Source organism: Nansenia antarctica (genome assembly GCF_963989245.1).
Source record: "Nansenia antarctica genome assembly, chromosome: 5".
NCBI lineage: Eukaryota > Metazoa > Chordata > Actinopteri > Argentiniformes > Microstomatidae > Nansenia > Nansenia antarctica.
Genome location: NC_137690.1, coordinates 32,309,495 through 32,381,583, shown reverse-complemented (window position 1 = coordinate 32,381,583; position 72,089 = coordinate 32,309,495). Strand labels below are relative to the sequence as shown.

The 72,089-nt window shown below is 48.9% G+C and overlaps 1 protein-coding gene across 1 annotated transcript; it reads right to left on the bottom strand.

Moving 5' to 3' along the window:
- Positions 1 to 18,234: 18,234 nt before the first annotated feature.
- tet3 (tet methylcytosine dioxygenase 3) lies at positions 18,235 to 70,092 on the bottom strand (the record flags this gene model as incomplete). The annotated part of the gene is made up of 13 exons (XM_080531559.1): positions 70,075 to 70,092; positions 61,413 to 61,472; positions 41,487 to 44,030; positions 41,132 to 41,387; positions 40,712 to 41,011; positions 29,233 to 29,323; positions 23,882 to 23,975; positions 22,863 to 23,071; positions 22,244 to 22,394; positions 21,728 to 21,817; positions 20,943 to 21,080; positions 20,156 to 20,528; positions 18,235 to 19,919 (listed from the first exon to the last, which is right to left on the bottom strand). The coding sequence occupies exons 3-13, from the start codon at positions 43,980 to 43,982 to the stop codon at positions 18,235 to 18,237; spliced, it is 5,883 nt and encodes a 1,960-aa protein (XP_080387685.1). The 5' UTR covers positions 43,983 to 44,030; positions 61,413 to 61,472; positions 70,075 to 70,092.
- Between the last annotated feature and the right edge of the window lie 1,997 nt (positions 70,093 to 72,089).

The following is a 72,089-nucleotide window of genomic DNA, read 5'->3' as shown; positions in this document are numbered from 1 at the left end:
ATGCTTCTGAGTGAACATTGTTGCCAGTGTGTGGTTGAACGAGCTTCTTTTGAGACATGAATGAAGTCATTGGCCAACATGAGTGTTACTAATGCAGACTGTATGAAGAGTTGTGAAACTGTGGCTTCAGTATTGAACACTGTGACTTAGCGACTGTAAAACACTGTAATCATTGTATCACCATTAAAGTAGGGCTGCTACGATTCGTCGAGTCGACTTGCGTAATGTGCGTCGGTGCGTCGTATTTATTTATTATTATTATTTAAAAAAAAAAAAAAAGCAAAAATGAAATGGCCTATCACAGCAGTACGTCTGCAATGAACGAGCACCTCAAGCGAAAGCATCCTGGAGCTCTTTGTGAAGACAGCCACAAGATAGCACCACCGTAAGTCACCATTGTATTTCTGTTCACTTTTCCGGCCGTGTATGAGTGAAAAATGGATAGCTACTAGCTAATGTTACACAAGCAATGTAGCTCACCACAGTTTGTATGTCTTGTCTTCTGGTGTTAGTAACGTTAGCTATGTAGCTGGCTAGCTACGGTAGCCTATTGTCATTGTGGTGCTCGCACCTACTGTATGTTATCTAGCTCGTAGCTCGCATGCTACGTTAGCATCAATTTAGCTAATCATAACATAGCAGCGAGAGTAACGTTAGCTAGCTATGTAGCTACTAGCTAGCTATGTGTTGTGGTGATGGACATACTTCTAAATGGCCATGTTAGCATTCAAGTTGGCTAAACATAGCAGTGAGGTGGAAATTAAGGGGCCTACACATGTTTTTCTTTTATTTATTTTTGTCTTTTTGCGAACACAAAAAAAATATATCGTTAAATTAGTCGTTAGACTAATCGAAAAAATAATCGCTAGATTAATCGTTAGAAAAATAGTCGTTTGGGACAGCCCTACATTAAAGTATAAAACGTATAGGAATCATTTATTATAATAAACTGGAAAGTAAACAAATAGGTTTAGCAGAAATAAATGGTTTAAAGAAATGTAATAATAAGCATCACAAAATAACTTGTATATAATTAAACATGAAGTGTTTTAATACAGTTGGTGTGGCAGGCAGAGGTGTGGCAGGCAGGCGGTGGTCGGCCTGGGTAGGACTGGTGGAGCATAGTGGGAAGACAAAGTTAAGGGTTGAAGAGGAGGAAGATGAAGTCAATGAATTTGGACTAGGCCTAAATGAAGACGCTGCCGTCCCAGCCACCCCTGCGTGAGCCCGCACAGCAACCCCTCTGAGTGGCTGGGGCAAGAAAAAAAAACACGAAACAGGACATTGATGAAGCTCTCGTGGAGTTCATCACTGCTCCGCCGAAGCCTGCAGCCCCCACTGTTAAGACTGCAGCTGAACTTTTCCTACTTAGTCAAGTGCCTGTGATGGAGGGTCTGTGATGGAGGGTCTCAACCCTCGGTTACAGGCACGGGCCCAAATAGGAATAATAAAGCTCCTGGATGAGCTGCACATTCTCCAGGAGCAGCAGCACATCAGCTACAACACTGCTGCCAGGCCAGCACACAAGGAGCAGCTGGCGTACCAACCCATGCCTTCCTGGGAGAACTACCACCAGCAATACAATCCCCACAATCAGGGTCCTCCCCCTCCCCCTAGTGGATGGGACAGGTAGGGCAGGCAGGCTAGCAGGGTAGACACGACTGGTAGGCAGGTGGGCAAATAAAAAGGCAGGCGGATGGTGAACCGGGTCATAGTCCTGAAGCAAAGAGAGACAGCGTTGAGACAATGTATTAGATACAGACTCAACAACAAGTGGCAGAGAGTGCCAGTAACTTGTAGTAACAAACAACGATCTGGTTGAACCTTCTTCTTACTGCTGTTGGTGGATTCTAAAATGTACCTGCCACTTATTTTTAAATTAGATTTTTTACAATACAAAAGAACTGTCAAACTATGGTTGGTTACCTGACATGGGGTTGGTATGAAAATTATGACAACGCTAGCTAGCTAATATTAATGAAGTGTTGTGTATAAGCACAAATAAAACGTTAGCAAAAATAAATAAAAATACTATTAACTAGCTAGCAAAAAAGCTAGCTATCATTACATAAAAGCATATCAACGTTAACGTTGCTACTCACCCATTTTCGTTGTTGATCGACTGTCTCCTTTCGTTGCTGATCGACTGTCTCCTTTTTTGAAGAGAAGTTAAGTGACCGTTTTTAACGGTCTGTGTTTTTAAAAAAAATAATCGAGGTACTATTAACTCATTGACTGCCAAAGACGCCAAAACACGTCTTATAAATTAGTAACGTTGACTGCCAGTGCCCGCTAAGTTTTTTTTCCGGGGATGGCCATATTGAAGTCTTATACACCTGGTGTGTGAATTTCAGACTTGGGTGTAATGTATTTCTGCCCCAGATGGGGGCAGCAGTTCGATTTACCTCTGATATACCAGATGAAGAAGAAGGCGTGTTGTGGGTTGTATGTGGAAAATGGCGAAACGGTTAGCGAAAACGAGCGGAGACAAACATAAGCAGTTGACACTGGCACAGAGCTTGTCTGGCAGTGGATCTGCAAGGAGTGTGGTGCCGATCAGGTCAACTGCAAGCAGATCTGGTGCAGGAGATGCGCCAAATGTTGCAGATGGTGAGAACCGGAGCAACGAGCAATGCTACACTCGTGGTAGCATTGCTGGACCATCGGAGCCACGTCGCTCCGACTCTTTAAACAGTTCAGAGTCGGAGGACGTAGAACCCGACCCCGACTCGTCGGACGAGTGGTTGCCATCCGGATCCGCTAGCAGCAGGGAATCCTCTCCAGATCAGCGGGGATCCACGATCCAAGACAAAAATGCGAGTGTGAAAAGCAAAGGTAAACATATATAAATATATTTTTATATATAGAAATATTTCTCTACATCATTACAAAGCAATAAAACATGCCTTTTGTATATATATTTTGTATAAAATTGTATATATTTCAATATTTTACAGTCCCTGAATCGAGCAGAGGACGTGCCTCAACCAGAGGGTGTGCTGCAAGGAGACGGCTGTCTTCAGAGAAAGATGCTGGTTGGGGTCAGGGTGAGTGGCAACCCACAAAGGTTCCATTCACGGCAACCCCTGGACCCCAGAATGCTGCTGCAGAGCTGGAATCTGACCTGCCGGTTGATTTCCTGGAGCTGCTTATTACTGATGAGCTGCTGCAGCACATTGCAGATCAAACCAACCTTTATGCCCAGCAATTTTTACAGGCACATCCCGACACTCTGCCACACTCCAGAGGGAGGTTATGGAAACCGGTGACAGTCCCAGAACTGAAACAATTCTTTGGACTCACTTTCATCACCGGTTACATAAAAAAGCCAAATCTAAAAATGTATTGGAGTGTGGATCAACAGGACGCCACTCCATACTTAAATAAAACCATGCCGAGGAACAGGTTCCAGCTTATCTGGAAGTTCCTCCACTACAACAATAATGCATCACAGGACGCCACAGATAAAATGTATAAAGTGCGTCCTGTTTTAGATCATGTTGTAGCCTTCTTCTTCTTCTTTCGTGTAACGTCAGAGGTCCAACTCGGTGTCGCGTAGCCATGCCCGCATCTCTGGTTCTAGGTCGAAGAGGCTGGCTTCTGAGGGTGGTCTATATAAGGGGCAGATGGTGATTATGTGGTCGGCGGTCTGCTCTGGGTCACCGCACTCGCATGCCGCACTGTCCGCCAGGCCCCACGCCTTCATTGATGTTTTAAAGCGACCGACACCAGTTCGTAGACGGTTCAGTGTGGTCCATTGCCGGCGTGGTAGGTCGTCTCCTCCAATGGCGCCATCTCCTGGGTCCCAGATGTAGCGGTGGATTCGGGAGGGCCCGGCTGACTCCCACTCCTGCTTCCAAGCTGCTGCCAACCATGCATCTCTGGAGATGTCCTCAGAGGTGGAGTTGAGCATGGCTTGTGCTGCCTTGTTGTAAGGGTGGCGGGTCTTGAGTCGGCTTGGAGGTGCTGGTGTTATGGTGGTGTTGTGCAGGATGTGCCAGTCATGCTTTTGTGCCTTCCTGGCCAGGGCGAGGGTGGCAGCCTCCCGTCGGAGGCCGGCCGGTGCTATTCCCGCGAGGACTGGCAAGAGGGACACAGGGGTAGGCTTCAAGCGTCCAGTTATTATTCTGAGGGAGGTATTGATAGCCACGTCGACCTTTCTCGCATGAGGGCTTCTGCTCCAGACTGGGGCGCAGTATTCCGCTGCAGAGAAGACCAGGGCTTGGGTGGATATTCTTAGCGTCTTAGCGGAGGCTCCCCAGGTTGTACCAGCAAGGCGGCGGATCAGCGCGGCCCTGGATGTCACTTTGGCCTTGACTTCTTCCAGGTGTTGCTTGAAGGATAATGTTGTAGCCAAATTCAAAGAGCTGTATCAGCCCTTTGAAAATATATGCATTGATGAAGGAATGATGCAGTGGCGTGGCCGCCTATCATTCAAAGTGTATAACCCTCAGAAGCCGGTGAAGTATGGAATCAAATCCTACATACTGTGTGACTCTAATACTGGGTATTGTTTTAACATGAAGCCTTATGTTGGCCAGCATAACACACTCCCAGACACAGTGTTCTCCCTCCTTGACCGTCTCACAGGACACGGATACACACTGTACATGGACAACTTCTACAACTCTGTTCAACTGTGTGAGCAGTTGATCAAAGCCAACACCAACGTCTGCGGAACACTGCGAAAAAACAGGGGGGAACCGCAGATCATAAGGGAGCCGACAAAGACCGACTTGGGTGTGGAGGGGAGGCTGGTGCGGCACAATGGCAGGGTGCTGGTTATGGCATGGCAGGACAAGCGTCTGGTGAGGATGGTGACAACCTGCCACCATGACAGCATGCAGAGGGTGGAGGTGTGGCAGAAGGGGCAGAAGGAGAAGGTGGGTCAGCTCAAACCGGAGTGTGTTGTGGCATACAATGCCTGCATGAATGGGGTGGACAAACTTGACCAGAACATTGCATACTACCCATTCATTAGGAAAACACTCAACTGGTCAAAAAAGTTTGTGGCGTACTTGTTTCAGCTTTGTGTGTTCAATGCCTATGTGCTGTACAAGGCCAGGAACCCGGGGAAGTGCAAAACACACTTGGAGTTCATGAGGAGGGTGGCGAGGTCGTGGACTGAAAAAACCTATGTAGCAGAGGAGGAGGGGGAGGAGGGGGAGAGTGGAGGAGGGGGGGGGAGGAGGAGGAGGAGGAGGAGGAGGAGGTCCGACAAACAAGGGCAGCAAGACAGAGACCCAGACAGCAGGCTGGATGGCCGGATGGCCAGGCATGAGTTGGAACGCTTAAGGCCCACCAGCAATAACACACAGCCAGCAAGAAAATGTAGGGTCTGCATTCGAAGGGGTAAAAGGAGCGAGACCAGAATGTGGTGCAGGTCCTGCCATGTACCCCTGCACTCAGGAGAGTGCTTCACAGCCTACCACACAGAAAAAAAATATGATTGAGTGCATAGAGACACACACACACACACACACACACACATATCTGTAAATAAGTTTACACACACACACACACACACACACACACACACACACACACACATCTGTAAATACGTTTACACACAAACACACACATCTGTAAATAAGTTTACACACACACACTAGATAAATAGATTATTTTGTTATGTTTTGTATTATGTTCTAAATGTTCTAAATCTGTGAATAAATGTAGTTATTTTGTCATCAAAAGCCTTTTTTCCTGTGTTGTTTTTATTGTTTCATAGAAGTAAACAACTTTTCAGATGTTTGAGGTGTCACTAAAACTAAAATATGTGGACGTCAGTCACCGTTTTGCTTGAATTTGCTTCTCTGCAGAAAAAGCTTGTTTTCTCTGTGTATTGGTCAAAATCAGGTGTTTTTGCTGAAACCACCCTACAGCAGGCCTATTCAATTAGCGGCCCGGGGGCCGCATGCGGCCCAGACGCGACCCCCGATTGGCCCAGCCATAAAAGCAGAGAAAAACGTATTTCGCGAGTGTTCAGAAATTCATGCAGAAATGTCTACAATAGTAGCCTACAGAACGTGAATAACACTCTAAACAAACTAAGCGGGGAGCTTAAAACAACAATGGATAATGGCTACAATTAATTTTATTCGATCCACTTCGAGCCTCCAACATCGCTTATTCCGCAAGTTGCTGTCAGAAATGTCTGCTGAGCACCACGAGCTGCTTTTGCATAACGACGTCAGGTGGCTGTCCAAAGGCAAGGCACTGGAGCGTTTCTGTGATTTCAGAGAGGAGATTACAACTTTCCTCCGCAGCAGCAGCAGCAAGCAAACGAAGGCAGAATGGCTGATGTCTGCTTTCTGAGCGACATATTCAAACCTGAATGACCTAAATGTGGGGCTACAAGGCAGAGACAAAACTGTGATTGATCTTGTGGAACAGACGCGCGTTCCAAGTCAAACTGGACCTTTTCGCGGCCGACTTCTGCACCGGCAGAATGCTGCATTTTCCGACGCTCCGCAAATGCGTCTCATCCCCGGCACAAATCACAGATGTGATGACTGTTTTCATTGCGAGGTTGAAAGAGAACTTTGCTGGTCGACTGGATGGACTTGCTCTGCCCGCAGAGGTGATGGGCTTTGCCAGAGACCCGTTCACTGCTGCAATAGAAGGGGACTTATCGACGAGGGGAAATTCATACTCGAACTTGTTGACATGCAGTCATCCGTAACCATGGCACAGGAGCTTCGCACTAATGGACCTGCGAAGTTTTGGAGTGATGTCAACGTGCACCAGTTCCCTAACGTTAAGAAAGTAGCAATCCATGTGCTCAGTATGTTTGGATCAACATACACCTGTGAATCAAGCTTTTCACACATGAACACAATAAAAAGCAGCTCTCGTTGTTCCCTGACTGACAGTACTCTTCACCAATGCCTTCGGATTGCATTGACATCTTATGAGCCAAATGTCACTGCTCTTGTTCAGAATAAAACATGTCACTTCTCACACTAAGAAAGTCAGCAGGGTAAGATTAGATTAGATTAGATTCAATTTTATTGTTTAACTGTAACTGTAACTTGTTTAATTGTGCACTCAAGGTGTATTTTCATTCAGTTAAAAGCACTTTGTGCCTGGGTCAGCTATGACCAACATTTTTATTTTACAAAAGGACATTTTTTTATTGGTATACTACTGTACACTTTTTTATGCACTTTAAGATGTGCATGAGTCAGTTGAGACCAACATGTTGTTGTTTTACCTAAAAAGTGAAAAAGGTATTGCTATTAGGTTCTGTTCAATTACAGCTCTTTTATTGTGTTCAGTCAAGTGTTTTTGACGTGCCTGTGTCAGATGTTACCTAATTTAAAAGGAAAACTATAAATAAACTGCTTGTATTTCATTAGGCCTACATTCATTTGTGTTGGTTTGAAATGTGTCATTACCTGGTGCCTAGGCTACTGGCCGCTGAAAATGTCTGGCCCAGCTAAATTTCTTGGTTTTCAAATCTGGCCCAACTGAATTTGTAATTGAATACCCCTGCCCTACAGTATATCTCAAAAGTGAGTACACCCTTTAGATTTTTGCAAATATTCTGTCATATCCTTTCAGGGGACAACACTATCTTAATGAAACTTTGATATAACTTAAAGTAGTCAGTGTGCTGCTTGAATAACAGTATAGATTTATTGTCCATTGAAAATTACTCAGTACACAACTGTTAATGTCTAAACAGCTGGCAACAAATGTGAGTACACCCCATAGTGAACATGTCTAAATTGTGCCCAAAGTGTCAATATTTTGTGTGACCACCATTGTTATCTAGCACTGCTTTAACCCTCCTGGGCATGGAATTCACCAGAGCTGCACAGGTTGCTTCTGGAATCTTCTTCCACTCCTCCATGACGACATCACGGAGCCCACGGATGTTGGACAACTTGCACTCCTCCACCTTCCTCTTGAGGATGCCCCACATGTGCTCAATTGGGTTTAGGTCTGGAGACATACTTGGCCAGTCCATCACCTTAACCTTCAGCTTCTTCAGCAAGGCCGTTGTCATCTTGGAGGTGTGTTTAGGGTCATTATCATGTTGGAAAACTGCCCTATGGCCCAGTTTCCGAAGAGAGGGGATCATGCTCTGCTGCAGGATGTCACAGTATATATTGGAATTTATGTGTCCCTCAATGAAATGCAGCTCCCCAGTGCCGGCAGCACTCATGCAGCCCCAGACCATGATGCTGCCACCACCATGCTTGACTGTAGGAAAAACACATTTGTCTTGGTACTCCTCACCAGGGTGCCGCCACACACGCTGGACACCATCTGACCCAAACAGGTTTATTTTGGTCTCATCAGACCACAGGACATGGTTCCAGTAACTCATGTTCTTGGATTCATTGTCTTCAGCAAACTATTTGCGGGCTTTCTTATGCATCGGTTTCAGAAGAGGTTTCTGTCTGGGGCGACGGCCATACAAACCGATTTGATGCAGTGTGCGGCGTATGGTCTGGGCACTGACAGGCTGACATCCCACTTCTGCAACCTCTGCAGCAATGCTGGAAGCACTCGCACGTCTATTTTTGGAAACCAACCTCTGGATATGACGCTGAGCACGTGGACTCAACTTCTTTGGTCGACCCTGGCGAGGCCTGTTCCGAGTGGAACCTGTCCTGGAAAACCGCTGTATGATCTTAGCCACTGTGCTGCAACTCATTTTCAGGATGTTGGCAATCTTCTTATAGCCAAGGCCATCTTTGTGAAGCGCAATAATCCTTTTTTTCAGCCGCTCAGAGAGTTCCTTGCCATGAGGTGCCATGTTGTCCAGCATTCAGAGAGAATTGTGCCCAAAACACCAAATTTAACAGCCCTGCTTATCATTTACACCTGAATCCTTGTAACACTAACAAGTCACATGACACCAGGGCGGGAAAACAACATTATTGGGCACAATTAGGACATGTTCACTATGGGGTGTACTCACTTTTGTTGCCAGCTGTTTAGACATTAACAGCTGTGTACTGAGTAATTTTCAAAGGACAATAAATCTATACTGTTATTCAAGCAGCACACTGACTACTTTAAGCTATATCCAAGTTTCAGTAGGATAATGTTATCCCCATAACAGATAAAGGATATAACAGAATATTTGCAAAAATCTAAAGGGTGTACTCACTTTTGAGATATACTGTATGTTCTACGGCCGATTTCTAAACATTTAAAGAGGCTAGAAACAAACTTTATTTTTTCTGATGAAAGAAGAGAGTCTAACGTTTTGGTAGATATGTTCAATGTTTATGTAGTCCGAAAAGTCAATATTTGGTGGGTCTTCAAAGTTCAGCGAAAATGCCCCAAAAGTCTGGCAGTATGGAGCTCTCCGCTCTGAACATGGCTGGCAGTCAAAGAGTTAATTCATCTACCCACACCAAGTAGCTTCACAGCATACCTATACAGTACACATTACCTGACCGCATAATATAAGTTTACATAGCTATCTGAAACAGGAATTCCATGGTCTAGACTAGTAGCCTACTGTAGATGTCAACCAGTCAACCTGACATCTTCAATTGTGGATGGAGCAATCATCTATTTTAACGGTTTGACAGTCAAGGGCAAGATATGAACATCACCATCAGCCAGCCACTACACCTATATAGCCCACAGCTGCCACTATACACATTATTAGCTCTACGAATTACTGCATGCATGATTTATTTCCGTGTCATGCCACATAGATACACGGCCCATCTCACATACAAGACGCCTATACATAATAATAACAATCGAGCATGTAGGCACAATATGTCCAGTTGTATCTTGTAGAAATTGTGGAACTAAGGCAAGCAATATTGGTAGAGTCTATTGTAATCAGCCTGCCTGGTCCGACTACGTAACAATTGAGAATGGAATGTTGTGGTGCGACAAAATCGCATCGCACGCCGTGTGCATTGGGATGAGATTTTATCATAGACTTCAATGGTGTGAGTTGAAAATCGAATTTTGTGGTGCGACAAAATCGCATTGCACGCCGTGTGCATTGCAATCGAATGTTGTCCTGCGACAAAATCGCACGCCGTGTGCATTGGCCTTTACACATACGTGACGGATAACAGGACAAAAAACATGTAAACACTGCATTATCGGGAGAGAGAGTAGCCGCTGTGTCTGCATGCGCCGCCATCTCATCTCTGTTACAATTAGAATAGATTTCCTTTTCAAGTCCCTTATGGGATGAGGATAAATAAAGAATAACTGCCAAAAGCTGTGGAACACTCAAGTCAATGGCATTGAAGAAAGGGCAACACTTAAGTCTCAGTGGGTTTTTGATACAAAATGCTTCTTGGGGACAAGGGAGGTGGGGATGACAGGGCAGTGGACAGGTGGCCTGGGGACCACGTGGCCACCACTGGACTATCCATCAATGCGTCTGACACTGACCTAAGGTCGAATGGGGATTCAACTATTACTTGGAAGTGGTGATGAAGTGGTGACTGAGACACACACACACACACACACACACATTTGTGACGATCCACACTTGGTCCAATAGTGGGCGCTATTACACCTGTTGTCCTGTCGACCTTCCAGATGGGCTCAGGTGTGGTTGATCATGCTAATTATCCCAGGAACCTTAGAGTGGGTTTAGATTCATGCTCTCTCTCTTCCTTGTCGACCAGCAGCCGTTTTTGGTTGTTACTATTTTCGTTATCATTATTTCAATTCTACATTATTTACGTTAATAAATCTCCTATTATTGTTATCCATGTGTAACCATAGAACAAGCTGTGTCTGCAGGCTGGAGAGTGTGGAGCGGCAGGGGGATGTAGCTGTGCTGCCACCATGTGGACGTCATGTGTACAGACATTCAAATTGTTCTGGAAGTAGTGTCACTATGTAGCCGCTAGGGATGCTCCGATTTATCGGCCACCGATTTAAATCGGCCGATTTCACTCCAAATGACTCGATCGGTGATCGGCAAAAATGGCCGATCGCAAAAACCGATCTTTATACACTCTCTCACACACACGCCCACACCTACACCCACACCCACACACCCACCCACGCCCACACCTACACCTACACACACACACAATGTAACCCTCAATACTGATCTTTATTGATCACCTAATTTGTCCTCTCTCCAAAGTTGGGATAGCTTAAACGCTGCCCCATATGAAAAGAAAACAAACAAAAAAACCTGAAACCGATTTTTTTTTTTTTTTCCTGGGGAAGACAGAATTGAACCGAAAACATAGGAGGACGTAACAGTATGTAAACCATGAAGGCCACGTTTATGATGTATTTTATACAGCCATATCGACTGACTTGGGCTTCAGGCCCTAACTGGGTGATAGGCCAGACCTTTACTATGCCATAAAAATGGGTCTGCGTTTGCTTGGTGCCTAATGGATCAAAACTTTTGTCTAAAAAGCAAAAAATATTTAGGCTATCCAGTCAGTTATGTATTTAAAAAAAAATCGGTATCGGTTGATCTTGAGGAAACAAATCGGTGATCGGTATCGGCCCCAAAAATCCAGATCGGAGCATCCCTAGGAGCCGCCTCCCTATGGAAAGCTGTTTGAACATACATTTAAATATATAATATATATATATATATATATATATATATAATTGTTTTTAGCAATATTTCATTTACAATATTTAAATATATATGATCTATATACACTACCGTTCAAAAGTTTGGGGTCACCCAGACAATTTCGTGTTTTCCATGAAAACTCACACTTTTATTTATCAAATGAGTTGCAAAATGAATAGAGAATATAGTCTAGACATTGACATAGATAGAAATAATGATTTTTATTTGAAATAATAATTTTGTCCTTCAAACTTTGCTTTCGTCAAAGAATGCTCCCTTTGCAACAATTACAGCATTGCAGACCTTTGACATTCTAGCGGTTAATTTGTTGAGGTAATCTGAAGAAATTTCACCCCACGCTTCCTGAAGCACCTCCCACAAGTTGGATTGGCTTGATGGGCACTTCTTGCGTACCATACGGTCAAGCTGCTCCCACAACAGCTCAATGGGGTTGAGATCTGGTGACTCCGCTGGCCACTCCATTACAGACAGAATACTAGCTGTCTGCTTCTTCCCTAAATAGTTCTTGCATAATTTGGAGGTGTGCTTTGGGTCATTGTCCTGTTGTAGGAGAAAATTGGCTCCAATCAAGCGCTGTCCACAGGGTATGGCATGGCGTTGCACAATTTAGTGATAGCCTTCCTTATTCAAAATCCCTTTTACCATGTACAAATCTCCCACATTACCAGCACCAAAGCAGCCCCAGACCATCACATTACCTCCACCATGCTTGACAGATGGCGTCAGGTTCTGCGTCTCACAAATGTTCTTCTGTGTGATCAAAACACCTCAAACTTCGATTTGTCTGTCCATAACACTTTTTTCCAATCTTCCTCTGTCCAATGTCTGTGTTCTTTTGCCCATATACATTTGTCCTTTTATTGGCCAGTCTCAGATATGGGTTTTTCTTTGCCACTCTGCCTAGAAGGCCATCATCCCGGAGTCGCCTCTTCACTGTAGACGTTGACACTGGCGTTTTGCGGGTACCATTTAATGAAGCTGCCAGTTCAGGACCTGTGAGGCGTCTATTTCTCTAGGAGACTCTAAACTAGAGACTCTAATGTACTTGTTTTCTTGCTCAGTTGTGCACCGGGGCCTCCCACTTCTCTTTCTACTCTGGTTAGAGCCTGTTTGTGCTGTTCTCTGAAGGGACTAGTACACACCATTGTAGGAAATGTTCAGCAATTTCTCACATGGAATAGCCTTCATTTCTAAGAACAAGAATAGACTGTCGAGTTTCATATGAAAGTTCTCTTTTTCTGGCCATTTTGAGAGTATAATCGAACCCACAAATGTGATGCTCCAGAATCCAGATACTCAACTAGCTCAAAGGAAGGCCATTTGTATAGCTTCTCTAACCAGCAAAACTGTTTTCAGCTGTGCTAACGTAATTGCACAAGGGTTTTCAAGGTTTTTCTAATCATCCATTAGCTTTTTTACGCGATTAGCAAACACAATGTACCATTAGAACACTGGAGTGACGGTTGCTGGAAATGGGCCTCTACACACCTATGTAGATATTCCATTAAAAACCAGATGTTTGCAGCTAGAATAGTCATTTTCCACATTAACAATGTATAGAGTGTATTTCTGATTAATTTAATGTTATCTTCATTGAAAGAAACTGTGCTTTTCTTTCAAAAAATAAGGACATTTCTAAGTGACCCCAAACTTTTGAACGGTAGTGTATATTATAGATAATTTAATGATGGATATCAAAAAATAAAATTCTTGATGCGCTAAATTTGTTAAAACTCTTTAAATGCATCCACGAATATCGAGGAGTTGAGGATGTGCTTCAAATGGAGGTGGGGGATTCCAAATGGAATTTATAATGCACACTGCTTTTACGTACAGAACTTTTAATTGAGTGCAAGTCAGGTTGTAAACATAGAGCAGAGAGGAATGGGGCATTGTAAACAGCTCCAGGATCTCAGGCAAAAACCTGCCTAGACACGTCCCCAGTTGACGTCCTACGCCCCATCTGGGTTCTGAGATGACTCTAAGGGACTGACATATACAACACCAGACTTAACTCACACTAGTGATGTTCATTTTCATGTTTTTATTCATTATCGCGCAACATAAAACAATATTGTGGGTTGTACCACATACACTATGTATTCACATAATACACCATACAGCTACAAAGAGAGAGACTGAACAGAAAAAAACACCTTTTTACATACTGCATACTTGACATGAAAAAAAAATAGAACCAAGAACAATTTCAAACTCAAAAAGGAATGTAGCTGCCAGTTGTGTTTTTTTGTTTGTTTTCTTTTCATATGGGGCAGCGTTTAAGCTATCCCAACTTTGGAGAGAGGACAAATTAGGTGATCAATAAAGATCAGTATTGAGGGTTACATTGTGTGTGTGTGTAGGTGTAGGTGTGGGCGTGGGTGGGTGTGTGGGTGTGGGTGTAGGTGTGGGCGTGTGTGTGAGAGAGTGTATAAAGTATGTAGGTGAGGAGTGAGAAAGTAAGTAGAGAAGTGCCTGAGGGAGAAACAGATGGAGGGAGTAAGTACACCATTGTTATGCTCTTATTGTTCCAATATCTTCACATCCCCCCTCATCATAGAAATGTACAACATACTCAAAAACAATAGCTTCTGGTGCATACACTGCAAGAATTCAATCAAGATAACAGTCTTTTCACTTCAATATAATATGATTCTTCAATCCTCATACCTGTTACAATGAGAATAGATTTCCTTTTCAAGTACCTTATGGGATGACAATAAATAAAGAATATGACTGTTTAAGAGTGTTTTTTTTTTTTTCAACAGATGTAATTCTGAGTTGACTGCCTTGCACATGACTGAGAAATTCCCATAAATTCAGCACCAGAGCAGTTTCCCATCCGTTGAAAACTGCCATATTCAAAGAATAGTTCTCTTGACATTCAAAGAGCTCAGAAAAATATTGGTATCAATATCGCTAATAATTTTTACCCACAATTCCACAGTGAACCTGGGGGGATAGCACCATAGCACCAGCCTCCCCCCAAGCGCCTTCATGGGAGAGGGCACCAACTGCCATCATTCACTTCAGACTTGTATAGAAATTTACAAAATTAAAAAATCCATATACAGTATATATCATCAGCACCCATTATTATATAGATCCTAAATATTACTGAATCAATATAACTGTGTGTGGAATGTGGCTCATGCATTGCTGTTATCGAGAGGGTCTTACAGTGAGAGTACAATTTGAACAGTATCATGAGAAGTGAGACAAAGGAGTCAGAGTCCTGTTGATCATGTCCGTGACCATCTATGACAATTAACAAAAGACAATAATTACAAACTAACTACCTGGTTATCATCTGCCGTCTTCCATAAATGCTCCGCAATGCAATTTTTTTGTTTGGTACTACTAAGTGTTAAGTTGTCATGGTTTTCACGACGGTATATCCATTTCTACTGTTATCATCACTATCATTGATAACAATCAACAAGCACATTTAAAAAAACGGGTACGAGTACAGTAGCCTCTCACCTGATAGTCTAACACAAGGGGACAGGGTGGCTGGGCTGTGTCACCTCACTCTACGTCTCACACACAAGCACTTCTGATTTGGGTTCTGCCACCGTTCATGGATTAAAAACATGTCTCAACAGTTGTCAGAGGGTTTCAGATGGGGTGGATGTCATAGTCATACTCTGGTTCTAGGTGGTCTGGTTAGGTCAATCTCTTCTCATGGAGGGGGGGCCTGGATGCTGTCAGAGGTATTGTGTAGTACAGTACTTATGAAAGCAAGACAGCAGTATTATTAATAAGTACGGTATACATTTACAGACACAACACTTTAGAATCAGTTGTGTTGTTTTCTGGTGATGAGGGCTGACAAGCTGAATGGACAAAAATCCACAGAATCATTCATGATTTAGTCATTATCCCTCACCAGTTAAATAATCTTACCTAAATATTTAAATATTTACATTTGTTATCACTCTCTCTATTCCAAAAAACAAAAACTAAGCTTCAAGTTGTCAATATTCCGTTCTTTTTTTTTCTTCTCATTAAAATCAAGATTAAAAGTGCTTTTATAAATCTTTTCTTCTGTATGTACAATTTGTATTAGCTATAGCAGAAAAAAAACAATAACATCAACAACAATCATCATCATTAGTATCATATAATAAATAAGAATAAAAAAGTGGATTCAAATTAGTTATGTAGACGGAGCGCACAGAGAGGGGACTGTGGACAAATGCATGTTGCCGTGCCCACAGTGGCCACAGCGTGTTGAAGCGTGTGGTGACTGTGACCAGTGTCTCTACAACATGAGGTACAGAGAGCTCTACAGCCCCTGAAAAGCACCAGGGTTTCTCCCAAATAAGCACCAAGCAGACCCTGGCCACGCCGCACGCCTGGTGCCGCCCTGGAGCCTACACAGCACGCGCACGCACACACACACACACACACACACACACACAGAGGCACACACACGCGCACACAAACACACACAGGGGCACACACACACGTGATGCTTGGTGGCCCTCAGCGCCCCAGGCTCCAGGGCTGGGAGTGTTGAACCCTGTGTGGTGGGGGGGGGGGGCACCTACCCCTGATTAGCACCACCCCCCCAGGGGACAACGCTCCCTTGGTTGAGACCAGGCTGACCCCCCACCCTCCACGATCGAGAAATTACTCCAGCCTCCCTCTCGACAGGACAGGCCTTGATGGATGGATGATGGTGTTGTGTTGGGAGGTCATGCTGTAGGACCGCCAGGGCCGGGCGCCTCAGTAACGGGGGGCTCCGCTGCTTCACGAGCTAACAGGCCGACCGCTCTCTGTGCAGGGGGGTAAATCTGACCCACAACCACTATGGATCTCTTTCAGCATAGCCCTGCACTGGTGCACTGTGACCGAGGTTAAAAAAGACTCCATGCTCGCTAACTGTAAAACACGACGTGAGACATCCCCTTTAAAGCCCGCTTGAGACATCCCCTTTAAAGCCCACAGACTGAGGGCACCGCAGAGGCAGCCGTGATGACTAGACCAGGTCTTACTCACAACACAGGACTGAGATTTACCACCCTACACAAAGACCCATCAGAGTCACAGCACCATATACAGTATACTGAGTCACAGCACCATATACAGTATACTGAGTCACAGCACCATATACAGTATTAGCAGGACTGAGTCACAGCACCATATACAGTATTAGCAGGATTGAGTTTCAGCACCATATACAGTATTAGCAGGACTGAGTCAAAGCATATACAGTATACTGAGTCACAGCACCATATACAGTATTAGCAGGACTGAGTCAAAGCATATACAGTATACTGAGTCACAGCACCATATACAGTATTAGCAGGACTGAGCCCTTCTCGTGCCAGTGTGTGTAGAGAAAGCACCAGTATGTATATGGGGGTGCCAGAGGCGTTGCTGTCTAGTGTCCACACACTCTTCCCATCACTGTGTCTCAGGTACCAGCGGTCGGTGCGCCGGGCGTTAGGATGACCTATGATAGCAGTAAGGCGTGGCTCTGCGCTGGGTGACAACAGCCTCAATTAGGTGTGTACTGTTAATGTATGTGTGCACCATTTTGTGGGGAAGTGCTCACCCCTCAAGGGAGGATTCTACCAAAGGAAGAGATTAGGACTTCTAGTGCCTGTTGTTCTGGTCACTCCTGGTCTGTGTTAAGAGCACCCTTATTTGGCATCAAGTGCCAGGAGGAAGAGAGGAAATGGAGAGACATCCCTGGGCAGGGAACGGAGGAGTGGAGGTGCAGCACCAGTAGTGAGGTGGATGATGAGTGGAAAATGGAGGGAAGAGGAGCCCTTCTCCTCATAGCAAGGCAAGCAGGAGGAGGTTTGTCTATTTTGTATTTAAAAGGTGGTTTGGAGACATCATGAACGATTTTTCTAGAGACGTTCTACTCGCATTGTGGATCAGAGAAGTAAGTAGCTGTTGCTGTGAACGGTTCTTTACTCTATTTTGGTCATAATGATTAGCATTCATTGCCAAGCCTATTAGGTAAAACCTCCTTTTCCCGTTTGTTTGGATTCACATGTGTGTGTCTTGCTGAGCTGAGAAAGGCCCCTCCTCCAAATACAGGTTGAAATATGACAGGCCAAAAAGAAAACCAAAAGAAAAGAAAAGAGCACATTTCCACAAACATGGAAACAACAAAGCAAGACTTGACCGAGAGGCAGACTCCTCTTGAAAAACAAACAAAAACAATCACATCATTAATAATAACAATATCAAAAAACAAAACAAATCATTGTCTTCATAATAATAATAATAATAATAACAATACCTGTAATAACAACATTGACAGTAACAATAGCAATCATAATCATATCGATAATAATAGTAATAATTAGGAATCGTTAAAATGCTATGACGAAAGGAGAAGCGATGGAGGAAGAGCACCACAGGCAGTGTGTCTGTTTGGGGGGTTGGGGAGGGGGGGGGGGTCCCCTAAACTGCTGCCTGACATGAGGTAAAAAAACAAAACAAAGAGTCACGAGGAAAAATCAGTCCTCCCTCCTTCTATTCCAGCTGACCAGAGAGAGAGAGAGAACACAGAGGATTGAGAGACACACAGGGACTGAGGGAGAGGTGAGATACCCATCCCTGCTCACCCCTCTCTCTCCACCACTCTACAGTGCCAGTCTGTGTAGGTTTCGCCCGTCCATCTGTCCGTCTGTCTGTCCTCACACAAAGTGCCTGTAGGGCCCAGTGACCTGGGTGAAGGCGTAGGGGGACACAGTGACAGTGGAGGTGGTGTGCATCGTGGGGGCGTGCCGCGTCACGGGCCCCTCTCTCTTGTCCTTGGTCTGGCCTGGTCCCGGACTAGCCCCTGCCGCCGCCCCCGCCGCCCCGTACTTGCGCTTCTTGCCGTAGGCCTTGATCTCCTCCTGGGAGAGGCCCAGTAGAGCGGCCTCCTGCTGCCTCTGCCGCGCCCGCTCCGCGTGCACCTTCATCTTGGCCTCCCACACGGCCAGGCCGTGGACGGGCTGGTTCAGGTTCTTGTGCTGGTAGAAGACCAGGGAGATGCGCGTGGGGTGGGAGCGGTCGGGCCTCTTCAGCGGCGTGGTGGCATGCAGCTCGCGCCGGGCGCACTCGATCAGGATGGAGCCATGGGCCGGGGCCACCGCCACGCCGCCGATGTTGGGGTCCAGGAAGTTGTGTTCGCTGTCCGACCAGTACTCCTCGTCGCACGGGTCCCCCCTCTGGCTCTCGGCGTCGCTCTCCGTCCGGTTGGGGTCCCAGCAGGCCTGGGGATCCGGCGGCTGCAGGGCGTCGGGGAAGAGGCGCCCCTCCGGGGCCGGGGACGGGGTTCCGGCCATGGAGCCTCCGCACGACTTCCAGGCGTTCTCCTGGAGCCCCAGCGGGGTCGAGCCTCGACTCTCTCCCGCCTTGGGCCACATCTTGTCGGGGAAGCCCCCTCCGGCTGGGTTGCCGTACCCCATGGGCCAGGCCTTGGGCTGGGGGCTGGGAGCGGGGCTGTCCCAGTGGCGGGGGGTGCCTGGGTGTGGGGAGGGAGAGGGGGAAGGGGCGACCTTCAGGGAGGGTGATGGGGAGGGGGCGGGAGAGGCCATAGGGGTGTTTGGACCGGGGTAAGTGTTCCACTGCTGCTGCTGCTGCTGCTGCTGCTGGGGGTAAGGGGAAGACTGTAGGGAACGCTGGTGGAACTGCTGCTTGTCTGGAGTGAAGGGAGAGTCTGGAGGGCCTGGTGGTTTGGGGTTACTGTCCCAGCTTTTCGGCATCATGCTGCCGTTGGGTTTGTGCCCGGGCCAGGCCTCGGGCTGCAGTGTGACGCTGCCAGTGCCCTCGTCCACGGGTACGTCCATGGGCTCCTGCTTGATGACAGGGGTGCCTCTGTGGGAGGCCAAGGAGGAGGCCGAGGGTGGCCGCGATTGGCCGAAGTCCGGAGGCTGGTGAGGGTAAGCGCTGCTGCGTTGGTTGGCCGCGTCTCCGTGCTGCTGCTCGGGGTGGCCGGGGTAGGAGTGAGCCAGTCTGGCCTGGAGACTCTGGACGTCTGGCTTCTTGTCCACGGGGGGAGGAGGAGCAGCCTTGGCTCCGGGACTGGCTTTGGGCCAGTTGGAGTCGTTCTGGCCCTCGTAGCCGAGGAGCTCTGGGGGGAAAAGTGCATTGGGAGGGTAGTTGTAGTACCCGTAGGGCAGTGCCGGAAGATTGGGGTGGTAGCCGTTGACGGGGCCGGGTGCAGGGGGCTGGCCGTTGGAAGGGAGGCCGGGACCCCTTGCATAGTAGCCAGGGTAGGAGTAGACGTTGTAGGGGTCCGCCTGGCGGTAGCTGCTCAGGGCTCCGTTGAAGGGCTGGAGGCAGTCCACAGGCTCCTTCTTTATGGTTGGCTTCACTTCCTGTTTAGGGATCGCTAAGAAGAGGACAGAGAGAGAAGAAGAGTAAGATGTGTGTCGATCACCGGTGCTTCATTCTCATCTGTCCTTGTCCTAACATTGTTCTAATCTGATGTTTTATAATGAGTGGACCACAGGAAGATTAGTGGTGACGTTGGTTGGCAGCTAATAAAGAATAAAAGCCATAGAATTGCTGAATAAATACCCTAGAAACACAGCGTGTTCACTGTAACGGTCAAAGGTCACATCTCACCTTTATTATTGCCTTGCTGGGGGTGAGGGGAGCCAGCGTGCCGGACCTCCGTTTTGACGACCGCGGTCTTCTCCGGCGTCTCTCCCGACGCGGCCGCCTTCTCCTGCTGCTTGCCTTTCTTCTTCTCCGAGGCGGCCTTCTTGGCCTCCAGGCGGCGCTGTCGGCAGGACTTGGCCGGCTCGGGGAGCTTGCGGACGGCGCGGCGGAAGTTGTCCAGCACCTGGATGGCGCCGGACTTCATCTTCTGCCGCTGGCCCTCCTCGCTGCCGTGCTCGTCGGTGAGCGAGACCTTGTAGAGGGGCAGCACATGGAGCTGCTCGTCCTCGGGGATCTCCCCCACCTTGCGGTTGTCCTCTTTCGTCAGGGTGCACACCTGGGAGAGAGGCGGTGGTGGGGGGGGGGAAGGGAAGGGGAGAGGAGAGAAGAAGAAGGGACAAGGTTTAGTGTCTGCTGAGTCATCGTGGCGGTGACCGGGCAGGGGGACGTTGTACTGCGGACACACACACAAGTCTCTCTGGCAACTACCCCCCTGAGAAACAGACGAACAACCTAAGAACAACATAGACATGCACAGATAGAGTGAGAAGGAGCGAGAGAGAAAGACAGACAGAGAGGCAGACAAACAGAGAGACAGATGGACAGAGAGAGACAGACGAACAGACGAGAGAAAGAGAGCGTGAGAGACAGAAAGAAAGAGCGCGAGAGAGCAAGAGAGAGAGACAGAAAGAAAGAGAGAGAGAGAGAGAGCAAGAGAGAGAGAGAGAGAGAGAGACAGTAGGTGTCGTACCACGGTGCAGCCGTTGTAGAGGTTGTGCTGGTCCTTGTGAGCGTGGGCACAGAAGTCCATGCAGGCGGTGACCCCAGAGAAGGGCCTGCCCTCCTTCAGCCCCAGCCTGCAGTCTGGAGCCGCCGACTCGTTCTGACACTGGACACACACACACACACACACACACACAAGGGGAACAGGACGGGTCATACCCTGTACGACAGCTAGCGAAACACCGTGCTATACGCTTAGAAGAATAAAGCTTCTAGTTAGTACCGAAAAACGTGTTGAAACCTTTCCACAGAGGGTTCTGAATGGAAGCGAGCCAAGATGTGTTTTTCAAAGGGTTCCCCTACATGGTACTAATGAAGGTCAAAACCAAGCTTGGCTGTTCTGACAGCGTTCTGAATGGAGTAGAAGTAGTACTCCACAGCAGAAACTGGACTGTGGACATTATTCACCCAGACAGACAGTGAGGGGTCCCTTCCCTGGACTGTGTACCCTACTCCCTGTAACTGGAGCTGGGGGGGAGGACAGGGTCACAGGCCTCTGCAGTGGCTGGTGAGTTACTGCTACAGCCGCTACACCAGGCTGCAGGGAGGTACTACTGCTACAGGCTACTACAGGCTGCAGGCCACACACACACACACACACACACACACACACGTAAAAATGTGTGTGTGTGTGTCTGTGTGTCTGTGTGTGTGTGTAGCCTGTAGCCTAACTACAGTAGCAGTAACTGCAGGCCTGTGTGTGTGTGCGTGCGCGTGCGTATGTGTGTGTGTGTGTGTGCATGCAGGTCTTACCTGGTTACTGTAGGCCTGTGGGGCCAGCTGTTTGTACAGGGGAGCCAGCTCTGTGGCCAGCGTCTGGAAGTTATCCCTGAGATGATCCTCCTGAGAGAAGACACAGCACGAGCACAACAGGTCAGGGCAACACAACACAGCACCACATGAAATAAAGTCTGAAAAAAACTGAGGCAAAGAACTAAGACTTTAATAGTGTTGACATGTCAGCTTTTCAACGTCTTAAAGGGACACTTTGCAACGTTGTAACCTCATCTTTGTTTTATCGTGACGTTAGAATTATAAGGTTCTATCTCCATTTTTGTAAAAAAAATAGTTTTTTACATAATCTGATCCATTAGGTGTTTATTAATGCCTGTGTGGTGTTATTTTTAAAATGCTGACATTTTTGAGTTAGTAATTCATAAAATCCAATGGTTCCATCTCACAAAACATAATGGAATGTAAAAACAACCCCAAAAAGAAAACATGGCGAGGTGTTTCCTTTAAAACGGTTGCAGACCACCACATGCTCACCTCTTCGGGGCGTTCTCCTTGCAGTCTGAACTTGCGGGGTATCTTGCTGCGTGCGTACTTGCAGCCGTTGAAGTACATGCTCCAGGAGCAGCCGAAGGAGAAGGAGGCGCCACAGCTGTCGGGGTCCTTGCCTTGGCACGCACACGTACGGCTGCAGGGGGCGCCAGAGAGCACAGTCGCAGTCAGCGCTCCATTCAAGTCCATCAGCCCCAAAACAATATAGAATCTGTCCAGGTACTGCGTAAGGCCTAAGCTCTTCACTTTATAATAACAATAATAATAATAACTTTATTTGTGTAGCGCTTTTCCTACAAACGCTGCAGCTCAAAGTGCTCCAATCATTATATAATCTTAATTATTTAAAGGCATTTAGTCATTTAAAGGCAATGATTTTAAGTTCATGCTACTGTGGCAGGTGGTATGCTACTACGGCTGCCTTGTGACACATGTGACATGGTAAGCTTACGATGTCAAAGGCCACAAGCGTGTTCTACTACGGCTGCCTTGTGACACATGTGACATGGTCAGCTTACGATGTCAAAGGCGACAAGAGTGTTCGGCGCATGGGGGGGGGGGGGGCAGCGAAGGAGGGGGGGGGGGGTACAGCCCCGTCACTCACTCGTCATTGAGGCCGCAGCGGCGGACGGTGGGGTTGCCGAACTTGGTGAGGGTGGTGGAGAGCTCGCGGTACAGCTTGTCGCCGAGCCCCTGCGGTACGCCCTCCCACGCCATGATGAGGATGATGATGTGGGCGTTGGCACAGTGGTGACCCGCCCGGTGGCGCACCAGACACATAAGCTTCTCCGTCACGCTGCCACGGCGAATCACCTGGGAGAGGAGGAGGAGGAGGAGGAGGAGGAGGGACAGGGGGAGAGAGAGAGCGGCGGGACAGGGGGGAGACAGAGACAGTAAGAGGGTGAAAGTGTTTCGAGAGAGAAAGGGAAGTAGAGAGAGAGAGAGAGAGAGAGCGAGAGGAGTTAAGAGCTAGACTTTACCCTTCTTGTCTCCACCCCCCTCCACACCCCCCCCTCACCCCCCACCTCATGTCTACCAGCCACTAATGGCCTCTAAGCATGGTGGTTGTTTCTGAATCCATAAAGCCATTAGTAGGGTGTCTGAAAGGGTGTGGGAGGGGGGGAGGGAGAGAGGAGGGGGGCAAGGCCACCAGCTGGGAGGGGGGAGGGAGGGACCCCCCCCCCCGCCCCCTGCTGTTTTACACTCTGCAAGGTGTCTCCATCTCACACCTCGTTTACTGCCTGCGCCTGTAACTCTCTCCTGATTGGCTGGCAGAGCTGTCAGCACAACGTCTCTCTCTCTCTCTCTCTCTCTCTCTCTCTCTCATTGGTTAACTCGTGTCTCTCGGGGGTGTGCAGCAGCAGCGTTCGTTTTGGTTTCAAACGTCTGAGAACATCGACAGCAGACGACGCAAATCTGACGACAGCCTGACGCTCCCAAAGGAGTGGCGGTGGCCTGTACTTGGGGTTTTGCACGTTACGTGGAAAACCTTTTTGTGTGGGATTCGTAGGGGGGGGGGGGGGGGGGGGGGGGAGAAAGTGTGTTGAGTGGGGGGTTAGGTGGAGTTGGTCGTGCCGGGGAAGGAGGAGGGGGGGGGGGATGAGGTGGTTTGCTGGTACTCACCCACTTGGCGATGGGACATCCCCGAGAGCTCTTCCCTTCCCGGCCCGTGTAGAGCACCTTCTCGATGCGTACCGCTTCCCCCTTCTCTCCATACCTGCGCACAGGAAAACAAGAGTTGGAGGTGAGCAGGTATGGCAGTATAGTATCTTCCAGAGCAAAAAGTGCCTTATCGAGTTTTCAAATGCGTTGGGATACTGTGAATATCCCCAGAATGACAATTTGGTTCGTTCTGCGCTGGACCGTGGTGTTACCATGGTGATACACGCCAACGTTTGGACCCTGTGTGAGTTGGACACGGGTCCAGAGAAACCTCATGAAGTCCGCCCACAGCCTCGCCGCCCTCCTGGCCAGCAGCCTCTCGCACGCCTCTGTTGATATTCACAGAGGCATGACACTTACAAACCACGCCCAATATAACCATCCCAAAAAACACAGTCAGCCAGTATGTGTGTGTGCGTGTTGTTACGGTCTCCTCCCTCCACTGCTGTCTTGTTCTGATTGTGTTGCAGGATGGCAGTGGGGAGAGGAGGCCTGATTGGCTGATGTAGCACACCTGTACCTATTTAGGTTGTGCATTGGGGATCAGTCCCTCTCTCTCTCTCTCTCTCCATACAGGTTATCCTTTTTTGACTCCTTTGTTAGTGGCAACGTTTTGTTCCTTTGTTTACACCTTACAACATTCCACATTACAGATCACTCACCCACACCCTACACAACTGATAGACTGACTATCACATCCCATTTCTAAATTACTTATTTTCTTTAGTTATTAATAAAATAATCATTTACCTTTACCCTCGACTTGTCTCCCTATTTTGTCACTTTCTCTGAGCCGGGTTAGTGACAAATGGGGGCTCGGCCGTCGGATTTAGTTGTTGTAGGACCTTTTGTTGTAGTTTGGTTAGCGCTCTTTTGTTTCACTGTTTGATAGTTTCAGTGATTTGGGTTGGTTGATTTTTGGTTGGTTCTTTGTTAAATTGGTTAGTTCGTTGGTTCGTTGTTCTTTGGTTGGTTCTTTGTTAAGCGCTAAAAAATTTGGGAGATAAGTTGGGTATTGTTTTGTTGATGCTGTGGCATCTTAGTTACCTTTCTGTTGTGATTTGTGCCAACAGTTATTTGTGTTTGTTTGTGTGCTGGGGGAGAGAGAGGACTACGGTTTGTCTCCAGACACTTGCCCAGGCTAGAGACGCCATTTGCTCTACTATCTGTTGGGACACCTAGGTAGGAGTGTGGTTGTTCCTTGTGCAGTGGTGAGAGATTTAGGAGCTGATGCCTTCTACCCCATGGTAGGCATAGCGGCGTATTTCCTTTGGGGAGTGCGTTGGGCTTTTGTTGTTTTTTAAAATTATTTTTGTGTGGTAACCGTGGCTAGAGCAGTGGTCTCGGAGGCATCGCCGTAGCACGGGGGAGTGCGCCAGCGTGCTGGTTACTTGTTCCGTGTTAGCGGTATTGAGTGCGTAATTACCCACCACGAAGCCACACGAAGACTACGAAGACTAGGGTTGAGCTATCTAGGATTTGGGGAAGCTCCGTTAAATATCTCCATTGCTGCGCTCGGTGCGACTGCGACTGCTACTGTTTTGTGTGCTTCAACAGGTGGGGAGGCATTTGTTGTTATAGTAGTTACGTGCACATTAATCATGGCTTCTATTGTCGAAGAGTTCATGCAGAAACCATCAGTGGAGTTGTTAGAGAGATGTGGTAAGGACCAACTTTTGAAAATCGCGGAACTCCATAAGATTGAAATAAGTAAAACTGTTAGCCGTCTCAAGGAGACTTTAAGAACGGTCGTGATGGACAATCTGATTCAAGCTGGTATCCTGTCCCAACTCCCGTGAGTAGTCATTTGACTTTTGACCAACAGAAGGAGTTGTTGTTGTTGCAGCAAGAGCATGAGAAAAGCAAGCAAGAGCATGAGAAAAGCAAACAAAATTATGATAAAACTGTTCAATTGGAGATTGAAAAATCCGTCAGGATACAGAACGTGCTAAATTAGAATTTCAATGGGAGCATCTTAAGTTAATTAAAGAGGGTAAAGATGTCGGGGTTTTTTCTCTCTATGATTCCGACCCCGCTAGGGAACGTGTGGGTCCCCATTTTGATATTGTTAATAACCTAAAACTTGTGCCTAAGTTCAATGAGCGAGACCTTGACTCGTTTTTTTTACTATTTGAGCGAGTGGCTGAGGTTAGACGTTGGTCTGATTCAGACCGCATCTTGCTCCTACAGAGCGTGATTACGGGTGGAGCCCAGGAGGCCTACTCTGCTCTAAGTAGGACTGAGGGACTATTCCTTAGTTAAAGCTGCAATTTTGCGTGCTTATCAATTGGTTCCGGAAGCGTACCGCCAACGTTTTAGAACTGCAAAGCGGCGTAACGAGCAATCTCATGTTGATTTTGTCTGTGAGTTGACGTTACAGTTTGATCGGTGGTGCTCTGCCTCATCTGTTACCAGCTATGAGGAGTTGTGTCAGTTAATTGTGTTAGAGCAGTTCAGAGATTCTGTTCCTGAGCACCTTGCTGTATATCTTGGTGAACGCGAGGTGTGTACAGCTTCTGAGGCAGCAGAGTTAGCTGATAACTTTGTTTTGACGCACAACGGCAGGTTGGGGGAGCTACGTGCTCGTGACTGGGGCCGCAGTGAGAGGCGGAGCTCATCTGGGTTTCGTCCTGTTAGTTTTGAGGCGAGGAATGAGACCCCATCCTTTAGATTTGATAGAGGCTCACAAGGAAGAGGAGCCTGTCGCTACTGCCGGGGGGGAGGTCACTGGAAGAATGAGTGTCCTGTCCTTCAGGGCAAAACCAGGTCTTTTTCTGGTCCTGAGGTAAAATCGGTTGTGCTAGCAGTTACTGAAGATGCTTGGTCTACCCCCAGTTTGTCTTGTGTGCAGCCAGATGAGAAATCTCTGGTTGTTTCAAATTATGCACCTTTCATTACGAATGGTTTTGTGTCTATCCTTGGGAGTGGGGAAAAGGTTCCAGTTAGGATATTGCGTGACACTGGTGCGTCTGAATCTTTTGTCCTGAAATCTGCCCTGCCATTTTCCCAGCTATCTGATACAGGTGACAGTGTCTTGATTAGGGGAATTGGACTTAACACTTTGTCGGTCCCATTGCATAAGATTGACCTCTTTTCAGACCTGGTACAGGGTGAAGTTGTTGTGGGGGTGTGTGCATAATTTGCGTGCATGTGCTTGTGTGTGTGTGCGTGTGTGTGTGTGTGTGCTTGTGTGTGCTTGTGTGTCTGTGCGTGTATGTGTGTGTGCCTGTGTGTGTGCTTATGTGTGTGTGAATGTGCGGGTATGTGTGTGTGCGTGTGTGTCTGTGTGTACGTGTGCTTGTGTGTGCTTGTGTATCTGTGCATGTATGTGTGTGTGCTTGTGTGTGTGTGCTTATGTGTGTGTGTGCATATGTGTGTGTGCTTGTGTGTGCCAGTGTGCGTGTGTGTGTGTGTGCTTATACGTATGTGTGCGAATGTGCGCGTATGTGTGTGCGTGCGTGTTTGTGTGTCTGTGCGTGTGTGTGTGTGTGTGTGCGCCTGTGTGCGTTTGTGTGTGTGCGTGTGCTTATGTGTGTGTGAACGTGCGCGTATGTCCCTGTGTGCGTCACATCAGATGTCCCGCTCACAGCTCAACCTTTCCCCCCGCCTGCATCATACCTGTCATTCTGATCATGCGTCCCCCTGAACGGGCCTAGCCCGGCTAACACATGTGGTTCTGGTGAATGAGAACCCATTCAGGGCCCGCGAGGCGGTGGGAGGGGAGCGGGCTCTCTCTCCACAGGGGTGGGCCGCGAGGGGGTCAGAGGTGGAGCGGGAGGTCAGCCAGGAGACTATGGAGGGCTTTAGTTCTTACGTCACCTCTCAAACAAACAAAGGGAGCCACCCCCCCTCCCCCTCCCACCCTACCCACAACACCACCCCCCACACACACTCACTCTGCCCTCTCAAGCGACTGATGAGTCACCGCTCTAAAGAAACAGAAATGCCTCTCACAATATGACCAGTCACTCCCCCTGGCTTCAGCCCGTAGCCCACCACACGTGAGGACCCGGGAGGTCGACCATGTTGAATCCGCAAAAGGCCAATGAGATACTCCTGTCTGCTCCTACAGAGCCTGACTCTTAATGGCAGTGAATTGGTAAATGACGATTGAAATGAAAAGGATTTCTGTTCCGATTTCTGGAAGCCAATCTCGTGTTTTGGAGCCTTTTGTTGTGTATGTAATATGCCCCAATCACTTCCCATTGTAGGCTCGTGCAGGGTAATCACTGGTGCCGGTAAGTTGCTCAAAACCAAGCGAATTCACCACATCAGCAGTCAGAGTCTGTACCCGTCTAATAATAATAATAATAATAATAATAATAATACATTAGACTTATATAGTGCTTTTCTAGACACTCAAAGACGCTTTCCCGTGTCTAAGGCACGCCATTGACATCCAAATTTGAGATTTTGGTTCCAAACATCTGAACGTATCTTTTAAGTGAATGTTTACTTCCCTCTCTCTCTCTCTCTCTCTCTCTCCATCGCTAAGGGATTAACACACATCTCCGCTTTCTCTCACTCATCGCCTCTCCTCTCTGGCGTCTCATTCCCATTCCCTTGTATCTCTTCTCTTCCTATCTTCCTCTTCTGATGTTCCTATCATCCATCTCTTCCTATCATCCATCTCTTCCTATCATCTCATCTGTGCCTAGCTGAACCCTTCCCGTTCTGCTGATACTGATATTTCCTGTTCCATCCTATTGGATTCTGGGTCAGGGATTCCCTGGGGACAGGATCAGAGGAGTGGGGGAGGAGGAGGGGCGGGGTGGGGGGAGAGGAAAGGAAAGGAAAGCAAAGCAAAGCAAAGCAGAGGGAGAGCTGGGAAGAGTGATGCTAGCTCACAGCTGTGAGTGGGTTTGGTGCCAGGGCTCCAGCAGCCCTACACAACCTTCTGTTCGAGAGAGAGAGAGAGAGAGAGAGAGAGAGAGAGAGAGAGAGAGAGAGAGAGAGAGAGAGAGAGAGAGAGAGAGAGAGAGAGAGAGAGAGAGAGAGAGAGAGAGAGAGAGAGAGAGAGAGAGAGAGAGAGAGAGAGAGAGAGAGAGAGAGAGAGAGAGAGAGAGAGAGAGAGAGAGAGAGAGAGAGAGAGAGAGAGAGAGAGAGAGAGAGAGAGAGAGAGAGAGAGAGAGAGAGAGAGAGAGAGAGAGAGAGAGAGCAAGGGAGGAAGGGAGTGTCAAAGAGAGTTCTGGTTTGGGAGAAATAACCAGGGGAGAGAGGCTCATCGCTTTCATATGTCTCAAACGCCTTTTTTGTTTTGGGGTCGTGAGGTTTTTCTGTCTCTTCCCTCTGGCCTAGTCCAGATGTCTCACCTGGACTCCATCAGCTCTCGTATGGAGGCCACAGTCGGCCCGGAGCCCAGGTGGTTGTAGTAGGGGCCCTCGTCTTTCTCCAGGATTTGTTCTATGAGGGAGAGAGAGAGGAGAGAGAGAGAGAAAGAGAGAGAGAAAACACAGAGGTCAGGGTTAGACATGACCTCCATACATACAGTACAGTACACTCTTTAAAAGGTGCAGCGCCATGAAGGGTTCTCCGGCTGTCCCTGTGACAGAACCCTTTGAAGAACCCCTTTTATTTTGGGTTCCTTGGAGAGAACCCTTTTCCAACAGAAGGGTTCCTCGCAGGGTTCTCCCAAAGGGACAGCCGGTAGAACCGTGTGTAAGTAACCTCAGGATGCAGGATCAGAGCTAAACAAGCTTACTGCTCACATCTAACAGGCCACAGAGGCGAAGAGGAACCGTGGCCAGATGTGACCATGTTACACACACACACACACACACACATGTCTTCTAGGCAGTGGCTGTTATCACTGGGAGCACGGCTGGTGGCACTATGCACAGAAGAAGCAGAGCTGTTTGTGAGAGTGAGTGAGTCAAGATGTGTCTGTGTGTGTAAAGGAGTGTGTGTGTGTGTGTGTTTGTGCGTGCGGTGTGTGTGTGTGTGTGTGTGTCTGGTTCTGAGGTAATCTGAGGTCACATACCACTGACAGTGGAGGGGAGGCAGCCAGGGCGTGGTCAGAGGCAGGAAGTGCTACGTAGGAGTGGCATGCATAGTTGTGTGAGGGGGAATAGTGGCTCTCTTCTTTTGAACAGCTGAGCAGAATGAAGTAGAGTAGAAAACCCTGCTTGCTTTGTGTGTGTGTGTGTGTGTGTGTGTGTGTGTGTGTGTGTGTGTGGAAGGGGAACATAGAGAGAGAAGTAGAGAGAGAGATAAAGAGAGAGTGTGTGTGTGTGTGTGTGTGTGTGTGTGTGTGTGTGTGTGTGTGTGTGTGTGGAAGGGGAACATAGAGAGAGAAGTAGAGAGAGAGATAAAGAGAGAGTGTGTGTGTGTGTGTGTCTGCGTGCGCGTGTGTGTGCCTGCGTGCGTACGTGCCTGCGAGCAAAGTATGTGTGTTTGTAAGGGAGCCGGGTTCCACAGGGAGTTTGGGTGCCGTGTTGACAGGGGAGTGTGTAACTAGGCTTCGCTATGGAGACCTGTTGTCTGGTGGCCTTCACTCTTAGTTACAGCACACAGCAAAGCAAGTGTTGTGTGCAGCTGCTCCCCCCCCCCCCCCCCGCTGAGCACACAGTCCACTGTTTAGAGACAGACAGGCTCTGTTTACCGGGACTCAACGTTTATTTATTTGTATAATAATGTGTCAGTTAACAGACACTATGAGCCATGTTAAGGAAACCTAATATATCGGCGAACAGTCTGGCTCAACACGTTTAGGTACTAGCGAACATACGGTTCATCTGCTACCACTAGTTGCCGCTAGCTAGCTATATACGGTAGCTCCTGCAGGCTCGGGCCAGGATTAGAATTCACAAACCCAGGTATGTTTTCCCTCCAAAATACCTCGGTGTACCGTAATACCTTTTTAGCAGACTTTTAACATGACTAGAAACTTGTAGCAAATTCAAGCAGTTTCTCTCTCTGGCACATCGTGACCAGCCCAAATGTCCAATTGACGACCTCCTCTCCCCCCTTGGGCACCTCAGATAAGAGTTATTGATCATGCCTTGTGACGCTTGTGTGACAGTTTAATTTGTAGGATGTTTATGAAACAAACATTGGTGGGTGTAATAATGGCAAAACACGGGTGGAGACTGTAGGGGGTGGGACTGTCAGAAATAAACCGGTATAACCTTAAATACCGTAGTCACCCGGTAATTTAAACCTGCCCAATCCTAATGGTAGCTTTTGCATACTCTACAATGCAGTGTACTGCATACATACTAGCCCTACTTCAGTAGCTATACATACTAGGGATGCACCGAACATTCGGCCACCGAATGTATTCGGCCGAATATCGCAAAATAAAGCACATTCGGTATTCGGCCGAATGTGTGAAAACACCGAATGTTTACCACCGAATAGTGGCCGTGTTTTGATGACGCAATACAATTAAATATAACTCTCAACAGGCGCGCGGCGCAAGGCGACGCGCTTTCAAAACTGGCTGCGTTCGTAAATTCACTCAGGAAGTCCGATCAGCACTCGTGGAATGCCTCTCGTCCAATCAAATGACTCGGTTTCTCTATGACGTCGGGCCCAGTGTGCGCTCCAGCGCTCTCAGAGCGACTTTAAGAACGCAACCTTACACTCATCTAGCTAGTTAGCTTAGCAGTCGTAGCGGAAGAAGCAGAGTTGTTGCCTTGTTGAAAACATATTCAGACTCCCAGCTGTTCTACACGAGTTTATGACATGCAGCTGTATCATGCGGTGGTTTCTATGCAAACCAGAGACTATAAAAACAAAAGATATTCATTCTGAAATAACATGAACTATTATCCTTACACTCAGGTGGACTCAATTCAACTTGACTTGTTGAAGACATTTAGCATTTGACCTAATTTTAAGAGTGACAAAGGGTCTGAATACTTATGTACATGAGGTATTTCTGTATTTACATTTTAATACATTTGCAAACATTAAAAAACGTTTTTACTTAGATTATAGGGTACTGTGTGTGGATTGATGGCAAATCTATTCAAAAATGTGAAAAAAGTGAAGGGGTCTAAATACTTTCTGAAGCCTATGTAGAGACAAATCATGAATATCATTAACTTGAACCCTGGAAAGCAGTAGAGATTAAATCCCACGATAATTAGTTATAATAAGTTATATATAAAAGTTCTTTTTTTTCAATCTCAATTTCTTTCTTTGAGAAGCATGAATAAAAAGCTAAATGTATTTAGTTTATGCAATGATAAAATTAAAAACTGCCGATACACATTCGGTATTCGGTATTCGGCCAAGTGTTTCCTTAAATTCGGCTTCGGCCTCGGCCAAGAATTTTCATTTCGGTGCATCCCTAATACATACTAGCCATACTTCAGTATCTAAACATACTAGTAGCCATACTTCAGTAGCTATACATACTAGGGGTGGGCATCGATGATCGATGATCGATTAATTGATCGATAAGGTCTTGGTCGATCACAAAATATTTTGCTCGATAATCTTTTTTATTTTTTTAATTAATTTTTTTATAATAATAATAATAATAATGGAAATTAGTTTGTCCACGTTATGTGTGAGAAATGAACTTTGCATTTGCCTTTGCATTGAATTTCGCAACGCAGTACGGCATGACGGAAGTTCCCGTACGTTAGTGTAACCTGACCTCCGGTCAGCGCCATGGCACAGCTCCTCGGGGAGCAATACGCAGCAGGCGCTGCTGCTGACAAGTTTGCACTTTTCTGAGGGAGCCTTCTGCGGGCCTGAACTGCGACCCAACTAGGGATGGACGGTTTTTCGGTTATACCGAAAACCGGGGTTTATAAAAATAGGGGTTTTTTATGAAAAAAAAACCTTATTGATTAATCGATAATTGATCGTTAATTCGTTACGATGATCGAACAAAAAATGTTGATCGTTTGCCCACCCCTAATACATACTAGCCCTACTTCAGTAGCTATACATACTAGCCCTACTTCAGTAGCTATACATACTAGCCATACTTCAGTATCTAAACATACTAGTAGCCATACTTCAGTAGCTATACATACTAGCCCTACTTCAGTAGCTATACATACTAGCCATACTTCAGTATCTAAACATACTAGTAGCCATACTTCAGTAGCTAAACATACTAGCCCTACTTCAGTAGCTATACATACTAGCCATACTTCAGTATCTAAACATACTAGTAGCCATACTTCAGTAGCTATACATACTAGCCCTACTTCAGTAGCTATACATACTAGCCATACTTCAGTATCTAAACATACTAGTAGCCATACTTCAGTAGCTAAACATACTAGCCCTACTTCAGTAGCTAAACATACTAGCCGTACTTCAGTAGCTATACATACTAGCCATATTTCAGTAGCTTTACATACTAGATACTTCAGTAGCTATACATACTAGCCCTACATACTAGCTTGTAGACTAGAGCTCAGAGCAGCTGAGAGGAAATGGAGAAAAACTGGCCTTTCTGATGACCTTAACCTCTATCACTCTCTCCTTGCCAACTACGCCTCCTCGGCATCAGCTGCTAAAGCATCCTACTATCATTCCAAAATACATTCTTCTGCCTCTAATCCTAGAAAACTGTTCTCCACTTTCTCTTCACTCCTTAATCCACCTCCTCCCCCTCCTCCTTCCTCCCTGTCCGCCGATGACTTTGTCACCTACTTTGAAAAAAAGGTGGACGACATCAGCAGCACCTTTTCCCCCCCACCTCTCCCTCCTCCTACTAACAATGCTAACACCCCTTCCAAACTCTCTCCTCGACACTCGGTCTCTGGATTGTCATCTTTTTCCCCCCTCTCCCCCGATGAGATTCTCACACTTCTCACATCAAAGCGGGCAACCACATGCCCTCTTGATCCCATCCCCTCCCCCCTTCTCCAATCCATTTCCGCCGATATCCTTCCTTACCTTACCACCCTAATCAACTCCTCCCTATCTCCACCCAGGATCTGTCCCAGCGGCCTTCAAAATAGCCAGAGTCAAGCCTCTCCTCAAGAAACCTACCCTTGACCCATCATCTGTCCACAATTACAGAGCTGTATCCCTTCTCTCCTTCCCTTCCAAAACCCTTGAACGCGCGGCATCTAAACAACTGACTGACTATCTCCGGAAGATGGATCACTTAGACCCCCACCAATCCGGCTTCAAGGCTGGGCATTCCACTGAGACTGCGCTCCTTGCTGTCACGGAAGCCCTCCACTCTGCCCAAGCTTCCTCCCTCTCCTCTGTTCTCATTCTCCTTGACCTGTCTGCTGCCTTCGACACAGTCAATCACCAGATCCTTCTCTCCATCCTCTCAGACCTGGGCATCTCTGGCACCGCACACTCCTGGTTTTCTTCCTACCTGGCGGGCCGCTCCTACCAGGTGACCTGGAGAGAATCGCTATCTTCTCCACGAACCCTCTCCACTGGAATACCCCAGGGTTCTGTCCTAGGGCCCCTACTTTTCTCCCTCTACACCAAGTCTCTTGGCTCGGTAATCTCTTCACATGGGCTCTCCTACCACAGCTACGCAGGCGACACTCAACTCTTCCTGTCCTTCCCCCCGTCTGATGTACACGTGGCAACCCGTATCTCAGCATGTCTCGCTGACATTTCAACTTGGATGGCTGACCACCATCTCAAGCTCAATCTTAACAAGACCGAGCTCCTCTTCATCCCCGGGAAAGCCTGCCCTCTCCAAGACTTCTCCATCACAGTGGAGAACTCTACTGTAACCCCCTCCCTGACAGCCAAGAACCTTGGAGTGATCCTGGATAACCGACTATCCTGTGCAGGGCTCTACGCTAACCTTTTTCACTAGGAGCACATGTGCTCCTAAATGAAAAATGTTAGGGGCACACAAAGAAATTTAGGAGCACAGTGAAAAATGTAATTATAACACATTTTTATTAGTGATTTTGCCATTTTTGCACCAAAATCACACATTGGCCCATGCCTACAGCCCTACTAGACGCAGAGTTGATGGCATTGTATTATGGTGACTAGCTGTGTCAAGTTCTCCTGGTTAGCAGCATGTTCATTCATTCATCCATGTCATGCCTGTCAGCTAGCAGCTAGCAGCCCAGCCAGGCTTTAGGGCTAGGTCTGTCAGCTAGCAGCCCAGCCAGGCCATGCAGAGGTCTGTCTCCATGCTGCCCACCTCCCTGCTGCTGGGTCAGGCTACATCAGTCACACACGGTGGCCAGACAACTCCACATCTAGGGGTATTAAACTACCCCACATCCAGATGACCAGTCCCCAGCCCCATGCTGCCCGGGGTGGTGACATGTGGAGGTGGCCAGCCCAGCACGGTGCCTCTGCGGCGGCTAGCTGTTAGCACACCACCATCCCCGGGGGTCCCACCTCTCTGCCACACTCAAGTACAACATGTTGCATTTTCATGCCATTAGGCAACTTGCTTCCTAGGGTTTCCTAGGATTAGAGATGCATTTGGACTTCTGGAGTACCTCCACTACTTTCAATGGGTTCTGAAGGTCTGAGAGCTTTCTACTTTCTACCCTGGGTAGTTAACCCTGGTTGTAACCTTGGGTTCAAATCTGGAGTGTGTGGGACCAAATCTGTAGATGTGGTGAGCTATTGAAGCTAATGAAGCTTGAGATGAGAAAAGGGCGCTTGTCTCTTTAAGGCCCAGGAGGAAGTTAGCGATTAGCGATGTTAGCTTAGCGCCAGTTTAACAGAAGTAACTTCACTTTTAACATGACTTCCCGTGGTCGTAGCGGGCTGGCTGACGGCTTAAAATGTGGCCACACGGTTCGCGCAGATTTATTTTTAGAATAAAAAAAAAAAAAAAAAAAAAACGGTACTCGCACGTGTGCTCGTGAATTTATTTCTCTAGTCGCACAGATGTATTTTTAGTCGCAAATGCGAGTGAAATGGTCGCACTGTAGAGCCCTGCTGTGCGGAGAACATTGCAGCAACGGCTCGCTACTGCAGATTCTTCCTCTACAACATCAGAAGGATACGACCATTCCTTACCAGAGAGGCAGCGCAACTCTTGACCCAGGCACTGGTCATCTCCCGCCTGGATTACTGCAATGTACTCCTGGCTGGGCTCCCCGCTTCAGCCATTAGACCTCTGCAGCTCATCCAGAATGCTGCTGCCCGGCTGGTATTCAACCTCCCCAAATACTCGCATGTCACCCCTCTCCTTCGCACCCTGCACTGGCTCCCGATAGCAGCTCGCATCAGATTCAAGACCCTGGTGCTTGCATACCAGGCAGCTAAAGGGACAGCCCCTGTCTACCTGAAGGAAATGGTAACCCCCCAAACCCCTGCCCGCTCACTCCGCTCCTCCACCTCGGCTGGTCGACTGGCCCCACCTCCTCTACACAGCAGTCGGGCTGCCCGATCACGTCTCTTCACAACACTGGCTCCCCGCTGGTGGAATGAGCTCCCCACGGCCGTCAGAACGGCTGAGTCACTACCCATCTTCCGTCGTAGACTGAAGACCCATCTCTTCAGGTTACATCTTAACTGCTCCTCCTGAGACATCTTCTGACCCTCACCACTACGTCTCCTAAAGACACCCGCTTTCCCCTCTACTGTGTCCCTAAGAACTTCTATTGCCCCCCTTGTACTGTTTCTCAGTTTCTCCAGAATTTAAAAAAAAAAAAATGTTTTGGTAGAAGGCGATAGGGAGAAGGTTTTTCCTTCTATCAGTGGCCCCGGGCCCGAGCTAGATTACTCTTCCTGCAACGAATGGTGGATTGCTGATTCACATGCTTAGTATTCAAATGTATTGATTGTAAGTCGCTTTGGAATAAGGCGTCTGCTAAATGCCAAAAATGTAAATGTAAAAATGTACTTCAGTAGCTAAACATACTAGCTTCATACTTCAGTAGCTTTACATACTAGCCATACTTCAGTAGCTATACAACAACACCCATGTCTCTCTTGTCTCTCTACCAGCAGACTCAGCAGTGGCCTGTTCAGGCTGTCAGACTGTGTCTACCCCTACTCTGTCAGACTGTGTCTATACCCCTACCCTGTCAGACTGTGTCTACCCCTACCCTGTCACACTGTGTCTACCCCTACCCTGTCACACTGTGTCTACCCCTACCCTGTCAGACTGTGTCTACCCCTACCCTGTCAGACTGTGTCTACCCCTACCCTGTCAGACTGTGTCTACCCCTACCCTGTCAGACTGTGTCTACCCCTACCCTGTCACACTGTGTCTACCCCTACTCTGTCACACTGTGTCTACCCCTACCCTGTCACACTGTGTCTACCCCTACTCTGTCACACTGTGTCTACCCCTACCCTGTCACACTGTGTCTACCCCTACTCTGTCACACTGTGTCTACCCCTACCCTGTCAGACTGTGTCTACCCCTACCCTGTCAGACTGTGTCTACCCCTACCCTGTCAGACTGTGTCTAGACTGTCTACCCCTACCCTGTCAGACTGTGTCTACCCCTACTCTGTCACACTGTGTCTACCCCTACCCTGTCAGACTGTGTCTACCCCTACCCTGTCAGACTGTGTCTAGACTGTCTACCCCTACCCTGTCAGACTGTGTCTACCCCTACTCTGTCACACTGTGTCTATCTACCCCTACTCTGTCACACTGTGTCTACCCCTACCCTGTCAGACTGTGTCTACCCCTACTCTGTCACACTGTGTCTACCCCTACCCTGTCAGACTGTGTCTACCCCTACCCTGTCAGACTGTGTCTAGACTGTCTACCCCTACCCTGTCAGACTGTGTCTACCCCTACTCTGTCACACTGTGTCTATCTACCCCTACTCTGTCACACTGTGTCTACCCCTACCCTGTCAGACTGTGTCTACCCCTACTCTGTCACACTGTGTCTACCCCTACCCTGTCAGACTGTGTCTACCCCTACTCTGTCACACTGTGTCTACCCCTACTCTGTCACACTGTGTCTACCCCTACCCTGTCACACTGTGTCTACCCCTACTCTGTCACACTGTGTCTACCCCTACTCTGTCACACTGTGTCTACCCCTACCCTGTCACACTGTGTCTACCCCTACTCTGTCACACTGTGTCTACCCCTACCCTGTCACACTGTGTCTATCTACCCCTACTCTGTCAGACTGTGTCTATCTACCCCTACCCTGTCAGACTTAGGGTTGGGTATCGTTTGGGTTTTAGCCGGTACCGGTACCTAACCGATACTTTAAAAACGGTACCGGTACCGAAACGGCACTTAATTCGGTACTTTTAGATTTTTTTAAATGACATATATATATATATATATATATATAATAATAACACGGTCGACAACATTAAACAGCTTTTCAAAAAAAAAAAAAAAAACGCCTCCAAAATCTTGCGCCTCCATTCCAATGAAACGAAAGTAAGCGGCGCCTCATTAACTCCACCTCTCGTGGAGATTCTCTGTGTTGAAAACAACAAGGACGTGTGCAGCAGACATGTCGAAGAAGTCATCAGGCGTGTGGTTACACTTTAAAATATGCAAAGACAACACCCAAAAAGCCGAGTGCCAGATATGCCAGAAGAAATTGGCATATCACAATTCTACAACGAGTTTGTCAAATCACCTAAAAAACGTAAGAGAAGTGGTCACTGCAAAGAGTGAACTGGATGACTTTTCAAAAGACAGAACCAAAACTGATAAAGGTGGACCGCTGGGCTGGTGGAAAATGAATGCGCACCGTTATCCTAAGTTGGCAACTGTAGCAAAGCGTTTTCTTTCCATCCCTGCCACTTCAACCCCTTCAGAGCGCATCTTTTCGAAAGCTGGATTTATTGTAAACAAATCAAGAAGTTCTCTGTTGCCAAAGAATGTGGACACATTGGTCTTTTTGGCACACAACCTAAAGCGGGTTGAGGATGACCGTGAGTAGCAGCACTATCCTTTATAGGCCAATCAAAGCTCAGGTATTGTAGCCTTGCCTAATTCATTGTTTCCTTTTATTACACCTCAAATGACGGCTTAGAATTTATTTTTGTTCAATTTAACTAAGTTGCCGTTCGTTGCCGTTTATTAAGCCTCAAATGAAGGCATAGGCCTACAATTTAATTTATTTTATTTGTTTATGTTAAGGAAAGCGAAGCAATGCCATTTGTTATTTAAGACGAGGTCGGACTCGGCCGTGTTGTAGCCTAATTGTGTGTAATAATTTTTATTAAGCCTCAAATGAAGGCATATAGGCCTACAATTTAATTTATTTTATTTGTTTATGTTAAGGAAAGCGAAGCAATGCCGTTTGTTATTTAAGATGATGTCGGACTTGTCGGAGTCGGCACTGACAGATTTGTGTTCATTGTGCTGCTTTTATAAAGTGTCCCGACCCGTATAAAATATGTCTTAATAAAACATGCTTAATTAAGTCGAATTCTGCCTTTGTCTCTATTAACTACCGGTACATATACATATTTATATAATTGTTTGCTTGATAGACGAAGGTTGCAACATAATTATGTGATGTAATGTCGTTGGCTGTGAGAGCAGCCGCCCACTGCGCCCAGGCAGCGCAGCTCCAATTAATCCAATCCACTTTATTTATAGAGCACATTTAAAAACAACAAAGTTGACCAAAGTGCTGTACAAGTCCCACAACATAAGATAAAAAAAATAAAAATATATAATAAATTATTTATTTATTTTTTGGTCGAAGCTTCGAATTAAAATCGAATCTCGGCCCCGAAGCTTCGATTATTAAAAAAAGCTTCGAAGGTCAGCCTTATACTCTGTCAGACTGTAGTCAGGCCCTACTCTGTGATGTGTGTCTTACTCTGTCAGGCTGTAGTCAGGCCCTGGTCTGTGATGTGTGTCCTACTCTGTCAGACTGTAGTCAGGCCCTGGTCTGTGATGTGTGTCCTACTCTGTCAGACTGTAGTCAGGCCCTGGTCTGTGATGTGTGTCCTACTCTGTCAGACTGTAGTCAGGCCCTGGTCTGTGATGTGTGTCCTACTCTGTCAGACTGTAGTCAGGCCCTGGTCTGTGATGTGTGTCCTACTCTGTCAGACTGTAGTCAGGCCCTGGTCTGTGATGTGTGTCCTACTCTGTCAGACTGTAGTCAGGCCCTGGTCTGTGATGTGTGTCCTACTCTGTCAGACTGTAGTCAGGCCCTGGTCTGTGATGTGTGTCAGGCTGTAGACAGGAGGACAGGAGGACAGGAGGGCCCTGCTCTGTGATGTCTGCCAGCCAGACCCACACAACACAATGGGCTCCTTCTGCCAGGCTTTTGTTCCTCCTGGCTCCCCCCAGCTCCTCAGTGCTCTCACTGCCTGCACCAGGCCAGCGCTCGCCGCGCCTCACACCCTGGTTACCCTGGCAACACACACATTCTCAGACGCACTCACCGGCTGTCCTGAGAGAGGAGCTGGAGCAGAAGTGATTGAACCACCTGATATAGAAGCTGTACACACACACACCGTTACGGCAACCCCAACTATACGACGCTGGCGCGCGTGTTTTCCCTTTCACATTGTCCTTTCTAGCGCTGATTCAGCAACTACGGTGGACGCGTAACCAGGCCGGGCCCAGTACGGCTCAGCTAGGCTCAGCTCACTTGGGCTCTAGTAGTGTGAGTCAGGGCAGAGTGTACTATAGGAGCAGGTGCTGCCGAGTGTGAAACGGTTCAAAGCGATACTGCAACATATGGTAGTGGTTTCTGATTGGGTCACCTCTGGGGGGAGAAATACTGGCTAATGTGTAATAAAAACGTAAAACCCTAAAAAGTCCTTCAAAGCTTTTTTTTTTCTCTGTGTTTCTAAATGTGTTTCTCTGTGTTTCATGTACTGCACATCACACGCTAACACGGCCCCGCTAACGTACTTAGTGTGACCTTGATGCTTGCGTGTGTAGATCTACACTAAGAGGGCCGCCGTTCACTCACCCACGCAGTCGCAGAGGGGGAACTCGGCCTGGGCGGCCTTGGCGGGGGTGTCGAGCAGACTCTTGGTCGGCGTGTCCAGGTAGCTGAAAGGGGACTCCAGGAAGCCTCGCAGGGAGGGGTCGGACGGAAAGCCGTCCTTCGTCGGGGTGTCGAACCCTCCCCCTCCGTCCGAGGAGAAGCACGCCGTGGTGGAGAGGACGGTCAACCCCCCAGAGCTCTCGATCTTCATGCGTTTGGAGAGCGGCGGAGCGACGGTGAAGGGGTCCTCCAGCATGCGGTGTTGCTGCTGCTGCTCCAGGAGGAGGGCCTCCTGGTGCAGGGAGAGAGGAGGAGGCCAGGCCGCCTCGGGCAGAAGCTCCTCCGTGGGGCTCTCGGTGGTGGTGGTGGAGGAGGAGGGCTGCTGCGCGGAGGCTGCTTCACTTGCGCTCCCTGACTCGTCGGTGCGGCCCACCTCCATGGTCTCCTCCCGGTCTGCTGGCGGAGGTAGGGCGGAGGACGGAGGAAGGGCAGAGGACGGGGCGCTGGAGGAGGAGGGCGACGCGGGCCTCGCTTGTCCTGAGTTAGCGTTGGGCTCAGACCCGCTCGCCGCCGGCTGAGCTGTCGAGGGGTCCTGCTGCTCCGGGGCCTCTGAGGACGAGGGGAACTCGGCCTCAAACTGGCACATCAGCTCCTCGAACTTGGGGTCCAGCGAGGTGAGGCCCGGTAGCAGAGAGGTGGTGGAGGGAGGAGACGAGGAGGAGGAGGAGGAGGAGGAGGTCTGAGGTGTGGCGGGGGCCGCGGTGCTGAGGGCCGGGACGCTGGGTTTCTCCATCCCGGAGGGATCTGTGGGGGGCGGAGGCTGAGGGGGGGCGGAGACGGCAGGAACAGCGGAGGAGGAGAAGGAGAAGGAGGAGGAGGAGGGTGCGATAGACGTGTTTATTAAAAGGGATTCCTGAGATTGGGCTGGGAGGAGGAGGGCAGGGAGGCTCGCTGTGGCCGCCGCCTGAGTGGAGGAGGGGGGAGCAAGGAGGGGCAGCGAGGGGAGGAGGAGAAGGGAACCTGCTGGGTGAAGTAAGCTGGGCAGGGCTGCCATAAGCGGGGCGGCCCTGTTGTCCACAGTGAGGGCCGGCGGTGGTTTCTGTGAGGAGATCTGACTGTGAGGCAGGAAGGTGGGCAGGGAGGCTTTCTGCTTGGTCTTCTTGATGACGATCTGCTTGGGCTTGGGCAGCGGGGGACCCTGGGCGAGCATCCCGCCCATCATGGGGTGGTGTTGCTGCTTGAGGAGGTGAGGCGAGGAGTTCTGGGCGCTCTTCCTCCTCTTGGGCTCCTTGGGCTCCTGCTTGATGCTCGCCGCCGGGGGGAGAAGGAGGGTCCCCTCGGGTCCCATCTGGGGCCACCACTTGCGCAGGTCCTGGCAGCCCTGCTGGGCTCTCTGGGGCGGGGGACAGGGGAGGCCGGGGATGTGGACGGGGAGGACGTTGGAGAAGAGGTTCCTCTTGTGGTGGAGGTGCTGCTGGAGCGCCGCCTGGGTGGAGTGGCGGATGGCGGCGGCGCTGTCCTCGCGGTCGCCGGGGTAACGCTGTTGTTGTGGCGGCGGCTGGCCGTTCAGGAGGCCGTAGCGGCCCGCGGAGGAGGAGGCGCAGGCCGACCCGTTGTACTCGGAGGAGTCGGAGGCCTCCTGCTTGATCCGGGGCATGGTCATCCCCCCCTTCTCGTTGTTGTGACCGTGGGGGTGGGGGGGGTGGACGGGGAGCTTGAAGGGCCCGTTGATGTACTTCCCTCTGGTGTCCCCCAGCAGCTGTTTGAGCTCTGACATGGGGTCCGAGGAGGAGGTGGTCCAGTGGTTCCTCTGGTCGCCCGGAGACTGCTGCCACTGCTGGGGGTGGGGGGGGTGGGGGCTGCCGGCTTGGGGGTGGTGGCCCTGGCCGGGGAAGGGCGAGGCGGAAGACGGTAGGGGGGAGGCATGGGGCGGCTGGCCCTGGGACTGGGGTCTGTGCTGCTCCCACAACGCCGCCTCCGCCACCCCCGGGGCCTGCTGGTTGGGGTAAAGTCCGGGAGGGACGGATTGTGACTGCGAGGAGAGCGGCGGTGGTCCGGGGGAGGAGGAGGAGGAGGAGGAGGGGACCAGGTGCGTGGCGTGCTGGGCGTGGGTGTGGGGAGGGAGGTGCTGCGGCGGGTGGGAGTGGAAGTGGGGGTGGGGTTGGTGGTGGTGGTGGTGTTGGAGGCTGGCCCCCGGGGGGACGAGTAGCCCCGTCTGGGGGACGACGGTGGCGGACAGCTGGGTGAGGGCCTCGATGGCGATGGCCGTCTGCAGGCTGACGTTCCTCTCCTTGGCGATGGACAGGACCTGGGGGGAGCAGGGGATGGGGGCCGGGGAGCAGGGGATGGGGTGTGGGCCTTGGTGTGGGCCTTGGCCAGGGCCCTGCTGATGCATGTGTGGCGGACCACCAGAGGGAGGGTTACCTCCGTTGACCTGGGGTTGGCCGTGGGGGTGTTGGATGGACAGGGGCTGTTGCTGTTGCGGATGCGGCTGATGATGACGGGGAGTGGCGTTGTCGGCGGCGGCGGCGGCCATCTTGCCACAGGGCCCCGCCTCCTGCTCCCCCCCCCCGTTCGCCCCCGCCTGTTTGATCCTCTTCTCCAGCCACTCCAGGTAGTCGGGGCAGTCGGGCCCGTCGCAGTTACAGTTGGGGGGCTTCTGGCCATGGCGGGCCTGGCTCAGGGCTGACTGCAGGGTGTCGAGGTCTTCGGGGGGGTGCGGGTGCAGCCGGGGGTGGGGGTGGGGCTCGTGGTGGCTTTTGCCCTCCGGAGGCCCGTCCCCTGACAGCCTGGACTGAGACCCCTCTGCCCCCCCCTCCGTGGAGGAGCCCATCTCCTGGTTGAACTTCTCATACAGCTGGAGCTCAGCTGGGTGGCCCGAGGCGGAGGAGGAGGAGGAAGAGGAAGAAGAAGAGGGGGGCAGGGAGCCCACGCTGGCAGAGAAGGCCACCAGGTTGTGGGCGTCTTCCATGTCTGCCTGGTGGACGGAGGTACCGGGTGTCCGGCCGCCACCGCTGCTCCAGCAGGGCAGCTGCTGCTGGGGGTGGGCCGCCTTGCATCCGTGTCCAGGAGCCCAGCCCTGCCCGGGGGGGAGGCTCCCCGGCCCTAGCTGCTTCTGCTGCTGCTGCTCCGTGGACGACCCTCTGCCGTGCAGGGCACTGCCCTCCTCGTCGCTGGAGTGTCGGCTCACCCCATTGGTCGTCTCCAGGCTCAGCGCGCCTTCCTCGAGGCGGTCATGTGACCCGATTTCCATCTGGCCTCCTCTTCTGGGGCCATCCACTGAACCCACGTCCAATACGGTCTGAGAGAGAGAGAGAGAGAGAGAGAGAGATTAGAGGTCAGATGAAACCAAATAACCAGGAAAAAAAGAGGCGGCTATATCGTATTCTGTAAAGGCCAGGTATCGTGTACTATGACAGGAACTATAACACCGCAGAAGCAACCCATTCACCAAGCGAGAGAAAGTCCTGAGAATTAGAGACTTCTGGCTAGAGTCCATTCCACACCTCACAGGTCTTGGTCTGAGTTTCCCTCTCTCCCCCCCTCTCCCTCTCTCTCTTTCTCTCTCTCACACAATGTCAGCTCAGTTGGGTTGAGGAGCTGAGTTAACCGTGGCTTCCACAGAGTGTTTTCATAATGAGTGAGTGTGACATCATCGCACCGGTAGACACACACACACACACACACACAAACTACACATCAGTCAGACCATTGAAAGGCTTACACCGCAAACACTATGAACTTACAAACCAGAATACAGAAAGGGCAATACATTAGGAGCAGCATCCATTACACTGTTTGTCTCGATGCCTTAGTCTGCAGCTAGAGGTGGTATCGATTATATATTGTAGGCTCCAAAATGATTTTATTGTCTAAATCCTGGCAAGAAACACAGGGTTTCTGCTGATCCACATCACCACTCAGGGGAACTTCAACAGAACTGTGGCCGACAACTATCATTACATCCAGGCACCAGGATACTCTGTGGATGAAATACGTGTGCGAAGGTTCGATAGAGGAGACTTAGTAGGAGTGCAGGGGAACTATGATAGCCACATGGGTATTTGACGGCCTACGTCACGGTATTCCTGAGGATAATATAAAGGGTTTCACACACTACACGTTCCGAACCAAACCATACTGTGCTGGCTTGGGTATTTTCCCTTTCCAGAACTGTTTCAGCCACTATGGCTGACGCCTCACCAGGTTATACAGCCCTGTGCAGCTCTGCTCACCTTGATTTGGCCCTGGAGTGTGAATCCTGGTTAAGTGTAGTCAACGAGAGGCCGTACACAGTACACCTCTACTATACACCTCTCATTCCATTGAGTCCTGAGAAAACAGGTGTTCATGGTGTGGTTTAACCGCCTCATCCCACAGACAGTATTGATAGGGATGACAGCAGGCTTATTGGACCTGAACACGGCTTGAGGCCGACCGAGACGGCATGGCGAGAATTTGGAAGGAAAAAGGAACGGTGTTGTGTTGTGACAGTGGAAAAAGAAGGCGACGCTAGTTGTCAAAACACAATGTATGAATGTGAAACGCTCGGCATGACACTTACTTCAAAATAGATCTGATTCGCAACAGGGCTGTTCTGGAATCGCCTATCGGCACAGATTCAATTCAAGACTCCACGAGCCGTCTTGTGACACTAAGCTCACTTTTTGGAGTTTTCAAAGGGATTTGCGTTATGCTTCGTATTAGTAAATTAGTCTAAAAAGATAAATGTTTTCTGTGTGTTCCAACTAACGGACAGGGAGACGATTTATTTTGGACATACGTAGCGAGCTCATCGACTTCCTCCTGTGGAGTCGACCGGAGAACAATGGTGTGTTCAAGACACGCAAAGGTCAACAAAGATTGACTTATGATTCCCTGTGTTTACCATAGAACGGCAAACAGACACAATCCAAAGTCAAACACATCATAAAGATAGAGGTAGTGGCTTGAATACATAGTGTTCTTCTCCTTCACAGACGTACACTGAGTTGTGTAAACAGATATGTCAATGACACACTGAACATTTAAAATCATAGAATTTACAGGCTGGAAGCGTCACTCAAAGATCAGCAAAAAAAAAAAAAAGAGGAAGTCTTGACTCATCATGTTACTATAGACTTGCAAGGACACTGACAATACACTGACACACTGACTTATATAATAATATAATATAGTTATATATATAATATTATATTATAATAATAGCTTAGATTTATATAGCGCCTTTCTAAAAACCCAAGGACGCTTAACAGATTTCATAGACAGACAGTCAGACAGACAGAACAGAAAAACAAAGCAAAGAAACAACGACAACGAGAGTGACAAAACTAGACTAGGGGCCAAAGGCACTGACAATGAGAGCACTCCAGGTGAAAGGCAAGCCCTGCCCCACCAGACAGTATAGATAAAGCCTAAAACCTTGAGAGCTGAGACAGACTTTAGGATTACACAGACTAATAACAATCTCCCCACCCGGTATCTAAATAGAGTACAGTGCTGCACTACACAAGCCCCATACCCCCCCACCCCACCCCACCCCCCATCTAAACTAGTCCTGTGTACATTGGAGCTCTCATCTACTACTTCTGAACAGAGAACACATTATATAGTTTGGGAGTTCTGCTTGACAACGGAAGTAAGCTAGACCCATCCTCCTGCTTCCCCGTAGATTATATATAAGAATTCTATATAAGAATATATTTAAATGAACCTTTTGAAGTGTGTAATTATTGGACGAGCCACTTGCTCGGGCCCTTTTCAATCCACCTTCTGTGCCTGGTGTCTGGTGGGGGTCCCAGGGGAACGTGCTAGAACAGCCGGCCTGCGATACGCCAGGCCCTGGTCTGCCCCATCAGACTGGAGACACGCACGCACACACACACGCACACACACACACACACACACACACACACACACACACACAGCGTTACGCGCAACAGTCATGAGAACTGCAGTTGAAACAGCATGGTGGCCACAAGACTGCACAACCCGCAATCAGTCACGTTGTCATTGCTCTCTTTTCCTCTTTTTCTCACAGTTGACACACTGATACTCTGTTTTGCTCTCTCTCTCTCTCTCTCTCACACACACACACACACACACACACACACGTACACACACATAGAAGCAATTGTAACATTGCCTCGCACGCCGAGGCTCAGTGTAAAACACTTGAAATAAGTGGCAGGAGATGATACTGAGGTCTACTGTACAAACATTGACTACGGTATCCCTCTCTTTGGAAGCGCTGCGCTCACACACCTGCGCCCGCCTACCTACTGTACCCGGATGCGTCTGACAGTGTGAGGCCACGTGCTACGCAAACTATTTTGAGTGCCAGGAGCCGCCCCCCCCAGACACACACACAAACACACACACACACACACACACACGGCACGCACCGCACAGTGCTTCCAAAACATCAACACGCCCAACCTGAAGGGTCTGCTCAACCTGTTAGACACCATCGTCTAGAGAGACCCAGAGCCCTTTAAACAAAACACACACACACACACACACACACACACACACACACACCCACAGCACTGTCCTGCTGCAACTCTACCAACCGGAGCAGAGCAGATGCCCCTCAAGGTTGACAACACAAAGCAACACACACACACACACACACACACACACGCACACACACAAAAACCAAGGGAAGGAGGAGTGGGGGACATGGGGAGGGGGGGGGGGGGGGCATAATGCCTGAGAGTAGACAGCTGAACATAAACCCACACAGTTTAGACACACGACAATCCCCCTCCTCCCCACCCCCCCCTCCGCTTCCTTCCCTTCGCCTCTTGCCGTCAAGAAACGAAGGGAGCCACCGTGACAACAAAATAAAAGCCCAGCAAAGAGCTGAGAGAGAGACAGAGAGAACAAGAGAGAGAGAGAGAGAAAGAGAAAGAGAGAGACAGAGAGAGAGAGAGAGCCCCGGCAGCTACTTACATGGGTCTAGACGTCCCTGACAGACGTAGTAGTGGTGTGTACCGGCGGTGGAGGGGCGAGGGAGAAGAGAGAGAGGAGCATGTAGGAATACAGGAATACAGGAATACAGAACGCTGGCTTAGTGCTGCTAGGAGAGCAGCCAGTAGCAATCTGGTGTAGCGTTTTCTTTTTGTTTTTTTTCTCAGTCAGTGCGGCACACAGGCACACAAGCGCCGACGTGCACACACACACACACACACACACACACACACACACACGCTCTCTCACTCACACACTCCACCCACCGCACGCACTCACGCACACACTCGCTCTCTGTCTCTTCTTACGGTCGTCTCTCTCTGTTCTCTTCCCCTTTTCCTCTCCTCTCATTATTTCCCTCCGCTCCTCCCTTCCCCTCTTTCAATATCCCTTTTCTTTCTCTTTTTACGCTCGCAGTCTGGTTCTCCTGGAAGCCCCCACCTTCTCCCTCCTCTCTCTCGCTCTCTCTCACGAGCGCTCGCTCTCTCTCTCCCTCCTCCCCTCCCTCTCGCTCAGTCTTTCCCTCCCTCTCCTCCCCCGCTCTCTTCTGTGTGTGCAGAGCGAGAGGCCATTATCTGAGGCACAGTGGGCACGTACCATGGAATGGAGGAGTGTGCAGTGAGCGGAGAGAGAGAGAGAGGCAGAGAGAGGCAGAGAGAGAGAGAGAGAGAGAGGCAGAGAGAGAGAGAGAGAGAGGGGGATGGACGCTAGCGGCAGCATTGGAAACAGCAGAGCAGTGCAGCAGTGCCAGATCTCTCCTCTTTCTCTCTCTTTCTCTCTCTTTCTCTCTCTCTCTCAGATAAAAACACTCTTGAACACGAAACACTCGGAACTAAATAAGACTGTGTCGCGTGTCGTGTATTTGTTCGATTTGTCTTACAGCCACATCTGAAATCAGCCTCGTATAAACGCGGAAATATCTGATGAGAGCTGAACCGGTTTCGCAAGAGCCGACCGAACCCAAGCCGCCAGCCGCCAGACACGGGCGGTCTCAGCCCCCGCCGTGACATCAACAAGGAAGGGAAATGATGGAAAAGAAAAACAACATAAAAAATGTCTGTTGTATATTATGCGTTCTCTCTCCGCATCTGGCTTCTGTTTTCCCCTGCACGGGGGTGTCGGTGTACTTCCACGTCGTGAGTGTTGTCTGTCTTCCGTCCTGTGGCTATTGCGAAGCCGATGACGATCTTATCCCGTTTTCCTGGTCCTCTAACGACGCGACTATGAAGTAGTAGTCTTCTGTTTTTTTGGTTTCTCGACAACAGGCTCTGTTCACCTGAAGCCGACGTGGAGGGGATGGGAGGGGAGGGGGGGTTCATCTATCAAGGTTCATACAGAGGAGAAGAGCGGTAGGACTTTGCGATGGCAAGACCGAGCGTGAGTCTCTTACAGTACGAGGACGGCGCTGGCTTGAGTCGACTCGAAAAAGGTGCCACTACAGTTTGACATTACACCATGTTGTCTAAAGACTATCATTCCCACATTCTTTCTCCCCCCCCTCCCCTCCTCCCTCCCGGCGAGATGGTCGAGAATGGAAAAAGAGAGTGAAATGTGATTTAGAGAGAGCGAGGGATAAAGACTAGTGTAGGATAAAAGCAAAAAGAGGAAAAGCGAAGCGGTCGATGACAGTTTCGTAACACACGCAAACACATACACACGCACACACAGAGGGAGCGGGGGGCGAGAGGCAGATAGACAGCACAGAGGAGAGATAAGAGGGAAGTGTTGCGCTTACACAAACACACACATTGACACACGGACGCAGAACTCTCTGTCAGTTCTCTTATTCGTGCGACTCCGGCATCTGGAGGCGAGGGAGAGGAAACCCTGGAGAAGAGAGAGGGAAGAGAGAGAAAAGAGAGAGTGAAGACCGACACCCAGGGAGTAGCCGCTCCAGAGGCTTGACAGAGCCGGCGACTCTGTTTCCACGAAAAGAAGAAGACCATCAGAACGATTCCGCCATCCCTCTCTCCTCCTTCTTCTCCTTCTTCTCCTCATTATCCCCCTTTCCCCTCTCTCTTCCAGTCGGTCTATCAAGGCCGTCCCCCCTTCCAAACGTTCTCTCTCTCTCCACCATTGCTCTTGGGCTCTTTAAAAGCGTCATCCCTGCTGGCTCGCTCCACTGGTTCATGCTACCTCTCTCCCCCCTTCGCTGACCGGCCTTGCCGCCTCGCCTTCTCTCTTCTCCTCCCTCTCTCTCTCTCTCTCCCTCTCTCTCTCTCTCTGTCTCCCTCTCTCTCTCTGTCTCTCTCCTTCGACACACCACTGGAGTTTGGAATCAGATGCACGCAGGAGGGATTAAAAAAATAAATAAAACATGGCCGTCTTCCCTCTACGCAGGTCCTGGTCGAAGCTCCTGCGCAGTATTGTTTCCCTTTATTATGACTGAGCATGTGCCGGTCTGCACGGCGCATGGGCTGGATTAACTAGAGTAACCCCTCGCACGCTCGCTCGCCCACGCTAGCCCTCGTCGGTTCTGTCTCTCTTGTCGGTTTTGGTTTCTAGTGCCTTCCACTGCTTTGCTCCGGGTTCGCTGCACCGTCAACACCCCCCCCCCCCCCCGAACCTCTGTCTGAACCGTTCTCTCTAGGGCCTCTCCTGTGCTGTTACTCACATAGCCTTCCACCAGCGCTGCCACACACACACACACACACACACAGGCACGCGCACCCACGCGAAAACCACAGGCAAACACGGGACACAACCCAAGCCGGAGCCTAGCGAGGGAAAGGGAAAGTAGTAGTGTGTTATGTCACATGGTCCAGGAAGCGGCCAATGAGCGACAGGGAGGGAGAAAAGCGAGCGAGAGAGAGGTAGAAAGAGAGAGAGAGAGACTGTAGTTATGACATCGCTGTGACCTCATCAGAATCTCCCCGGCCCGCCCACCGGCTTCTCACAGGGTGGGCAGACGCATCATGTGACACAGCGTGTAGATGCCGCCCCATCCCACCTCCACCACCCCACCGCCCCCCCCCCACTACACACATCGCACCGCACCCCCTCCACCCTCTCTCTCTCTCACACACACACACACACACACGCTCATTCATTCAACCTCCTGACTAGCGTCCCGCTCTCTCTCTCTCACAGCGTGGTGACACAGCGTTTTATTGCTCTTAGAGCAAACTTAACCCCTTCACTCTCTAGAGTAACTAACTGCATACGAGAGAGAGAAAGTAGACTGTTTACCACAAAAAAACAAGACACCCCCGTTCTAAAAGGTGACCATGCAGGCGTTTTGCATAATCCGTCCTACCAACAAACATAGAGTTCAGTAAAATGTTCAGTTGAACGAACCCGGAAGCTTCCAAGCAGCTAGTATCATATGTCAAAAAAGGCACTCTACCGTTATTCATATTTCATGACTTCTTTTACTCTAGTCATCGTCACAATTTTCTCTTTTAAAAAGATAGCTTTCCGGGGGCGTATCTTGTTTAGTGTTGGGTTTTTCTGAGGGCAGTCTGAGTATTGGCAGTACAGAGGGTGAGGGGTTCGAGACTTGAACTGTGTGAGCTTATGTGCAAGGAAGCGATACTGTCAACACCAAGAGGGAGGCTGACGGAGGTAGAAACTGGAGGACGGGCTCCCGGTCATGCGTGGGACAGAATCCTCGTTCCATTTCACGCATGAGCTTGTCCTCCGGTTTCTACCTCCCTCAGCCTCCCTCCTGGTGTCAACCCAGAATGAAGCCTGTCACACTGGGTTAGTGCTGAGGGGTGTGAATAATAGACCACTTAGAGGAACCCAGCAGCCTTCAGATCTCCAAGAGTGTGAGGTACCACACCTCCCTAAAGACCCCTTGACATTCTCACCCCATCCTCACCTCACTTATGGGGCTTTTCCACTACGGTGCTGACCCGGGTCAGCCCGGGCTGGCCTGCTCCTTTGGCGCTTTTCCATTTGTCGGCCTGGGTCGGTTCGGGTCGGTTCGGGTCGCTTCTTTAGCTACCCTTCGATACCAGGAACCAAATTCAGACCCGGAACCTTTTTGCCAGGCTGCGTGTGACGTGTGACGCTGCACACCGTTGATTGGTCAATGGAAATCGTCACAACATCGTCATCGTTTGTGTTCACTGTACACCTCTAACCGCCATCTTTAAATACCACATTCGCTCTTGGAAAATGTCACTACAGTTTCTGTAATAGCTTATTAATAAAGATTCGAAAAATTATGCTGACCATCGTATTATCTTAGTTTAATGTCATTTCAATGCATCATAGAACTTTTATTTACAACAAGCATAACACAAAAATCGCTATTATGCACCGTCTTTGCCCGTGAATAACACCGGCTATGAATGTGGTACAAACACAATACTCCTTTGCTAACTTCACCATCGGTATACAGTCATTTTGAGCCCTGAACCACCGCGCTGACACCCCGAGAAGTCATGCTTTTAACCTTAAACTCAATGAACCGGGAGTTCACCCGCTGCTGCAAGCGTATCTATAACGAACGCGGAGATTGAATGAGCCCTAAGGCTAAAACACTTTGAATGGGATAGATAGGACTTTCCGTTCAATGAAGCATTGATACTCGCGAGTTCATCTCGCTTTTCCCCCCGTTGATGTATTAAACAATCTAAGCAATCTAATCAGAGCAGTTGTTATTGTGTAATATTATTGATGGATGTGCCATTTTTGATGGACAGCAGTGAACGGATGACTTGATGTGAGCATGTATTTGACTAATGCCGATAGTAATAAATCAAGTATAGAGATTCCGACCCGTGTTGAACATCCTATTTCCTTGTCAAATCGTGTATGCTGTGCACCTAATCTATCCTGAGATGACACAACGCATTTAAGATCACAATCCTCAATAGATTGATTCCATCGTTTTACCGACAAGAAGATTCTACAATCTATCAGCCTTTCCGTAGAAATACATCGCTCCCTGTATAACGATATATATATATATATATAACGTTACATGTTTTAAGGCTGATCTGTGCATGATGGTGCTGCATTTTGACATAATTCTTATCGCATTTCCCCCCGTTGTGCTGTGCCGTTCCGTAGTCCAGAGCTTCATCATCCCCCTTCTAAAACTGCCATCACCCCTTTCCATCCCTGGCGTCATTTTATCAATGAACGTGGTATTATACATATTTACATATTACATATTTGTTGTTATTTATGGCAGTGTCCGGTTGCTGGAGGAACCAGGACGCCGGCTACACTGCACAGTTTAGCCCGAAATAGAGAGAGTGCTTTACACCCCGAGAAGTTATGCTTTAACCGTAAACTCAATGAACCCGCTGCTGATCGCAGCACCGCGCCAGCTGGTTGAAACTCCCGTTGACAGCGGGGGGAGAGAAAAGTTTTAACAGGGAATTCGCTCCGCGCTGTGTCGACGGTGATAGCAGTGTCGTATCGACACCATTCAAATGGTTTTGGATTCCCTGTCCTCTCCCCTATCCAGACACATTTTAATTATTATCCTAACCCACGGTAAACCGAAGTTATTAACCCGCAAAGGGTGCCTCCAGTAGCCAGGCAGTAGCCATCTCATATGCTCATACAGTTCATAAAGCAGACAAGTGAAGGCAGTGGTTTTAAGGGTTCATGACTTTATTATGTGTACATAGCTTCCTCTCTCTCTTTCTCTTTCTCTCCAAAAAAACCACGGTTAATAATATACCACATGCCGAGGAAAAAGTATACGATAGCTTCAAGTTCCTCCATGTTGCTATTGTTGTGGCTGTGTTGTGTCTCGTGAAAATATACGTCACCACCATGGCGCGCTTTTATGACGCGTAACTCCGCCTACTATCGCCTACTCCTCCTACTCGTTCCTGGTCTGTTGTGTATAGTGGAAAACCAGAACTGTTCAAAAGCGTGCCGACCCGAAGCGAGCCGGGCCGCTGGTGGAAAAGCGCCAAGAGAGACACCGAAGGTGTGGGTCAACCGTAGTGGGGCACCATTCTAGTCAAATCACACTCCATTAAAACATGTCTGTTCCATTTGAATGTTTGAGGTTTGCCCATGTCCATTCAAATCCTATAATATCAAGACAATTCAGATTCATATTACAGCCTGTTTGGCACCACATGTGCCAGGTACCTATCGAAAGGTAACATCAGACTCATCACAACAAACTGAGTGGACTGACAACCTGAAAACAGGGGACACAATAATATGTATTTGCCGTTGAATCATCCAGGTTGGTCTCATCGAGATAAAAAATCGATGAAAAATCTATTTTTCAAGAGAGACCTGCTAGCTAGACCCACCGCAACAGAAAGAAATGTCTGTACGTCTCGAAACATCTTCAGGCGCGACGACCGTGCGACCTTTCATGTTGCTCAGACAGGACAACACCTGCCACGTGTGTTCTCCCCAACCGCCGCAGACACAACCTGTTTACTCGCTCCCGAACCCTATCAGCCATCACACGACTCTCCCCTTTAACCACCTCACACACAATTAGCATTGCGTAGTTCTCAAGACACAACAGACACAGGGGAAACTCCTGAGCACTCTCAAAACACACACACACACACACACTCACACACACTCACGCAGAGCAGTTCCCATAGCAACAGGCGACGCAAGCGGAGGGGAACGACTGAGTGTTACAGGAGAAGGGAGGAGAAGAAGAAGAGAAAGTGCAGTACAGGTGAAGGACAGCTAAAGAGGGATTAAAGCGGATGCGGCGTTTTCACACTTACGGTAAGAGTGCTGTAATCGGGTATCGGCTCTGCGGTCTGCCTCTGAGAAATCAAATCATCTCAGAACTAGTCCCTGTCACTTATCAGGGGGAGTTGTTGCACACCCTCACTCTTCCATCTCTCTCTCTATTCTCTCTCTCTCTCTCTCTCTCTCTCTCTCTCTCTCTGTATCTCTCGTGGAGTTGAACAGCCTTGAATGTAGGAGTGATGACTGACAACAACAGCGAGTGTTCAGCTCTACCATATGACTAAGACTGACTCATGCTCTCTTCCAAGCATAACAAACACACACACACCACATTCTCACACACTCATCCATTCTCACACCAACACACACTTATTACTGATTTCAAGAAAACCGGTTAGTGGGAGGACGGAGCAAAGATGAACGCATAATAATAAAGCGTGTTTTTGATCGGGGGGGCGCTACTCTGAAACGGTAAAAGTGCCAGGCGATCCTGAAGCGAAGGCCAGCGCTGCCACACACACCACGGCTTCACCCCGTCTGTAGGAGGAGCGGGGTTTGCTGTTACTCAGAACGAAAAACAAAAAAACACTTCTTCTTACATAAGCCTGTCTTCTACACACAGAGTCATCTAGTGAGCACAAGGCCTATTGTATGACACACAACACAATGTGACAGTGGAGTAACACGGCCCCCAGAAATTCAGATGACGGCTCTCTCTCTGTTCCTGACATCATGGCCCAACCAACCCCCAACTAATATCTTCCTGTCAGTGGCTGACCCCCATCCGCCCATCCCCCCCATCTCCGTCTCTCCCTCCCCCTCCCCCCTTTTGGTAACCCACATTACCCTCCACTCTGATGCCATCAAGGTCATCTAATTTGACACACATGCTCAGTCACACACACACACACACACACACACACACGCATGGACACACATGCAAAGGCAGACTTAGAGGATGGTGCCTCCATCTGTACTGTAAATCAACAGTAGCGTGGCGTGGCGACTGTCACAGATCAGATCGAGGACCCTCACACGCGCTCTCCATCCCTGAGAGTGGCTGGGTGCTGTGCTGAGATGACTGAGGGACTGTGCTGAGAGGACTGAGGGACTGGGGTGTTTGTGGATGATGGCTGACGAACTGCAGGTGCAGAACAGGGGCACCGTGCATAGTATTAAAACCAGAATCAATGGAAAACCTTCTATAAAGGGGGTTTGTGACAGGCAAACTAAAGATCATATCTGCCAGGTATTCCATCAACATCGCTAAAGGAAAACCCAGGCTTATTTTGAGACTTATAAAAATAAATTAGGCCTTATTTCGATAAACCTGGATTTTCCTTTAGCAACGTTGATGGAATACCCCCCTGGACACTGATGGAATATCAACAAATTCGGACATGATGCCATTCTAATAAAACATTTAATTATCCTCTCTTTCTCTTTCTCTCTGTCTCTCTCTCTCTCTGTCTCTCTCTCTCTCTCGCACGCTTTCTCTTTGTTTTCTTCTCTTCGTACTGCTTTTTCTTTGTCTTTTTCTTTCTCTCCTTTTGTCATTTCTCTCTCTCTCTCTCTCTCTGACCTGCAGCACCCCCCCCCCCCCCTCAGAGGCAGTGAGGTGTAATGTGATGGAGAGGTGTAGGGTGTCCACCACCGTGTCAACTCCTGCCTCTGCCCTCCCTGACACACGGCACGTGCAAGCCAGCACGCAACAGCCCCAGCTGGAGGACAGCCCCCTCTCTTCCACTCCACCTCCTCTCCTCACAAAGAGAAGGGGGGGGGGGAGGGGAGAGGAGAGAGGGGAGGAGGGGGGGCGGGGTGGAGCCAGCCCAAAATATTACACAAGCCTAGGAAGAGAGAGAGAGGGGGAAGGGGGGGGGGGGGGGGGGGGCAAAGGCAAAGTGAAGGAGGAACTGTTTTTCTTTTTTTTTCTTTTTAAAAAGAGAGTGCTCTTTGTGCCAGAAACGTGGGATTTAAAGAAAAAGAGAGGGAGGGTAACGAGTAGACGAGGGCCACGGGGAGGGAACACGAAAGTAGAGTAAAGAGAGGGAGGGACGAGAGAGGGGTGAAAGGGTTTAAAGTAGTGACAAACAAAGGGAGGTCATAACCAAAACAAACGCCGCACATCTGGTGTTTCAAGAACAGCTCGGGTCATATCTCATATGACATCAACACGCTGTTTTCAATCACGGAATCACGGAATACTGTCGGCTTTAATCTGTCTTCTACTTCAGAGAGACATCTGAAATGCATCCATAAAGGATCCTGAGGAAGGGGTGAAATGAGTCCAAAATACATTACACTGGTGTGACGGTACACAACATAAAAGAGAGAGAGAGAGAGAGAGAGAGGGATAGAGAGAGAGAGAAAGAGAGAGAACCTCTCCCAGCCCTGCACAGTGGCGTGTTGCCAGCCTTGTCTCTCCTAGGAGTCAGGCTAAGATTAGCTCTCCATATGTTCAACTCAGGCGTAGCCCGTCTTAAAGGGCCAGCGCACGTCTATAGCAACAAGGGGAAGTAGTTGTTCTAGTAGTTTTTTCCTGCATGATATCGGGCTCTAGCAGGCTTGGGCAACGTCGATGAAACGACAGGATGGGTGTGTGTGTGTCCGTAAATAGCCGTGTCACGGTGTCAACACTACACACGATCCATAACAGAAGTCTGTGTCGGGCTATACATCACATACCAAATCACAACACCGTGTGTCATGTCAATCATCAAATGTTTCTTTTTTTCGGCCCATAATCGCTAGGTTTGCAGCCTATCCTATTCATATCACGGGGGGGTTGTCGCGCTGTACTTCCCACAGCCTTGTAAACACGATGAGAAGACAATGGCCCACATGTTAACCACCAAAAAAGACTAAAACACCAAACCGTCACCGTTTTATGACACGTTGTTCTACCCTGATATTCCACCTCATAACCTTTCTCTTTACCTTTTTTTGTGTGGGGGGGGGGGTTATCTGGGGTTATCTGGCGCCAAATCTGCCGCCTCATCTAGACGCTTCCTAAAACCTGGCCCCCAAACACTTTCAGGACTCCCTGCGATATGGTGACAACTCCCAACGCGGAGCTACAGTGCGAGGCGAGGTTGTGAAACCCAGACGGGCAGGCTGGAACTGTCATTGACAGCGGTAGGAAGGTGGCTTGGCATGGACCTCCACCTCTCTTCTGCTGCCGGGTTCCCAGGCGCAGCGGGAGAGCCACTCCGGGGTTGGAGAGTTAAAGAGCCCTGAGCGCTAACAGCTGGGGGGAGAGAGAGCATCCCTCTTTTCCCTTCTTTTTCCCGCCGTTCCATTTTTTTAATTCAACAGACACTCGCAGACACCGGCGAAGCCACGGAAACGCACAGAGACGAAGGCGACAGCACAGCCGGCTAGCGAGCAGGCTAGCTAGCTAGCTAGCTCAGACCGGCACTCCGATCCACGCCAGGACTTAGGTCAAGCCACACAGACGCACTCGCACAGACATGAGGCGATGAGAGCCTGTTATCTGCCGTTAATTAGAGCAGGAACATGACAACGTGGCGTCGGCGGTCTATCCCCTCTTGACATTTTCAATGGTCCCTACACGGCAGGCCCTTATTGGTCCATCCATGAATGAAACATGTAATTCGGGATCCCCGGGAGGGATGTCGCACGTACGTCTCAGCGAGCGGAGGGGGATGTGAAGTGGTATCTCTGCACTCACTTTTCTGAATGAAAGGTGAACGACTGACATCCTCCACACAGGAAACGCCGGTCTTGAGTTCCTCTTGCGAGCGTTGAGGTAGACGGAGGTCACCAAAAGAGAAATCTCTGACGCTCGTTCAATCGCGTCGAGCGGTCGGTTGCGTTTGAGATGTCTTGACCGCATGCTCTGTGTGTGTGTGTGTGTGTGTGTGTGTACCACATATAATACGACTGCACTGTGAAGCCGACAACAAACCCGCTTCCTGTTTATCATTTCACCTTTACACACTCTTACTACGTTCCACGACACACACACACACACGCGGCCAGCGCGTCACGTGACCAAACCCTGGGTGGGCCTGAGCTAAAATTACCACGGTGATGTCATCTGGCAGTCAGTGTCACTACGGAAACTAGGTCACGGTTAACCCTTCGTAAACAAGGGAGGCGATAGCGCACATGGCTCAGCTTACTAATCCTCCACCGTCCGCTGGCTGTCAAGTCGTCAGCCAGTCGATGACTAATTCATGTCGTCTCCACTCCATCTTCGTCTCTGGTGAACTGTCTTGCGTAATGCCGACATGCAGTATTCCTAATCTAACATCTGATCATTCAGGAGAGCTTTAAGGTTTATGGAGGTCAGACATGGGAATCTTTGACACTTGTTCAATCGCGTTCAACAGTCAGTTACATTTGAGATGTCTTGTGTGTGCGTGTGTGTGTGTGTGTGTGTGCGTGTGTGTGTGTGTGTGTGTGTGTGTGTGTGTACTACTGCTCTTTAGAACTATAATTCGAATGTACTATGAATTCCTGTGTGTTTGATACCACGTTCCTTTCCATGAGCCCGTCCCTCCATTCCTGCCCTCTGCACGCCTCCCCTGTTTGACACTACCAAAAGGAAATCCTGTGTGTGAGAAGAGAAATCACGCCAGCACATTCCTTCTCATAACCTATCGTAACCTCTCATCTTACCCAGGTGCTATCTCCTCTTACATCGAAGCGACAAGACAGCTTCACTAGAAACCACCCCCGCAGAACAAGAACCACCCTTCCTAAAACCGAAACAGAGGGCATATCACGTCGATCTTTGCGAGAGAGCGTGCTGCTCTCTCACACCCTTCCAAGAAAGAAACTAGAACGCAACTGAAGAACGGTAAGTATCGTGTTAACAATGTCCTATCAACAAGCGAAGCGCTCCGTGGTCTGTGGTAATCTTTGGGGTTGAGCCGAAGAATCTCAGCGCGCTGTGGAATGTGTTCTTGAGACGAGTGTAAACAGGGAAATGTTTGAAGGAAAAGGATAAGGAGAACATACAGTAGGCCGGTAATTAAAACACACCAACATCAACATCGACACAAAAACACAACTCCCAGAGAACCAAAACAGACCAAACGCACAAACACATTCAACACGCGTAGTTAGATCTTGGCATTGTAGAAACGTGTCCATTGTATGTACAGTATAATACTCAATGATGATATTATTATTTATTATTGACCACGGCGCTCACAATGCCTCAACAAAAATGCAATAGATCTCCAAAAGTTGTGTTGCTGGTCTGCATATCAGATGTAAAGAGATGTAAAGTTTTTTTTTCATTAGTATGTATGTCATTCAGGGATCAAGGAGAGGGAAAGGTTTTAGTCCTGAGGCCATCATTAGTGTCACTATTCTACAATCCTGAAGATTGGATCATCTCAATCTGCATGAAGTCCTGAGCCTGGAGCCTTTTTTACTTCACAGTCCTCTACAGTTATAACGGACGGGGGGACAAGAGCCTTGTTCTGATAAGCTGATTGGTTTGTTTGAGCAGACCTGAGCTAGGGAGGGTCACAGGGGTCATAACTGTCTGAACGACGCAGAACTGAAACAGAGACATTCGTGAGCAGTGGATCACTATCAACATGCCCTAAACAGAGCTGCCTTACTGAACTTCGGATCCTATCCCATCCCTTAACTGCCCAGTCATGCTAATCATGCAGAAGCAATGAATTCCTTCCGAATTTGAAAATACTATCTCAGATAATGACCTACTGAAGTGTATTCAACTGGATTGAACCGGCCGAAACGAAACGTACAATTCCCAATCTTCTCATGAGGCTTTAACAACAGATAAGACAAGCTGATTTGTAATTGGATTTTTATTTTTTGGTATTGCACATTGATAGTAGACTGTGTGCAGACAGACTGACATTTGCTGCTGTAAGCAGATTTCTTGTTCGGTGTTGACTACAATCTTCCCAGATCACTGAAAGCTCCAGAATTCCTGTATAAACACACAAGCGTGCCGCGGCTCGGCAAGGCAGGGAACAGCAGCGCTCAGGGTCACGTGCTACAACAGGTTACTACAGTCCACACACACTCACACACACACACACACTCGGAGGCAGCCAGACAGACGCATGTGCACACACGGCGTGCGTCCCACTAACTTTTACTCCCTTTACCCCGATTGACTTGAGAGAAACTTTTGGAGAGCGCCCGCCCTCCCTGGCTCCTGAGTCTATGGGTTCCTCCTCCTCCTCCCCCGGCTGGCCCGCCTCGTCTCGACACATGCCTCAACTCTGCCAACCAATCGGCGGCCAGCCCGGGATGCTTTAAACCCCCGTGCCCATCGTCCTCGGAGCCGCCGACCGCACACTTAATCAGCCCAGCGCAGAGACGCAGCTGGCAGAGCCGCCGAGCAGGCAGGAGAGGGGGAAGATAACCGCCTATTTACTAAACGCCTTTTTTGCGAACGCCCTCTCCTCTCCTTTCCTCTCCTCTTCTCTCCTCTCCCTCTCTTTCTCCTCCTGTCCTCGGCGGGGGCGGGAGGAAAACCAAAACAGGTCGGAGACAACACGGTACTGATCAGAGAGCTGTCTCGTCTACCGTACGCTGTGTTCGTCTCTCTGTTTGGGTTCAAAGGGCCGATAGGAAGCACACACACACACACATACGCACATGTATACACACACACGCGCGCGCACACACACACACGCGCACATCGAGTAAAACCCAGATAAGACACCGGTTGCTGCAGCAAGCGCGAGACCCAACTGTAATTCCTCAGACCTGTTGACAAGCTTCTAAACCGCTCTCTTCACTCGTTCACACGACCGACAGACCCGCAACTGAGGCAGCAGAGGGAGTCGACAGAGGACAGACAGACACAGACAGACAGACAGACTGGACAGACTGGCCAGTCACTGGACATACAGGAATGGCACCCTTCTACTGGCCGACCACACACAAGGACCGGAGCCTTTTCCATTCACAGCAAACCACACAACACAACACACATACACACAATGACGGATAAACAGACAGACAGACAGACAGACACACACACACACACACACTGACAGAGTCGACCCCCCCTGTCTGCCCCAGATGGAGGTTTTCCCTTGTCTCTTACCTCAGCTGGCAGATCTGGCTTTACACACCAGCTTTCACTGTTGTCCTCAAAATATCCCACCTTTCCGGGGAAGGAGAGAGGGAGAGAGAGAGAGAAAGAGAGGGGGGGGGGGGGGGGATGGGGAAAATAACAATCAATAGAATAATGCGACAAGAGAAAAAAAAAGGTAATCCACACAACAGGACTGCCAACAGAACACACACACACACACACACGTCTTTCTCTATTCAACCCCCTCTATCATTCCTGTCTCCCTGTAAGCCCCCCAAACACAAATCACTTCTATTGAACCAGTGATTCCCCCCCCCCCCTCCCTGCCATAGCCAGGAGACACAGTGGTGAGAGACAGCCAGCGAGGATGATGATTCTATTTTAATTATGGAATTATGTAATGCCTCCATGAACGAGAGGATAGCCTCTGTTCTGGCGTGTGCATGTGTGTGTGTGTGTGTGTGTGTGTGTGTGTGTGTTTGCCTTTGAATTGCACACAGGACACACACATGAAATATCCCTTTTTGGGGAAAAATGGGAAATTGCATCAAGACATTTTCCTAATCTATACAGTATGCATATAGTTGGCTGTCAATATCCACACAATGCTGAAGGAGAATAATAAAGTTCAAGATATGCAGTACTATAAAAAGGGGAGTAATATCATAGCAGTAGCTAATCATTCCCAGCAATTCTCACACAACAGCAGTTATACATTTAAACCCCCCCCACCCCCCAGCCTTGTCTAGCTGTTTAGTGTGCCGGTGCTGTTTTGTCTAGAACTGACACACACACACGCACCCCCCCCCCCCCCCCTCAAAAAAGTCTCCCCTCTACCGGCTCTCTCTGTGTCCCTGTCTGTCAGTCCTGCCTGGTGATTAATATTTACCCACTGAGCCAGTCTGCCTTGGTGTGCTCTCCGTCGACCGACCGTATCCCCATCAGAAGACTCAATCTCTCTCTCGACTATCCTCTATCACTCTATCTCTCTCTCTCTCTCTCTCTCTCTCTCTCTCTCTCTCTCTCTCTCTCTCTCTCTCTCTCTCTCTCTCTCTCTAGTCTGTGCTCCAACCCATTCAGGAAGCCATCTTGTGTTTTTAATCCAGTTTTACATTAGCCCTAGTACACATATTCTCTCTCTCTCTCTCTCTCCCTCCCTCCCTCCCTCCCTCTCTCTCTCTCTCTCTCTCTCTCTCTCTCTCTTGTTCCCCTACACCAATAGCTTTACCGCACACGCACGGGAGGGTTTTCTCTTTTTTTCAAAGCGAGCCACTGTGATGGCTATCACTGCTGCACTACACAGAACCTCCCACTCTTTCTTTTCCTCTCCCTCTTCTCTCTCTCTCTCTCTCTCTCTCCCCCCCTCTCTCTCTCAGTCTTTCCAGCAAGCAACGCTAACTGCATACGTGATGTGAATGCTCCCCCCTTCCTCTTCGACCATACACACGCATGATCCCACGCACACGCGCACACACGAGCAAACAAACACACACACACACACACACACAGCCGGCGAGACGTCACGCTACAGATAGCACACAAAGAGAGTCAAGCCACCAATCAGAAGCCGGGCTGAGCTCTGCTGCTAGGGTGAAAGAGAGGGAGAGAGAGAGAGAGTGCGCTGTGAGCAAGAGGCGGGGGTCTGTGCGTGTGTGTGTGTGTATTGAGTGCGCGCGCAGCACAATAAAAGAGCCAGTGAGAGAGAGAGAGAGAGAGAGAGAGAGAGAGAGAGAGAGAGAGAGAAGGTGGACTGGGGGATGGGACCTTTCTATGGCTGTCAATGATCTCCTGTGGCTCGGCTTCCCTAAACAATGCCTCTGGTATGTGGTATCGCTGAGGACCATCTGTGTCAGGGCTGCCTGCAATAACCGGACTGGACTTCACAGTGCACAGCCTGCACACACACACACACACACACACACACACACACACACACACACACACAGACTCACAAACACCCAGACACAATCCTTGTGTTTGTGCCAAAAAGCACGTAGACTTACACAGCACTGCAGCCAATCGTGGGTGCTGACTCAAAACACAAATGTTTCACAACAAACACGTGTGATTTTTGGAAAACATTAAAAAAAAAAGCAAATCTCTTATTTCCTCACAAAGGCAAAGGTCATAACCAAAGGATATGACCCCAACTTAAGTAAACACATTGCATCATTTGTGTCATCTCGGGGTCTTTACCCTCTAATCGATATCTCCCAATATCAGCAAAAGTCCGAAAGGTACTTTCTACGTGTCCTAAAGAAACCATGGCTGCTTTACTTGCTTATGAATCATACTTCGACAGGCATCTGAAACGGAATCAATAAACGGCTGAATGTCTGACAAAACCAAAAACACACAAATACAGAAACCACAACAGACACTTTTCTTTGCTGAGGAGCTTCTTTTCTTCTATTTTTTTTGTTTTCCGGACATTGCCAGGCGAACATACCGAGCATAGTTAGGACGGCTGAGCGTTTCGTCTCTGCCAGTTCACTGAGAGAGATCTCCTGCTCAGACCGTCTCAGACCGTCTCAGACCACTGTTAACACGGCTTTGTCATGTGCCAATGAATGACAGGAAATATAGATAACAACATTTATTGTCCGTTACACTTTCATAAATGTATATGAATATATAGCTATATATACAGCTCTATATATATCTCAGGTTTGGGATTTGTATACAACTTGTAACCTGTAATAACAGGTATGAATAGAGTATAACCTGTAATAACATCTATGGATAGGGTATAACCTGTAATAACAACTATGGATAGGGTATAACCTGTAATAACAACTATGAATAGGGTATAACCTGTAATAACAACTATGGATAGGGTATAACCTGTAATAACAACTATGAATAGGGTATAACCTCTAATAACAGCTATAAACTGCAGGCTTGGTCAGACACTGGTCGTTGCCATGCCCACGGCTTACCTGGAGACATTGTTGTTGGTTACAACTGTTGTACTTTCACCCTCGTCAGAAACAGAGTCAGTTTACAAAACATTTATTTTTGGCACCTAAACCAGTCCGACAGAAAGAGAAGACCCGCGAAAGAGTGGAATTGCGGAAAAGAGACGACTTAAAAGGAACGAAAAGGAAAAAAAAGAAGGATAGAGGAAAAAACCCACAGGGAAAAAACGGGAACGAGACGAAAGAGAGAAGGGAAAGGAATAGAAAGCGGGGTGAGAGAGCGGGCGAGAGTTCAGGTTAGGACAGCGAGGGAGAGAGTGAGCGGGAGAGAGAGAGAGAGAGAGTAGGGCTGTGGTGAAGCAACCAGGCAGTGACACAGCGTTTGTAGTGTCTGTCTGAGAGCCTCCGCGTTTCTCATATGGCGTGGGAAATCCCCCTGCCCTGACGTCACCGGAGCAGCGTGTGGGAGGGGAGTGTGTGTGCGACGTGTGTGTGTGTGTGTGTTTAGGGGTGTGTTTGTAGTAAACCGGGACAGTCAGAGAGTCTGCGCGCCGCTGTAGCGCGCGGTGTGAAGGGTGGCGGTGGACACGCGCGGCAGCGACACGTCCCTGATGGCGTAGCCTCCGTCAGGCTGGACCGTCCTCCCGTCTCTCTGCCTCTCCACGCTCCCATAAAACACCCCGACGACCAGACGTAAACACCTGCCTTTAACAAGCTTCAGCCTGCTGGTCGCCATGGCAGACAGACAGACAGACAGACAGACAGACAGACCCGTGGTGACCGAAGTGTACTGTACGTCTCATCTCCAGGCCGTGTGTTCGGATCAGCGTGAGCCTGGCAACCCCCCCCCCCCCCAGATAGATGCAGCCATTCTCTCCCCACACACACACACCTGCGCACGCACACACACAACAAATCCCATTCACTCCACGACAGGAGGTCTGTGTATCCTGTGTAGACACACACCCCTCAATTCAGACGATTCACGCTAACACTCGCACACACCAATGAAAGATTCGAATCAAGCAACACAAAACTAAAACCAAACCCCCCACCCACCGCCAAGCCTCTCAAACCCGTGACATCCCACACCCACTGCCACACCCCCCCTCTCGATGAAAGGACGCACCACTGATAGGTGTGTGGGGGGGAGACTCATTACAATTACAGTGATAACGAGTCGTTTAAAATCTGCATTTCCGAGTGGGGAGGGGAGAGAATGGAGAAAGGGTGGAGGGAGGGGGGAGTTGGGGGGAGGGAGGAGAGGGGAGTACAGTTCAGCTGCAATTACAGACCAATAAGGGTATTAACCCACCCACCCACCCACACACACACACACACACACACACACACACACACACACGTCTTGACCGCTGTCACCGGTCTCCATGGGTAATCACGGAGGAGGAGGAGGAGGATGGAGGGGAAGTGTGATACGTGCGTCATCTGCAATTACTGGCCCGCCGCTTCAATTCATCCACCAATCAGAACCAAGCAGGTCATTATTGCAAAAGGCCATTTTGGTTTCTCTGTAAATTAGCTAGCTGGGCTACACCAAGGTTGATCAAAAGATCACTAACACCATCAGATGTGTGTGTGCGTGTGTGTGTGTGTGTGTGTGCGCGTGTGTGTGTGTGCGTGTGTGTGTGTGTGTATACTCCTTTGATGTCTTGAGGTGGAGCTAATACGGGATGTTGTTGCCATGGGGACCCAGCTGGTGCACCCACACAGGGGTCAAAGGAGGGGGGAGGGAGGTAGGAGGTGGGGCGGGGAGGGATGATGGACGGCCTCTCCCCTCGGGATAGTTCACCTCCAGACACTGACGTCGCTGCCTCCTCTCCTCTCCTCTCCTCTCTAGAACTGTTCTAGTCATCGGGCTCGCTGTCACTATCTGTAATGTACATCAGATCATATGTCGGCTGAATCTATCATGCATGATCTGTGCTATGATACCCAATACTCTCTCTGTCTCTCTCGCTGTCTCTCTCTCTCTCTGTCTCTCTCTGTCTCTCTGTCTCTCTCTCTCTCTGTCTCTCTCTGCCTCTCTCTCTGTCTCTCTGTCTCTCTCTCTCTCTGTCTCTCTCTCTCTCTGTCTCTCTCTCTCTCTCTGTCTCTCTTTCTCTCTCTCTCTGTCTCTCTGTCTCTCTCTCTCTCTCTCTCTCTCTCTCTGTCTCTCTCTCTCTCTGTGGGAATGATGGGGGGGCGGTTTTCTCAGGTCCACACACAAACAGTAATTATACCAGTCTTTACTCTCAACTGAACCCACTGTTACAAAGGGTGCAATCAGCCTAAATCATACCGTCTCCTCGCTCCATCTACGGCTAGTTCCGGAAGAGAGGCAGAGAGAGAAGCGCTCTCTGCAGGACAAAAACACACTCCGCAGGGAGAACCTGAGGACAAGGCCTTTGTGGTTCCGACTCCGCTAGAGTTCCCCTGGAGTTCACAGGGTCCTGATCTACGGCCCGGGCCGTAAACGCTCTGCGACTTGTTCCGGAAAACAATGGCCTTCTCTCTCCGGGAATAGACAATGAGCTACATTACAATGGAGGGTCATGTAACTTCAGATGTGATGCATGTATTCGACCCTGCATCATGTCAAAGGTGTCCTATCAGGGTGTGAGGTTACTGTGGCCTGGGGGTAGTCCAGCGGTCTAGCACCACGGCGTCGACGTGGGTTCGAATCCGGCCCACCCCCTTCCTCATACCCTCTCACCTCCTTGTCTTTCTCTACTGTCTCTATCTGATAAAACAGAAACATACGAGAGTATAGCACCCCCCCCCCCCAAAAGAAAACTGTAAAAAATATTGATTTGGACATTACTGTACTGTATCAGAATGTGTCTACGGTTTACACGGTAAACAGGAAATGGGTTTATATGGCATACACACGTCCAAGAGCGCAGGATCCAAGTGATCGGGACAGTGATAGTGGGTGAAAACAAAGAGGCAGAGCAGGGCGGGGGGGGGGGAAGCCCAGATATCCTGTGATTGACCGGACCTCTTCCTCTGTCCCCCCCATGGCCTCGGGCCAGCCTGTCTCCCGTGACATGCCGCTGTCTACAATGTCACTTCCCGCGAGTCTGCCCCACTCCCTCTGCCCTCATCCCAAAACACAGGGAGGGAGGGGAGGGAGGGAGGGAGGGGGACACTGGGGGGCTTCCCATGGCCTTTCCTAGCTCACCTAGCTTGCCTGAGCCTTCCTTTTCCATTGCTGACTATTTATTTACATTCTTCTTGTCCTCCTGCTTTCAACCCCTACCCCCATCCCCACTGTGTGTGTGTACACACACACACACTCACACACACACACACACACACACACACACACACACACAGACTCAGTTCCTCCCTGGTCTAAGGTCAACCCCCGCCCCTGCACTGGCCTCAGGGGTCAGAGGAGAAGACGCAGAAGGAGCTCAAGGAATTCTGCACCACCGCTGTTTATGAAACACTTCTACACACACACACACACAGACTCAGTTCCTCCCTGGTCTAAGGTCAACCCCCGCCCCTGCACTGGCCTCAGGGGTCAGAGGAGAAGACGCAGAAGGAGCTCAAGGAATTCTGCACCGCCGCTGTTTATGAAACACTTCTACACACACACACACACTCAACCTGCGATCTTCACAGACAGTGTTTAGCTCATGCTGACAACATTGGGATGACTATTTGAATACTTTTTGTGAAGAATATTTACAAAAGTTCTACTTCTACTTTTTGTTGCTTCCTTTCCATTTTAAGCCATAAAAGAGGCATGCCATCTGTGGCCCTGTGAATGTTTTTGCGTGGAAATACAGGAAAGTGTGGTGACAACTGTGACAAAGTGCTTGAACCACACATTTTCTGAAACAAACCATATACAGCAATACTGTATATGCATGCAAAAACAACACACAAATACACATACACATACACACACTCACACACAGACACGCACAGACACATAGACACAGACCCACACACACACACACACGCACAGACACATAGACACAGACCCACACACACACACACACACGCACAGACACATAGACACAGACCCACACACACACGCACAGACACACAGACACATAGACACAGACACTCACACACACACATACACACACACACACAGACCCACACACAGACACATAGACACAGACCCACACACACTCACACACACACACACACACACACCTAAGTGGGGCTGTCTCATCTGTCCCTCTGACCTCTAATGATAAGCCTGGACATACAAGCTGGTCCAGAGTGATTACACCGCAAACCGGTTTACAACGTCTGTGCAAAGGTGGAGCGTCTAGTTGCTTGACAACGTTGTTTGAAGTTAGTCCCCTTCAGGCAAATTTAGGTAATGGTTAAAATTAATTTTAACAGTAGGTTTCCCTTTAACCAGGCCTTGGGAGGTGCAGGTCAGGACCTGACACCTAAAGAATGTCACGGGTGGAACCAGACAGGGTTGGAGATGTGGTGTGGTCACAGTGGTGTAGTCTAGTGTTTTCTAGTGGGTATACTGTGATTTTCTCCTCCCAGCCTCATATCGTTCATTTCGGAACGCCTTAAAAATAAATATGCGCTCCCTGTCTAACGTTATATATATATATAATATGAATTAAATGTTATAAGGCTGATCTGTGCATGATAGCGCTGCATTTTGACATAATTCATGTCGCATCTCCCCCTGTTGATGGTATATGACGCTATAGTCAGTCCCAATGGTCCAAAATTCAAGTGCTTCGTAACACCGTCTGGGTGAATTTTATGAATGAAAGTGAAAGTTCTGTCACAAAACGCTGTTACGTATCCTCACACATTTTTAAGTAGGTATATGGAAATCCTTGGCCTTTCCTAGTGGGTATACGGCGTAGTCCTGCGTATCACGTAGACTACACCACTGTGTGGTCATGAGTGAATGGAGGCTGGGTTGAAGTCTTCAACCGTTCTTAGAGAAACTAAAGAACGGTTAAAGATGTTTGGGAGTATATGTGATTTAGCTGTGACTAAAGTGATAACATTTCCCCTTCTTCTCCGCGGCGTATGGCCATGTATGGCCACTAACGCAGCTCAAAATGTCAACGGTAACAAATGAACTAATTCTAAAACAATTACATTTCTGGGCACTACACTTCAGAGAGCGTTTGTTGGCAAGCAGAGATTTACAAACCGCTATTTACAGCAATCCCAATAACACGACCAAAGAGGCGCTGCATAGCTACCTTAACTGTACATAGCTTACTACTATCCTCTCCTGTATATACCGCTAAATAACGACCGTGCTTGCCATACTGTAACTATCACTATAATGTTCTTATATCACAATTTGCACTTCTGGTTAGATGCTAAACTGCATTTCGTTGTCTGGTACTTGTACTCTGCCATGACAATAAAGTTGAATCTAAACTAGTCTGAAACTGGGACTGTGTAGCCTAGTGTGTTACCCGCTCAACACACACCAGAGGGAGGAAGTGCTGGTCCACACTGTGCAGTCGACCAGTTCCCCCAGACACATAAACAAAGAGTAACTGGCCCTGGTAAACCATTTACTAGCATTCTCCAGGCTACACGACACACACACACACACACCCTGTGGACAAAAGACCTGTATGGAGGAGCTGTAACTCCGGGGTGGAGAGTGTGTGGGGGACGTTAACTCCGGGGTGGAGAGTGTGTGGGGGACGTTAACTCCGGGGTGGAGAGTGTGTGGGGGACGTTAACTCCGGGGTGGTGAGTGTGTGGGGGACGTGGTCGTGTGTTTCACCCACCTCCTGGCCCAGCCTCGTCTTCTTCTTCTTCAGGTGGTCACACTTGCGCAGGCGACAGATCTGATGTCCGATCTTGCGGTTCACGCAGTTGCTGCAGGTGCCGCAGTTGTCCTTGCGCAGGCAGGGGACGCACGCGCCGCACCTCTTCCGCTTCTTCTTCTGGGGGGCCTCCTGGCTGTCGTCCAGGGGGGGCAGGGAGAAGAGGCCCCCTTGCTGGTGCTCCGTGTGGATGTACTCGCTCAGAGGGGACACCCCCTCCATGGCCGCTTTCCTCCGCAGGTAGACCTGGGTGTCTTCACCGTCCAGGGACAATTCGTAGATGTCCTGCATGGGCGGGGGGCCACGGGCCCGCCTGGGTCTGTGCATGCTGGCAGTCCCAGCCCTGGTAGTTTAGGGGTTTCAAGTAGCACAGCACAAAGTGGGTTAATCAGCGTCTGCTGGAGTTGGGTTGGTTTAGTTGTTGTTGGGAGTTGAGAGGGGACAGGAAGGGCAGGCTTTACTGGTGGATACTAGTCCCTCTGTCCCATGCTGCTAGTCACCTGGTTGGTCTGGTGGATCAGAGTGGGTACTGGAGCTATGGATCATCGTTCCCAGCTACCCAGAGACCATAGCCACTGCAGGGGTGGAGGAGTCACTGGAGCCATGCTTGTCTCTGCCCAGCAGTACCTGGGAGCAGTCTGAAGGTGTCAAAACAACAGCAAAGAGGAGAGATAAAGAAGAGAGGGAAATTACTTACTAAGATATTATATAGCACATACATCATGTAAATTATAATAATAATAATAATAATAATAATAAGTGATTCGGATTCTTGTACAATAGGTTATAAATACAATAATTTAAAAAAAGTTATTTATAACTGTCATGACAATGATAAGCTATAAAAAGAGAATAAATTCAAGTGTACATTTCCCCCCACCAAGTCAACCTTGGTTAGAGAAACATTCAGACTAGTATATTTAGACTTAGAATATTGGTGACAAGCAGGGCTGGACTGGGACAAAAATTAGGCCCTGGCATTTTTGGCCCAGACAGGCCCACCCCAATCGGTCGGACCACACCCACCAGCACAAAAAGACTTGCCTTATATACTCGTCTTATATACTGTGCAGTACAGTCATATGAAAAACTGTAGTATTCCCCCAAACCACTACAAAGACGACTACATGCAGTAAGCAATGGTACCAGTACAAGTAGACCAGTGTACTCACTCACTCTTGACTGGCGGTGGTGGCCATGGGGTACACAATCTCCATACTTGACTCAAGTACAGTAGAAGTAAAATGTTATCAAAGAAAACGCACCAGAAGTCAAAGAATAATTTCAAATGTTTTATTATATTAAATAATATATAATAAATTCAAATATTTAAGTACTAGTAATAAATGCATTTACCAACATATTTTACCGGATAAAGACCGGTAACTACCGGTTAACGGAAACCCAGCTGTACAGCTACTAGGGGTGTAATGGATCACCTAACTCACGGATCGTGTCACGGTTTTTGAGTCACAGATCGGATCATTTTTCGAATCAACACAAAATATAAAAATAAAAAGCTTTTTCCTCGAATTCTGTAAAAACACCACTTTTACTGTGTAAAACCCAACAACATTCAAGATGTCAAAACTGGTATATATGTGTGTGTGTGTGTGTGTGTGTGTGTGTGTGTGTGTATACACATACATGACATGTGTCATTGTGTGTTACACATACATGACATATTCTACACTCAAACATTAGGCTACATATTAAACAGAAACACACATTCAACTTAAATGATGCAGTAGGAGAGAGGGGGGAGGCACCTGGTTGCAGCAGTGAATCACTGGGCTCTTTAAAGCAGACAAATAAACATGTTTTATGCCACTTTTAACTAAATAATAAAGTGAAACCTTACTTTAAACATGGTATTAAAAAATTGGCTACATTATCAGAAGTTGTCAAGCTGCCTTTTTCGTGCCTCCCGTCAACACACCAGGGTGATGACGCGGCAAATGTGTGGCCATGCTCGT